This window comes from Salvelinus sp. IW2-2015, linkage group LG3, assembly GCF_002910315.2.
Source record: "Salvelinus sp. IW2-2015 linkage group LG3, ASM291031v2, whole genome shotgun sequence".
NCBI classification, from domain to species: Eukaryota; Metazoa; Chordata; class Actinopteri; order Salmoniformes; family Salmonidae; genus Salvelinus; species Salvelinus sp. IW2-2015.
In genome coordinates, this window is record NC_036840.1 from 31,882,017 (window position 1) to 31,944,083 (window position 62,067).

Below are 62,067 nucleotides of genomic sequence, written 5' to 3' on the forward strand. Positions count from 1 at the left end.
TAGCTGCAGTGAAATGTCTCCACACATCAGATAGTGCCCGTGGCATTTTCCTGTAAAGATTAGAAAAAATTWGTAAAAAAKAATTAAATTCAATTCCATGTACAGATAAATAGTTAAGCAGTTAGATTAAACAACTCCTTTGTAAGATAAATGTTTTAAAATTAAACATGTATGGAAACAAGTGAATTAACACTCCTCAGTTAGCAGGCTCAAGCAAGCTAAAACCCACATGGTAGCAAAAACTAACTAGCAGAAAGTGTTAACAAGTTAGAAATGATTTAAACACACTTTGCTGTAGGCTACTATTTACTAGTTAACAAAAAATGATGTATGTCATATAAAATATATTCACCCCACCCAGTACTGTAATAAAAATGTACAAGAAAGCATGTAGTCCTTGGCTCAGACAGTGTAGTAGTGTGGGCTCAATAGCATCTCATTAGTGTGCGAGATCTTGAGAATCAGCTGCACATGTGATGGAAGAATGCACTGTGCATGCAGAGGGTTGCAATTCCATTGAATTGGGGATAGTTTAACCAAAATATGCCACAAGATCTAGAATTGCCTTATGTGTATCCCACAAAAAAGGTTCACTGTTATAAGCTAACCTTTTTTGATGAATTTAAGCAAAATTCCCCAAATTCCTGGGCTGAACTTCCCACGGAAATTTACCGGAAGGTTTCCGACCCTTTGCAACCYTAGTCCAAGCACACCAAGACAGTTGTGAAGAGGGCACGACAAATCCTATTCCCTAACAGGAGACTGAAAAGATTTGGCATAGGTCCTCAGATCTTCAAAAGGTTTTACAGCTACACCATCGAGAACATCCTGACGGGTTGCATTACTGCCTGGTATGGCAACTGCTCGGCCTCTGACCGCAAGGCAATGCAGAAGGTAGAGCGTACGGCCCAGTACATCACTGGGGCCAAGCTTCCTGCCATCCAGGACTTCTATACCAGGCGGTGCCAGAGGAAGGCCCTAAAAATTGTCAAAGACTCCAGCCACCCTAGTCATAGACTGGTCTCTCTGCTACCGCACGGCAACGGTACCGGAGAGCCAAGTTTAGGTCCAAGAGACTTCTAAACAACTTCTACCTCCAAGCCATAAACGGCTTCTACCTCCAAGCCATAAGACTCCTGAACAGCTAATCAAATGGCTACCCCCCCTTCTACGCTGCTGCTACTCTCTGTTATTATCTATGCATAGTCACTTTAATAACTCTACATACATGTACATATTACCTCAATTACCTCGACACCAGTGCCTCCACACATTGACACTGTACCGGAACCCCCTGTATATAGCCCCGTTATTGTTATTTACTGCTGCTCTTTAATTATTTGTTATTCTTCTCTCTTTTTTTGTGGTATTTTCTTAACTGCATTGTTGGTTAAGGGCTTGTAAGTAACCATTTCACTGTAAGGTCTACACCTTTTGTATTCGGCGCATGTGAAAATAAAATTTGATTTGATTTTGATTTGATATAAGGAAATCAGTCAATTGAAATAAATTCATTAGGCCCTAATCTATGGATTTCACATGGGCGCAGCCATGGCTGGCTGAAAAATAGGGGTAGGGTTGTAGAAAATCGAAGGACCATGAATGTAATAAGAATTATTAGGTGCTGGCTTAAGGCCGGTAGCAACCACTACAGAATGTACGGTCAGAACAAGGATAAGGCGGATGTCCAGGTTAGGGGGAGTTTAATGAAAGAAGATGTCCACAGACCACTCATGGTTCAGATAAATCAGAATCATGTACAGTGAGAACTGGCATTAACTATGTGCTCCTGAAAGGAAAGCGGCGAAAGAATACTTAGGCTATAGCACCGCTATAATATGAATGACATGGCTGTATAAGCTAGCACAGGTAAGTATATAACAACAAGGGCTATACACTACAGCAGGCATAAGGCATGGCAATAGATTAAACAGCCTACTGGATTTATACACATGAAACTCAGATATATGTGCTAAAATAAACATTGCAGTAATGTTGAAATGTATACATCATATAATTATAATGAGAATGAGTGATATATACAGTTGAAGTCGGAAGTTTACATACACCTTAGCCAAATACATTTAACCTCAGTTTTTCACAATTCCTGACATTTAATCCAAGTAAAAATTCCCTGTCTTAGGTCAGTTAGGATCACCACTTTATTTTAAGAATGTGAAATGTCAGAATAATAGTAGAGAGAATTATTTATTATTTTTTAATTTTCACCCCAATTTCGTGGTATCCAATTGGTAGTAGTTACAGTCTTGTGTCATCGCTGCAACTCCCGTACGGACTCGGGAGAGGCGAAKGTCGAGATCCATGCGTCCTCCGAAACAACATAACCCAACCAAGCCGCACTGCTTCTTGACACAATGCCCATCCAACCCGGAAGCCAGCCGCACCAATGTGTCGGAGGAAACACCGCACACCTGGCGACCGTGTCAGCGTGCACTGCGCCCGGCCCGCCACAGGAGTCACTAGTGCGCGATGAGACAAGGATATCCCTGCCGGCCAAACCCTCCCCTAACCCGGATGACACTGGGCCAATTGAGCGCCGCCCCATGGGTCTCCCGGTCGCGGCCGGCTGCGACAGAGCCTKGAGAAATAAGCTTTTTGGGATCTTTTATTTCAGTTCATGAAACATGGTACCAACACTTTACATGTTGGCTTCATATTTTTGTTCAGTATAGTTAGGGTATAGTGACACATTTACTGAGAAATTAAAGAAATAGGCTTTTATATTGTTGCACAATTACTAATTATCCCTTTAGGATGTACATACAGTCCGTGTCAAATGAATAAAAACATTTGCATATACAGTGCCTTCGGAAAGTATTCAGACCCCTTGACCTTTTCCACATTTTGTTACGTTACAGCCTTATTCTAAAATGTATAACATGTTTTTTTCCCCCTCATCAATCTACACACAATACCCCATAATGACAAAACAAAAACATGTACTACAAAAAATAAACTGAAATATCACATTTACATAAGTATTCAGACCCTTTACTCAGTACTTTGTTGAAGTACCTTTGGCAGCGAATACAGCATYGAGTCTTCTTGGGTATGACGCTACAAGCTTGGCACACCTGTATTTGGGGAGTTTCTCCCATTCTTCTCTGCAGATCCTCTTAAGCTCTGTCAGGTTGGATGGGGAGTGTTGCTACACAGCTACATATTTTCAGGTGTCTCCAGAGATGTTCAGTCCGTGCTCTTGCTGGCCCACTCAAGGACTTTCAGATACTTGTCCCGAAGCCACTCCTGCGTTGTCTTGGCTGTGTGCTTAGGGTTGTTGTCCTATTGGAAGGTGAACCTTCACCCCAGTCTGAGGTCCTGAGCCCTCTGGAGCGGGTTTTTATCAAGGATCTCTCTGTACTTTGCTCCGTTCATCTTTGTCTCGTTCCTGACTTGTCTCCCAGTCCCTGAAAAACATCCCCCCACAACATGATTCTGCTACCACCATGCTTCACCGTAGGGATGGTGCCAGGTTTCCTCCAGACATTACACTTGGCATTCAGGCCAAAGAGTTCAATCTTGGTTTCATCAGACCAGTGAATCTTGTTTCTCATGGTCTAAKAGGCTTAAAGTGCCTTTTGGCAAACTCCAAGAGGGCTGTCATGTGCCTTTTACTGAAGAGTGGCTTCCGTCTGGCCAATCTACCACAAAGGGCTGATTGGTCGAGTGCTGCAGAGATGGAGATGGTTGTCCTTCTGAAAGTTTCTCCCGTCTCCACAGAGGAACTTTAGAGCTCTGTCAGAGTGACCATCGGGTTCTTGGTCACCTCCCTGACCAAGGCCGTTCTCCCCCGATTGCTCAGTTTGGCTGGGCGGCCAGCTCTAGGAAGAGTCTCGGTGCTTCCAAACTTCTTCCATTTAAGAAGGATGGAGGCCACTCTGTTCTTGGGGACATTCAATGCTGAAGCCATTTTTTGGTACCCTTCCCCAGATCTGTGCCTCGACACAATCCTGTCTCAGAGCTCTACAGACAATTCCTTCGACCTCATGGCTTGGTTTTTGCTCTGACATGCACTGTCAACTGTGGGACCTTTATTTAATCAGGTGTGTGCCTTTCCAAATCTTGTCTAATCAATTCAATATACCACAGGTGGACTCCAAGTTGTAGAAGCATCTCAAGGATGATCAATGGAAACAGGATGAACCTGAGCTCAATTTCGAGACTCATAGCAAAGGGTCTGAATACTTTATTTTTAATACATTTGCTAGAATTTCGAAACCATTTTTTGCTTTGTCATTATCGGGTATTGTGTGTAGATTGCTGAGGAATATGTTTTATTTAATACATTTTAGAATAAGGCTGTAATGTAACAAAATGTGGGAAAAGTAAAGGGTGCTTCCCGAAGGCACTGTATTTAATGTCTAACAGGAGGAACTAGGGCCATGTTCAAATGCTATTAAAATGCATCCTTYCTTCCTCGAGGTTTTGAAACAGGGCCTGGGACCCACAAGGGTGTAAATATTACCAGTCCAGCTGCAATGCAAACGGTCATTGTGTAAGAGCGTCTGAGTTGTGTCTGAACTTTTCTCGACCTCGACCTCTATCTCTCGTGCATCTTTACCACACAAAATGGATAATCATGTTTATACTGCTCCACTTCCTCATTAAATAATGACTAATTGACATTTTGTAATTGTTATCTTGTTGGTTTGGATCTGACCCTGGATATCCAGTGTGGAGTTAGCCTATACAATAAGCCATTAGACTCATGTTTCACATTCAATATTTACTAGGTGTATTACTGCTGTTGCATAAACTGTGGCTCATCTCATTAGGAAGGGATGGAAATATGAATTCTAGTAACTCGTTCTGAAGGAAAAAATGTAGAAATTAGAATTAGCTGTTTTAGGAAAAGTGGCTATTTTTATGCTGATAAGCAACAGTAGACTAAATATTTTAGTGCTCTTTTTACAGTTGGGATTTATGTATTTTCTGTTACTTTTTGAGGACGGTTTATTTGTGTGAACGACATTCATTTCACTCACGAGCCAAACCCCTCAGTCATAAAAACATTCCCCACAACAACCCAGCCGTAAATCTTGGGGTCTTTTTGGAGTGTGATGTTCACCGTTTAGTGAACCGCTCGGTGCCAATGACCCTCAGTCTGACCACATGGGATTGCTGTGCGTTCCAACCGTCTGAGCGGCCCAGCCAGAGAGTGAGACCTTCTCCAGCTGGAGAAACTTAAGACTCMCTCCTCCACAGCACACAACACACACACGATACTGTAGCCTACAAGTACACGTGTTGGGATGAACAGTGAATCGATGTAGGTAGTTAGGTAAATGTTGAACTTTCAGCTGCATTGAGGGGAACTTGTCTTAAATACCACATTATTTACTATGTACCACTTGAGAAAATATATATATACACTGCAGACAAGACCACTTTCTTCCATTCTGAGAAAACAACATGAACTGAAACTAACTGGTTGCTTGCTATCCTCCAAATAGCAATCATAGAAAAAGTATAGATGTTGATGCGGTTTGACAGTTTGTGCTCCCATGAACAAGAGACATTTGTGTGTGTGACACAATGAATAACACATGAAGGGGAAAGTCATTTGTGATCTTTCTTTGAGAGAAGATGGCCACTTCTCCCTGACCTACATTCAGGCCTCGGCACCAATTTTTTTCTCTCTCTGTTCTTTTTTGTTTTACATCATTCTCTCTCTTTCTTCTCAGATGCAGAGACTGAGTCTCTGGGCTTCCTCAAAGCTGAGTGGCCAGACATGTCTCTCACTCACTCACTCAACCACTCACCTCACCACTCACTCACTCACTCACTCACACACACACTACACACACACACACACACACACACACACACACACACACACACACACACACACACACACACACACACACACCCCCACCCCCCACCCCCCCCAGGAGGCTTGGCAATGGCTCATTTGCTGCTATTTGTTGCGGTTGGCGTGGTGATGCATTCTTTTAAGCCAGGCTCGTATGCTTTGTTTGTTTACACACCGCCGGGGTATCAGCTCGGTCGAGGGAGCTCTTTTAAGCCAGGCTCGTATGCTTTGTTTGTTTACACACCGCCGGGGTATCAGCTCGGTCGAGGGAGCGCCAATCAATCTTAGTTGTGCCGGTCGGGAAGGCCATGGGGGGGTGGGGTCAATGGGTCACTGAGAGAGCAAAAACGGGAGGGTGGGGGGTCTGTGTGCCACTTCCTGGACACGTCACGCTCCTCGCCAGGGTGCAGGGTGATGCAGCGGGTTGATAGGCTGTTTGGATCTTGGCAGACCTGCAATGCAGGTAGGGCTCTTAATTAATTGATTTCTCTCAGGTGTATGGAGGAAGTGAGGAAAATAAGAATGGATGGAGGTGGAGATGCTGTGGTGTAGTAGCTTGATCAGGTCATTAAAGCTCACCCATCAGTGTACAACTGGAAACAGTCATCATTCATGAGTACTACAAGTTTGCACACATCCGCCCCCAGGGCCAATTCAATGTCCATCATGTCTATAGTAGTGTAATTCAGCATGAATCTCTCCCCCGGTCCTTCCAGGAAGGTCATTCTCCTGAGGGCTCCTTCACCTACAGGGAGAAGCTCACTATCATTTAGGTTTTGTCCACCGTTGTTTCTTCATGCTCAGCTAGAGGGTGTCTTCATCAACAGACACCATTGGCTTTCAGTGTTGTTTGGTCCCATCTCGTCTCCTGTGGCGCCTACAAAACTGACATTACATCAGTGTCTATAGGCCCTCTAGGGACAACTTCATCCTATTATTCCCCTATAAGCAGAATCGTATATCTTTGTTACTATTCATAGACACAGCCACAGGCCTCAGCAAGGTTATCCGGCAGGCTGTCCCTTWGAACATCAACTTCAGATCAGGAAGAGAGTGAATAGAACAAATCTGAGCTCTGCACGCTATCGATAACTATGGCTGGGAAAATAAGAGGGTGGCCGGCTTCACATAGATGTGTCCTCCATTGGAAAGTCAAGTAGATGTAGTGCTTGTTGTGTATTTGCATTCATGCTAAATTCCCAATCCCAATAGAAATATTCACACAAAAACTGTTTATTAAACTTTAATACCAGAAGGGGTACTAGTGCCCCCTGCATATAGCCTCATTGTTATTGTGTTACTTTTTAKTTTTTATTTTATTTAGTAAATATTTTCTTAAAACCACATTGTTGGTTAAGGTTAAGGGCATGTAAGTAAGTATTGCACAGTAAGGTCTACACCTGTTGTGTTCGGCTCTCATGACAAATATGTGATTTTAGCAAGGCTGTGATGCGGTCACAGGTACGAGGCGCTAGCCGAAACAACGATAGCTAAGTAGAAAAGAGACTGGCACTTAGGCTGATGTGCAGAATCATTTTTTGAACACAACTGACATACAGTGGGGCAAAAAAGTATTTAGTCAGCCACCAATTGTGCAAGTTCTCCCACTAAAAAGATGAGAGAGGCCTGTAATTTTCATCATAGGTACACTTCAACTATGACAGACAAAATGAGAAAAAAAAATTCCTAAAATCACATTGTAGGATTTTTTTAAATTTATTTGCAAATTATGATGGAAAATAAGTATTTGTCAACTACAAACAAGCAAGATTTCTGGCTCTCACAGACCTGTAACTTCTTCTTTAAGAGGCTCCTCTGTCCTCCACTCGTTACCTGCGTTAATGGCACCTGTTTGAACTTGTTATCAGTATAAAGACACCTGTCCACAACCTCACAGTCACACTCCAAACTCCACTATGGCCAAGACCAAAGAGCTGTCAAAGGACACCAGAAACAAAATTGTAGACCTGCACCAGGCTGGGAAGACTAAATCTGCAATAGGTAAGCAGCTTGGTTTGAAGAAATCAACTGTGGGAGCAATTATTAGGAAATGGAAGACATACAAGACCACTGATAATCTCCCTCGATCTGGGGCTCCACGCAAGATCTCACCCCGTGGGGTCAAAACGATCACAAGAACGGTGAAGCAAAAATCCCAGAACCACACGGGGGACCTAGTGAATGACCTGCAGAGAGCTGGGACCAAAGAAACAAAGCCTACCATCAGATAACACACTACGCCGCCATGACTCAAATCCTGCAGTGCCAGACGTGTCCCCCTGCTTAAGCCAGTACATGTCCAGGCCCGTCTGAAGTTTGCTAGAGAGCATTTGGATGATCCAAAGAAGATTGTGGAGAATGTCATATGGTCAGATGAAACCAAAATGGAACTTTTGGTAAAATCTCAACTCTGCGTGTTTGGAGGACAAAGAATGCGAGTTGCATCCAAAGAACACCATACCTACTGTGAAGCATGGGGTGGAAACATCATGCTTTGGGCTGTTTTTCTGCAAAGGGACCAGGGACGACTGATCCGTGTAAAGGAAAGAATGAATGGGGCCATGTATCGTGAGATTTTGAGTGAAAACCTCCTTCCATCAGCAAGGGCATTGAAGATGAAACGTGGCTGGGTCTTTCAGCATGACAATGATCCCAAACACACCGCCCGGGCAACGAAGGAGTGGCTTCGTAAGAAGCATTAAGGTCCTGGAGTGGCCTAGCCAGTCTCCAGATCTCAACCCCATAGAAAATCTTTGGAGGGATTGAAAGTCCGTGTTGCCCAGCAACAGCCCCAAAACATCACTGCTCTAGAGGAATCTGCATGGAGGAATGGGCCAAAATACCAGCAACAGTGTGTGAAAACCTTGTGAAGACTTACAGAAAACGTTTGACCTCTGTCGTTGCCAACAAAGGGTATATAACAAAGTATTGAGATCAACTTTTGTTATTGACCAAATACTTATTTTCCACCATAATTTGCAAATAAATTCATAAAAATCCTACAATGTGATTTTCTGGATTTTTTTTTCTCATTTTGTCTGTCATAGTTGAAGTGTACCTATGATGAAAATTACAGCCTCTCTCATCTTTTTAAGTGGGAGAACTTGCACAATTGTGGCTGACTAAATACTTTTTTGCCCCACTGTACAGGTAGATGTCTGTGATCAAATCAAAGCAAAGTTTATTGTTCATGTGCGCCGAATACAACAGTGTAGACCTTACAGTGAAATGCTAACTTACAGGCTCTAACCAATAGTGCAAAAACGTATTAGGTGAACAATTGGTAAGTAAAGAAATAAAACAACAGTAAAAAGACATGCTATATACAGTAGCGAGGCTACATACAGACACCGGTTAGTCAGGCTGATTGAGGTAGCATGTACATGTTGATATGTTAAAAGTGACTGTGCATATATGATGAACAGAGTAGCAGTAGCGTAAAAGAGGGGTTGCGGGTGGCGGGACACAATGCAGATAGCCCGGTTAGCCAATGTGCGGGAGCACTGGTGGTCGCCCAATTGAGGTAGTATTACATGAATGTATAGTTCAATCAGTAGTTATGGAGTGTGGACTATGCCATATAGATAAACAGAGTAGCAGCAGCGTAAAAGAGGGGTTGGGGGGGGCACACAATGCAAATAGTCCGGGTAGCCATTTGATTACCTGTTCAGGAGTCTTATGGCTTGGGGGTAAAAACTATTAAGCCTTTTTRTCCTAGACTTGGCACTCCGGTACCGCTTGCCATGCGGTAGTAGAGAGAACAGTCTATGACTGGGGTGGCTGGGGTCTTTGACAATTTTTAGGGCCTTCCTCTGACACCGCCTGGTGTAGAGATCCTGGATGGCAGTTGACATCTCCTGACCCCATGGTGGTCCCTGGGTCGGCCCTCTACTGCCTCCATATGACCTTTGAGCCACAGGGTTACGAGCCCAGGGGTTAGAAGAACACAGGCGGGAACACAGAGGACACCCCCGAACACTACCCAATAAATAATTAATGGCCCTGACATTTACAGTTTTAAGCCCATATGTTCTTCCTTCTGACCTGTTTTTGTGAGGTAATAAAGACAATAGGATGTTTATATTTTAGATGTTATATTTGCGATGTGCAAAACAAATAGCAAAGCTTGCTTCCCAATTAAAAACTCAAAAGTACCGTATCTAACTAGATTTAGGTCTGAAAAGTCCAATAAATAGTTAGAATAAATTACAACCAAGTATGTACAAATGACTTTGTAGTCACAGGTGTTTGTGTACCATCGTTTCATGGCATAAATAAAAACAAGTCAACGGTCTAAACTGAATCGAGCGTTTTAATTTGAGTTCTTCAGTTTCTTGAGTAGTCTGGTGGAAGGTTGGAGGTCGTCGGCTCAACGGGCAAAGTCACACTCCTCGGCCGGCAGGGGGCATCCGTGGGGGTGGTGGGCATTGAACCAGCAGGCCCGGATCTTCAGGACACCAGAGAGTAGGGGCTTCCGCTTAGCATCAGTCCTGGTACCTTGCAGCCTTCTGGGTCTCTGGGTCTGTACCCGCCAGTTCCGGATATGGACCATACCGCCTTTACTGGAAGAGAGAGAGGAGGGGGGTTTAATACAAACCTTTTAATATTACTAATAGGTCTAGACCAGTTTCGAGAGTTTAGGCAAGCTTTGAGAGACTGCCAAATTAAAATTCCTTCAAGCTGAGAGTGGGGAAGATTCCATCTACTTTTTCAAGCATTCTTATCTGAATGTGTGACATTCCAATAATCCCTGAATTGCTTCAGTATGATTCATGTAGTTAGACCCAGTGCCAGAACCATTGATATAGAGTGCAGCAAACGAAATAGTCATCATGTTCACACCAAACGTTCCAAGATAATTAACCTTCATGTGAGAATGCAAATAATGTTATTTTCACATGTTTGGTGCCAAAATGGGATACTTACCAGATCACTACATGGAACCATATATCATCTCTGGTTGGAACTGGATCTATATCATCTCTGGTTGGAACTGGATCTATATCATCGCTGGTTGGAACTGGATCTATATCATCTCTGGTTAGAACTGGATCTATATCATCTCAGGTTAGAACTGGATCTATATCATCTCTGGTTAGAATTGGATCTATATCATCTCTGATTAGAATTGGATCTATATCATCTCTGATTAGAATTTGACCTATATCATCTCTGGTTATAGCCATATATGGAGCTCAGAGCTTTGTTGAGATAATGTCTGGATTAGGGTAAAAACATTCTAGTAACATTCCCAAAACTCTCAGGTTCTCCTGAAATTTTGGTGGGAGGATTTCCTGCGTATTCCTACCCGATTCCAGTCGTCTTCCAACCGGGACTACTGAAAATCCTGGGAAAGTTGTCATCATTTTCCAACACTAGTCTGGATGCTGAGTTTGTACTGCACGTACCTCTGAAGACCTGGTGGTTGTTCTTGAGCAGGGTGTACAGACCTCCACACTCCTTTAAGACCTGTAGAGTCTCCTACTCCAACAGCTCAGCTACCTCTCTCCCTGACAGACTGCCTGAAGAGGAGAGAGTGAGAGAGTGCATTTGGAATAAAAAAGGAGAAGGTGGTTCAGGGTTCAAGAATGGAGTAGTAGAAGAAGGATGAAATGTAAGTGACTGGAGAGACTTTTGGGATGGCACAGCTTGCGTCCCAAATGGCACCATATTTCCTACATAGTGCACTACTTTTGACCAAAGCCAAATTGGGGCCCTGGTCAAAAGTAGGGCACTACAAATGGAATACAGTGCCATTTGGGACACAGCCTGAGAGATAAGGGAGTTGTGCTAAATTAGAGCCTCAAAAAAGAACTTGTTCTCTCAGAAAGTTCATCTCAGGTGTCAGACAGTCAGAGCTGTGAAGTCAATTAAACTCAGTCCAACATGCTATCATAAGAGAACATTTCACCACCTCAGTTCCCCAGCGTAATTTCAGATACCAACGAGTTAGGAGAGAGGGAGGTATTAAAATTAACCCATTCCCCAGGCTGCCTTAGATAATGGGTATGCATGGCCAAAAACTATTTTTGTGTTTCCACAATATTTGTAAGCCAAGATATGAATTCCCAGTGGAGTTCGCAGCAGAGCAGCTAGCCAACCTTTAAGTTCCATTTCATGGAGATTAAGGTATTTCTGGCTTTACTTTCCCTTCTACATGGAGAATTCAATCTGTTTTGACCTTTGGTTCGTATAAATGACAATCTCATCTTCTCTCTTTGGCATACGGGAGTGGAGTTCCACCTTATGTTCCCCGTGTTGTTGTTTTTTTACATCATTATAGTTATWGACTACAGTCGCGAGGATAGCCCATGTGTTTATTATATCAGACCCATAAGTCTGGACAGTGGGCACCCCATTGTGATTTCCCTGCTGTGGAAAAGCTATTACCCTCTTACCAACAAATGACAGCACAATACCTGTCAATCAATYACCAAGGGCTCTCCACTYTAGATTATCAACTTCAAAACTGTTCTGTTGATTTTGTATAAAAGTGTTTAACATGGCCTACTTAGCTTACATAGAGATTGTTACAGTACTGCACCACATTATGCAACATATTCAAGACACTTAACCTTTGTTTTGTTTGCAGCTAGGGATAGTATGCCAAGGTACATGTGAACAATGAGCAGCTGACAGCAGGTTGGTATTTGTCAGGAATCTTGCCCTGGAGGAAGCTCTGCAAAGTGGTCACTAGCTGGCACAGGCACAAATTCATAAAATCTGATTTTAAACCTAACCTTAACCACATTGCCAACACTAACCTTTATGATATAGACAATTTTGACTTTGCAGCTGGTCCATCTAGCGGAAATGGCTCAGTTCTGCCTCCAGGGCAAGATTCAGGACAAACTTCAATCTACGGGGGCCCAGGACCCTACTATAACATCATTACAACGTTTACAGCTGCACTTGAGACCATAGCCTACACTGCTAATTGAGATGAATGGGATAACTGGGGCTATTGACAATGTGGAATTAGTATGGACCTGGACTGGCCTCCTAGACTGTTATTAATGGATTGTCCATAGATACTGTGTTTGTGTACTGCTGTGAGCACGAGGTCGATTGCACGTTAACATTTATTTAGTGACTAAGAGGAAACAGAGATACTGTATTTGTTTGTTGCATCCGTTTTAGCCCGTATACTAAAATAATGAATACTAAGCATTACTGCCATCTAAAAATACAATACAAAAATGTCACAATACCGGTAAAAATGTAGGCACAAAACCTTTCATCCGACCATACAGTGTTTGCACACAATTATTAGGCTAGTCGACTAGAAGAATGAATTACACAGTCTGATTGTGGAAATTATTGCATCTTGTGTTCCTTTCAAACTTGCATGAGGCAATTGTTTAGCTTGTCCATTGATTGTCACATCTATTGAGAGAGAGACAGTGAAATTCGCAGGCTAGCCGCTGTCAGTGTCCCAGCCCCCCCCCCCCCCCTCCCCACTTACCCTCCCTCTTTTCAGAGCAGCACCATAGGAGAACACAAATACAGAGTCATCCATAAAAGATGGATCAGAATGCATTATTCATCCATTCATCTCTATCCCGGGTTACAGGCGCTCTGTCTCTCCATCCTCTTTTTCATTCCCTCCCTACTCTACCTTTCTGTCACTCTCTCTATTACAGTCCTGAAAGAGATTCTTCTGTATTAATCAGAGTACACTTCATCCCTTATCTCATCTGTCGTACCTCGGTGCAGGTGTGTGTGTGTGTGTGTGTGTGTGTGTGGTGTGGTGTGGTGTGTTGTGTGTGTGTGTGTGTGTGTGTGTGTGTGTGTGTGTGTGTGTGTGTGTGTGTAGGATGAGGGGAGGGGATCATCTGCAGGGGGTTGATAAAGGAGAGATGGGGGCAGTGTGTGTAGTACAGGATGTAGCTGGCAGAGGATGAAACACTTCCAGGGTTCAAAGCAGGGTCGCACTGCACCACCAGGGGCCTTCCTATTGGTGCTGAGAGAGAGAGAGATAGACAGGGAGAGGTAGGCGAGAAGGACATAAGGGTCCTATCATGACCTTAACGTTCCTGAATTCCACCGAGTCAACTACACACCATGTAGTGTACATAAACCCAATATACTCCATTATAGTAATGAACCACAGAGCAGATATGTACTTTTTGTTCTTTATTCCTAAACCTAATATGACCTCAATGACAGCTCAATGTTTTGAAGGAGAGATTACCATGTGATTTGATTGACAGCTTAGTTATTAAGTCCCATTCTCTTACCTCCAGTGTTCCAGGCATCAGGGACATCCCCGCCTTTGTCCTTGGTCGACCCAAGCAGAGTGTTGGTAAGACTACAAAATCCCGGGGGGAGGGCGGCGCAATTCCGCACAGTCTCAATCCTCTCTCGGGGCTGGAACCCAGCTCCCCAGTTGTTCCCATGGGACCTGTCAGTGTCAGCTTCCCCCTCGACGTTTGACCCTTGTACTGTGACCCCGGAGCAGATCTGACGACCCTGTATATACTTGGCTCTCCGCTCGTCCGACAGCTGGTAGCTCCTTGACTTTCCTACCAGACACACCTGCAGAGTAAGGGGTTAGATTAAAACAATATGACTGGCTTATGTTAGCATATTCTGTATGTTTTTTAATTTATTTGTATTTTTTATTATTATTTTTGTATTTTTAGTCTTAGTAGACGCTCTTATCCAGAGTGCATACATTTTCCCAATGGGAATCGAACCCTGACGTTGCAAGAATCATGCTCTACCATGTCTTCAAGTGTGGGTGTTATTTTTTATTTATTTAACCTTTATTTAACTAGGCAAGTCAGTTAAGAACACATTCTTATTCACAATGACAGCCTAGCAGTGAACAGTGGGTTAACTGCCTTGTTCAGGGGCAGAAAGACAGATTTTTACCTTGTCAGCGCTGGGATTCGATCCAGCAACCTTTCGTTTACTAGCCCAACCCTCGAACCACTAGGCTACCTGCCGCTCCATTAGCATATCCGCTTTGTGGAGGGGATTCTCAGGCAGTGTTGAACCCACAGGCTGTGCTGATCTCAGAGATGAAGTCAATGTATTCCTTATACTGGGACTTCTGAAACTGTCTTCGCTGGTTCTTCCCATAGAAGTCAAAGAAACAGCAGAACAATGTACCGGCCGGAGGATGACCTAAAGTGTGAGGAAAGTGACAGAAATGACACATCAAAACCAACCTTTATTTCCCTGGTTTAGTCTTAGAGAACCCTGGCAAAGCAGAGGTAGCAGACATCATAGAGGTGAGAACATACTGTAGGAACAACTGAATTAGGCACAACTTACTCAAAGTTGGGTGTAAGAAAAATGAAGACAATTTAAAGCCTATGGAGCTATGAGGCATCGTTAAGTACTGTTGGAGCGTTCAAACCAGAGAGACTAACTTCAAGAGCCAAGCTCAACATCGCCATCAGATGGCCGCCGCATCAAACAAGTCGCTTCACACATCAACACACCTCCAATCCCCCTCTCCCCAAACCAACCCAACTCATGAAAGTAACATGATTTCAAATTCAATAGATCAGCTGCCACTTGAGGCGGCTAAGCCAAATTGTGTCTGTTGATGACTTGCCTGGCCGCTATTACGGGGATCCACGGCGAGAGCTCCTCCGAGTGGTTTCCAATCAGCCAGTCTGTGTCCAGGAATAAGAAGCCATCACTGGGAGTGATTGCAATTTCCTGGAATAGAACCCCCCCTCCCCAAAAGCACAAGAGGCTTCTTTAGATCAGAGAGACGCACCACCAACGACCGTAATTAGATTTTTGAATCATTCATTTTTTAAATGACAAATGACTTGTGACACACCCAGCCGCTCTCTGTCGCTAAAGAACTCTGTTGCCAACTTTTAATATTGAAGGAGGATAACATCTTGATATTGTTATCCCAGCTCATTTAGTGTCAGGGTGGGTATAAGGAAGGGTGATCTGAAATAATGAGTCAGATGAGGTTACAAATTCATTTTATTTGTATTTAATTTAAACCAACATTTTGTGCCTATTGCCATGTAGGGCCTAATTAAATAACTGGTCTTATACAACACAACAAAAGTAAACAAGTAAATAAATGATTTTCGCCTAAACCTGTGAACTAGGGAAACTAGATAAAATGACAACAAGGAAAGCCCTTTCAGGAGTTGGAGACCACTTCCATGTTCTAGTCTAGACACATCATATCCCATCACCATGTTCTAGTCTAGACACCATCATATCCCATCACCATGTTCTAGTCTAGACACCATCATATCCCAGCACCATGTTCTAGTCTAGACACCATCATATCCCATCACCATGTTCTAGTCTAGACACATCATATCCCATCACCATGTTCTAGTCTAGACACATCATATCCCATCACCATGTTCTAGTCTAGACACCATCATTATCCCAAATTCAAACCTATGGTTTTTTTTCTTAGTCTAGACACCATTCATTATCCCATCACCATGTTCTAGTCTAGACACCATCATATCCCATCACCATGTTCTAGTCTAGACACCATCATATCCCATCACCATGTTCTAGTCTAGACACATCATATCCCATCACCATGTTCTAGTCTAAACACATCCTATCCCATCACCATGTTCTAGTCTWGACACCCATCATATTATATCACCGAGGATAAGGACACCAGAACGGACAGGGCGCAGATCCTGACAGAACCCCAAGCCTTTAGTTAAAGGTACAGCGAGTCCCTAGCTAAACAATTGCCTCATGTAAGTTTGAAAGGAACACAAGAACCATACGATGCAATAATTTCCACAATCTCATTCCGTGTAATTCACTCTTCTAGTCGACTAGCCTACTAATTGCGTGCAAACACTATGGTCGGATGAAAGGTTTTGTGCCTACATTTTTACCGGTATTGTGACATTTTAGCATTGTATTTTTAGATTTCAGTTCTGCTTAGGATTCCCTATTTTAGTATATTGGCTAAAACGGAGGCAACAACAAACAAATACAGTATCTCCGTTTCCTCTTAGTCACTAAATAAATGTTAACGTGCAATCAACCTTGTGYTCACAGCAGTACACAAACACAGTATCTATGGACAATCCATTAATAACAGTCTAGGGGGCCAGTCCAGGTCCAGACTAATTCCACATTGTCAATAGCCCCAGTTATCCCATTCATCTCTAAAGGGCAGCTGTAAATGTTATAGTGATATTATATTACATCACTGGGGCAAAGCTTCCTGCCATCCAGGACCTATAAACTAGGTGGTGTCAGAGGAAGGCCCAAAAAATGGTCAAAGACTCCAGTCACCCAAGTCAGACTCTCTATTACCGCACGGCAGGTGGTACCGGAGCGCCAAGTCTAGGTCCAAAAGGCTGCTTAACATCTTCTATCCCCAAGCCATAAGACTGCTGAACAATTAATCACATGGAAACCCAGACTATTTATATTGACACCCCACCCCCCCTGTTACGTTCCCCAGTTTCTGTGTTGTAGTTTGTATTTGAGTGTGTGTGTTTCAGGAGATTCCTGAAATTCTCCCCAAGCAGCTGATTGGTCGGCCCCAATTGATGATTGGAGAGCTGACCCCGCCCCCTCGTCAGGACGCAGCTGTCTCCAATTACCAATGCCTTCTGAAGCTATAAAAGCCAGTGTTCTGTTGGTCAGAAGAGAGAGATCATAGGCAGGCTTAGATCATTGCAGGCTGAGGTGATTGTGAGAGAGATTTGCAGGTTGAGGAATGCAGAGCGAGATTGATTGTGATAGAGATTGCAGGGAGATCATAGGCAGGCTTAGATCATTGCAGGCTGAGGAATGGAGAGAGAGATTGATTGTGATAGAGATTGCAGAGAGATTGATTGTGAGAGATATTTGCTGAGACAGGAGGCTGATGGCTGTGGGTAATTTACTGTGTTAGTTGTTGCTGGGAGCAGTTGATATATTCTGTGTGAGTTTGTTGCTCAGTCAGACAGAGCCTAATTGATGTCCTGTGTTTGTGAAATTGTTAATAATATTCTGTTTCATTTGTTCCCAGGGGGGAAGGGGAAGGCACCTAKGGAGTGCTTAGGCAAGAGGCCCGCGGGCATACATATACCCGTAGTATATTCAATGTCTAGGCACACTAGGTAAGACCTGGGCGGACCACCCCCTGTATTTTGGTTAGTGCACCAGGTGGTGTTAGGTAAGTAGTGGGTAGGCAGGTTAGATAGGAGAGGGGGGGGCTTTGACATTTACTTTCTTTGCTTTGGTTCCGTCCAGCCCCTTTTCCCCATATTACCGTGTAAAGGAATAAAATCCTAGTAAACGGTCAATTCTGCCTTTTGTCGTCCTTTCTCACACCTACGGTCCCATACCTCTTTCACTTCACGGGGAGTTGAGTTGTAGCAGGGTGTTGCGTTCCCCTCCATAGAGGCGTGCATAACACCCCCTTTATTTCACTGATGCTACTCGCTGTTCATCTATGTAGTCATTTTACCACTACCTTGACTAACCTGTACCCCCACACATTGACTCGGTACCCAGTATATAGCCTCGTTATTGTGTTACATTTAATGTTTTACTTTAGTTTATTCTGTAAATATTTTCTTAACTCTTTTTCTTGAACTGCATTGTTGGTTAAGGGCTTATAAATAAGCATTTCCCTGTAAGGTCTACCTGTGACAAATAAAATGTGATTTGATATTAAGGTCCTGGGACCCCGCAGGATGACGTTTCTCCTGAATCTTGCCCGGGAGGCAGAACTGAGACATTTCTGCTAGATGGGTCAGCTGCAAAGTCAAAATTGTCTATATCAAAGGTTAGTGTTGGCAATGTGGTTAAGGTTAGGTTTAAAATCAGATTTTATGAATTTGTGCCTGTGCCAGCTAGTGACCACTTTGCAGAGCTGCCTCCAGGGCAAGATTCCTGACAAATGCCCACACGTACCTTGGCATACTATCCCTAGCTGCAAACAAAACAAAGGTTGAGTGTCTTGAATATGTTGCATAATGTGGTGCAGTACTGTAACAATCTCTATGTAAGCTAAGTAGGCCATGTTAAACACAATCAACAGAACAGTTTTGAAGTTGATAATCTAGAGTGGAGGGCCCTTGGTAATTGATTGACAGGTATTGTGCTGTCATTTGTTGGTAAGAGGGTAATAGCTTTTCCACAGCAGGGAAATCACAATGGGGTGCCCACTGTCCAGACTTATGGGTCTGATATAATAAACACATGGGCTATCCTCGCGACTGTAGTCAATAACTATAATGATGTAAAAAACAACAACACGGGGAACATAAGGTGGAACTCCACTCCCGTATGCCAAAGAGAGAAGATGAGATTGTCATTTATACGACGTTGGGAAACTGAGGTGGCAAAATTCTCTCATGACAGCATGTTGGACTGAGTTTAATTGACTTCACAGCTCTGACACCTGAGATGTAATGTCTGAGAGAACAAGTTCTTTTGAGGCCCTAATTTAGCAAAACTCCCTTTTCTCTCAGGCTATGTCCCAAATGGCCCGGTATTCCCTTTGTAGTGCACTACTTTTGACCAGGGCCCATAGGGGTCTGATCAAAAGTAGTGCACTATGTAGAAAATAGGGTGTTGTATCGATGTTATATTAAGGTCCTGGGCCCTAATTGAAATCGAGGCTGGTCCAGACCGGACTAAAAAATTGGATCCGTAGATGTTGAAATCAAGGCTAGGGCAGACTGACTAAATTTCAACTACTTTTCAACGTCCGATGACGGTTGTTGCCCAGTGGGTGAGGATGTTGGTTACAGTAAAGGGAAAGAGAGCAGCATGTCTTCAGATGAAACAGTGAAGGGGTGCGGCAGGGAAAAAGTAAAGCACAGCAGAGCACTGGTTCCCGGCAACCCCACGTATATCTATGGGGGTTTAGACTTATGACAGTCACATGTAGCCTTACTTCATTTGAAAAGGTGAACGAAATAGTTAATATATTACCGCTATAATACCTACTGTACACATCTGAATTAATTTGGTATTCACAAACATTTAAAATAGTGCAATAGTTTTGGTTTCTTAAAAAAATGGAATTCCAAATATCCACAAAGCCCTCAAAATGAAGTTGATCTTGGGGTCTATTAAAGGGTATTATGAGGCTCATGCAGGATATACACCCTCTAAAGTAACAAGCGCGAACTGATCAAAGCTGAAAAAAAGTGTTTCATTTAGCCCTTCCTCACCTCTAGATGGGTTCATGGGCCGTACATATTCCAGATCTTCCGTTTCCTCACATCGATGCCCTTTCCAGGGTGCTGAAACACAAGCAGGTATGACGGTCAGTCAGTCCCTAATCACTTCATCAGCGGGCAGAACTGAACGTTGGGTACACAAAGACACTATTCACCTACCCCCAGTGTGTCATTTCAATCATGGCTATCCAGCGTTTTGATTAGACGTTAAATCACATCACTGATTGAATAGAACACTGGCATGAAATTGGCGCGGATTAAGGCTGCATCCCAAATGGCACCCTATTCCCTATATAGTGCACTATGGTCAATTCCAAGCCATGAGCACCAACATGTGAAGTTCATAGGAGCATGTTAAATGAAAGCTAAGAGTTAAAACATTTTATATATAAAGGTGTATATATACACATTTTAACAACAAATTCTGAATAAGCTAAGACTGATTTCTTGACAAACAGATGGAAAAGGGGTCTTTCACAACATCTATCAGAAAGTCTTAAAAGGTATTAAAAATACACCAAAACATGAAGTAAATACACCTGCCAACTAATAAATACATTTAGTTTWGCAGAATTTTTTTGCCTTTAMGAAACATTGCCTTGTGCTTTGAAATTCCATTATCAAAAGTCCACTTATCTTTAAGATATTGTAATTTCTCTCCCTCATGAGGGAGGATAATGAAAGTTCACAGAAGTAACAAGTAAAGGTAGACCTATCAATTAGTTAATGTTTTTACTGAAATCAATTTTGTTTGAATTATTAAAATTAATGTAGACGCAGGGAGTCAGGAAACAAGTGCAGTGAGCTTAATAATAACGAACATTATAAAAGAGACAAAAAACAGGGAAATATAAACAATACTACCTGACGGCTGACAGAACGATAAATTATAAGTAATCAAGGTGGTAATGAATTCCAGGTGTGACTGATGGGGCGCAGGTGTGCGTAATAATGGTTGCCAGGTGTGCGTAATGGACGCAAGGCCCGGAAGTTRGTAAACCAGCGACATCGTGAGCGGGAATGGACGTGAGAAATTTGAAATCCTGTTACCAAATCGTCAACAGAATTTCAGAAGAATCGGTAACAGAATTTCTGCAACTGACTTGGTTCCAATGGGAAATCATAGTAGTTACAAACCACAGTTGGGTCTTCCTCTTTGTGGTGGTCAAAGCAAGAGTGCGAAAGGTCTGGACTACACCTCCCTCTCACTCTTCTCTCCAATTAATATCACATATCTCAGTTCTTACAGGTCACCWACCCATGAGCCCCCTCTCTTTCCATTTACTGTAACCAACATCCACTGAGCACCAATCGACAACTGACATCCCAGGATGTTAAAAAGTATTTGAAATTTGGTCAGTCTGAACTGGCCTTGATTTCAACAACCATAGACGTAATTTTGTCTGGTCCGGACCAGCCCTGATTTCAACATGCACAGACGTCTGGACCGGTCTTCATTTGGCACAAATATAGACTTCCATGATTGGTTCAGATTTGGTCTGAACCAATCATAGACATCTGTTCCACAAGTTTGGACAGTATAGTACAGTAGAGCACAGTACCGTAAATAAAAGAATAGTTCAGTACAGTATAGAGCTGGGTGATATGGACAAAAATCAATTTTGTGACAAATTGCCATTTTTTTATTATCCTTTAAAGTACTACTACTGGTTTGATGTTTGCAGCCATCAATTGTCAATTGTATTTCATTTCAAACTTCACATTTCTTTAGTATAGGCTACTTATCGTAATGAACGGTATCAGCAAAATGGCTGCGATAAGTGATCGGTTGGTGTCAATCATTTTCGGTTTATCGTCCCAGCTCTAGTACAATACAGTGCAGCACAGTAAAGAAAATTTGAGTATAGTTCACTAAAAGTAGAATATAATTTAGTACAATACAGTCCTGTACTGTAAAGTAGAGTAGTGTACAGTACACACTAGAGTACACTAGAGTTGAGTACACTAATGTACTGTACTCTACTCTACTTGACTATACTTTACTGTACTGTGCTGTACCTTGATGTCAGAACTTGTGAAACATAGGCGTCTATTAGTGGTTCAGATTTAGTCCGGTGCGGACCAACCAAATGTGATCTTGTTTGGWAGGGGAGCTCGTTAAAATAGTGTGTAGAATAATACGCATTTATGCAAAGGAAAATATTGCCTATTTCTACCTTTGTGTACCTATTTAGGATACATCACCATGAAGATAATGACACTCACATCCATAATGATCMATTTCTGTGTATTAAAGATCAGGGACCCATGATGAAATTCCGTTACCAGGTGTAAATCCACTTCACTTACAGTAGTTCAATAACCAAATTAGATTTTTTCAAAGTGAAGGTACACCACCCAATGTCACAGGAAGGCCAAAAAGATAATCAAGGACAACAACCACCCGAGCCACTGCCTGTTCACCCCGCTATCATCCAGAAGGCGAGGTCAGTACAGGTGCATCAAAGCTGGGACAGAAGCTGTTTTTCAGTCTCTCGATCTCAAAGCCATCAGACTGTAAAACAGCCACCACTAACATTGAGTGGCTGCTGCCAACATACTGACTCAAATCTCTAGCCACTTAATAATAAAAAATTGGATGTAATAAATGTATCACTAGTCACTTTAAACAATTCAACTTTATATAATGTTTACATACCCTACATAACTTACTTGGCTCATCACGCTCTAGCGACTCCTTGTGGCGGGCCGGGTGCAGCTGGTTAAGAAGCGYGGTTTGTCGGGTCATGTTTTGGAGGACGCATAACTCGATCTTTGCCTCTCTCTCTTTCGAGCCCGTTGGGGAGTTACAGCGATGAGACAAGATCAAAATTGGGGAGAAAGAGGGAGTAAAACAAATGTTTATGTAAGAAAACTTTGAAATCAATGTTTTTTGTTTGCCGTTCATTTACGGGCCCTTGTCAAATGTAGTGCACTATAAAGGGAATACAGTGCCAAATGGGACGCAACCTAAAGCTTCTTACGACACACCAGCTACACCGTGTCATGGATTAAGCGTCCAGTGGACATTTGTGAACTAAAAGAGATCGGCAACAAAGGTCAGTTTTCCACAGGTGTCCAGGTGTTATTATTCAGCACCAGGGCATATCAGGTTGTTTTATGTAACTGTGTTCTGGCAACCTAGTGTAGTGTTTATCATACATAGACCATTTCCATAACCAAGATCCACAAAGGACTGTTTGACCGTCAGACCCTTCTCTGCTAGCTCCTCGCCTGTGCATTGATAGAACAATGGCGTTATTGTCATAAGAGCTGTCATTTCACACATATTAGCATTCTGGCCATATACTGAGGAGGCCTATCAAAAGATATGTAGCGAAGGCAAAATCTTCAAAGACAAACTTCTCAGGGTCCGTTACTTCAGGCCAAACCTAAACAAAGACAAATATTACAGTATGTTGGGACATTAACATGAAAACAACTTCAACAACAACAARCCACTGCTACAAAGTATTTGATCTGTGAGGCTACACTACGAAAGACCAGACCTTGACCATTGACCATCTCCTTGTACTTGTCCTTCAGCTGTTAGTACATGATGTTGTACTTCTCTACAGGCAGCAGGGACAGGGTGCTCCTGAACAAACTGGTCTTACTCTCTGTGGCCCAGCTTACCAGTTTGGGCAGGAGCTCCTCAACCAGTTAGGGGTAGGCCCCCCCCGTCACTGAACCAGTCATCAGGCCGCAGGAGGTGTTACAGGGCAAATCAATGTAGACACTGTCCAATGTGTCCATGCATGACTGGATTGATGGAAGGCTAGGTGAAGAAGCTGACATTGAGATTAAACATCATAACATGGAAAGACTCACCATTCATCATTGTTCTCAGGCAGAAGGTGTATCTGATAGATGTTCTTCCTTCGAGACGCAGTACCTTCCACACTCTCTTCAACTGGTATGAAGCTTACTTTACTTTTTGAGATTCAAAGTCTGAAAATTTTAAGATTTTAAAAAGAAACACACAACATTTCACACATCCGACTGTTGTTGTGCACATGTTGTAAAGTCAGCCAGAACTCAATGATAAGCAGCTTATTGTCATTAGCATGTCATTACTTTTGAGTATGTCTTTATGTACTGTTGTGCCATAAGTTTACTTTAGGAATGAATATCCTCACAGAAAAATACCAGTCTCTGCTTGTCATATTCAAGTTCAATACCACTATTCACTAAAGAAACAACATCCTTGGATTCTGACATATCACATCCATGAATTAGGAGGATGTTGCTCTGTCTCTTTGACTCCACAAAGACGTTTGTTCACAACGTGTGGTTTATTTATCTAAACATCAACGCCAGACCAAAATCCTCCCGRAAGAGTATTACATTTGTCTGTAAACTTAGTTTCAACATGGTTTAGATATAATAGCAAATTGCATAGCACTGAAACATTATACATTGCAAACGTACTAACAAAAAAAAACACTTCCGGGGACTTTTATTTTCAAAGGTATTTTGTCGCGCGTCGATGACGCCATGAAAGCGCGCCTCAGAAGAAGAAAAGAGCGCCGTTTGAAAAACCAACAGCAGAGAGTGCTGTTGTATTTTTAATCTCAACATCTTGAACGATCCTGTACTGGTGCTGCTGTCTAGTACCATCCAATTGTACATTATTTTATATGCAGAAAATGTGAAATGAGGATGCAGAAAAAAAATATCACAAGTTTGACCTCACACCAATGACTAATCTGGGTTATTACCCTTCACTCTTTTGCCTTTTTATGCTGATTTCCAAACTCTGCTCAATGATCACCTGCTTAATGTTTTGATAAACACTTCAGGGGTAGAAGGTCTGAGGCAAATTCTGACAACTTTCCTCACATGACTGTTACAGCACCATGAACATGCTTCCTGTGAAACAAAGAGCATCTAAAGATTATGATAATTKACCCCTAAAAGGTTTCCCCTTTCATCTGTGGAGCATCTGAGGTGGATCCTGGTCCCAATTGTCAGGTGAGAAAAGGCTACAGAAAAATGTCACAAGCCTCCAGGTCACACACACATCATAAAGTACGAGCTTCCCTGCTGTAAGCTGACACTAAGAACCTTTTGCTCAAGAATTTGCATTCTGAACCCTGTGACAGATACGTTTAAAGACAAAATTATGGTTACCACTATTCCCACATACTCATCCTCTCTAGAAACGGAATATCACATCGCAACTTGGTATCATTAGGTCATTATATTTCTCAATCCACTTGGTAAATGAATGGTAATTGAGCAATGCGTCACTGCTACAAAACCAATACAAAATATCTGATATAGCAATGATCTCTTTTCACAATAACAATGATTTTTACATGAGTCGTTATTGATACATAATCATACATTAACAGTATATATATATATATTATTTATTTAAGTAGGCAAGTCAGTTAAGAACAAATTCTTATTTACAATGATGGGCCTACACCGGCCAAACCCTAACCAGGACGATGCTGGGCCAATTGTGCGGCCTATGGGACTCCTGATCACGGCCGGTTGTGATACAGCCCAGGGTCTGCAGTGACACCTCTAGCACTGTGATGCAATACCTTAGACCGCTGCGCCACTCGGAAGCCCTTTCGGTCATTTTATATCCATGTGATAATGTCATGAAAGAGAACCAGTTTCCACTGTTTTTTAAAATGAGAATAGACTCTTTGAGCGCCACTCTTGATTGTCCTTTAAATTGAGCGTCATTCCCTTTCTATTGTGTTGTGTGTACAAGGAAGTGCATGTAAGGGACACTCCACTTTGTTGCTGCCTGGGTGCACATTCAAATCGGAGGCCATGGGAGAGGCAAAAATCTAGTCAGACTGGCTAGGCAGGAGCAGACATGCACAGTAAACAGGGAGGGAGAGATAAAGAGTATAGTTTCTCTACAGTACTTGAGTCATTGCTGCTGGCAAGTTTCGACGTCATTCAAACAAAACAAGCAAAAGATCGATGGAGAGAAGTACCCTGATGCTGTTATTGATGGAATATAACAGCAATATGATTCACTTTATGCTATGGTCACCTGCTTTTCAACTTAATCTTTAGAATTTACAATGTCCACATTCAGGGCCCTTTGTCCACACATGAAAATATAAATAAAAGGGAGGTTGAATCACTAACGTTTTAGGCAAAGGAGAACACGGGATACAACATACATGATATAACATATTTATCTTAATTTATAATTGATGCATAATGCGCATTCAAGTTGTTCAAAAGAGCCATGAGAATGTATGATAATTAGGCAAATGCCTATATAATTGTAGTAGTTGTGGTGTGATTGCGCAACATTATTATGCGTAATATATTATTGTTATATAACTTACGTCATACATTMTTTTTTTTTAAATGTGACGTGTAGGCGGGTGGCTGGGCAAGTGTAGCACAGGTGGACGTTGAAAAGGGGTGGAGTGAAAATAYGAGGAAGAGGCAGAGAGAGCACTGTGGACAGGTAGCTTGAAACACACCAGTTGAAGTGAGGATTCTCAGATATTTTGCGATGAAATAAAACAACCGACAACACTAAGAAAACAAAATAATGATCATTTGTTGACGAAATGAAGAAAAACAGTATGGCATGTGATGTGGATTATCTCTAGGTCTCGATCCTATTGGGAATAATTTAATTTGTCGTTGTCGCGCATAACCGAAAACTGGGTTCATAAATAAGCAAGATCGTGGCCCCAGTAGACTTTCGGTCATTTTATTGACGGTAAGTATTTACCACTCATCTTTGTTGAACTAGCCTTTGGCATCAATTTACCCCACCAGTCAATACAGTATATTGACAGTATTTATTCTGAAAGCCAAAACAATGGCGTCCCACAACTAACGTTAMAGTTAGTGGCGTTCATTAATTCATAGGCCTACACCTTGATTTACTATCAAGTCCAATGTAACAAATGTTGCAAAGAGTTACTTTTAACTCTGTTGAGAAAAATGGCAATGACATTTTAATAGGCAAGAATGAATCAAGCATTTGATTTAGAGAAACGCATTTTTCTGTAAGCTCCAATGCATGCCTTTATAGGTGTAGGAACCAGATAAATCAAAGCATAGTTTCACATTTTTGTTCTAAACTATTTTTTCGACAGTCATGGATGATCATTTTAATGCTGACCATTCACCAGCAAGCTCAACTGAAAATAAACACAGTTTGACAATGGCAGTGTTTCCCAAACCAAAGGGTCCATGTTTTTATTTTTTCCCTAAACCTACAGAGCTGATTGAAATAGTCAACTCAGCATTAAGATGTGATTAATTGAATCYGCTGTATAATGCTAGGGCAAAAACCAAAACTTGCACCCCTTGGGGTCCCCAGGACCGAGTTTGGGAAATAATTATTTAACAAGGGTCGTAGGCAAATAGTTATGTCACTGCTAATAGAGTTTAGTGTGTACCCAGGATTGTGTGTATATATATATATATCTCTTTCTCTGAAATAATTACTCAACTTACTTATTGGTAGCGTACACAGATTTGCAGGTTTTATGGCAGGTGCACCGAAATGCTTATGTTACTAGTTACTCCATTAATTGGTATTTAATTGATCGAGTGCACCCACCCAACCAGCACCAAAAGACGTAGCCTCAATTGTAAACAAAGCCTCCCAAATGCTTCATGGACAGAGCAAATAGGCCCAAACAACCCTATAGCTACCTCTCTCTTCTAACACTCATTATTCAGTAACTGAGTGGGTTAAAGATGCATTCCTGTGTACATAAAGCTGAATAACCTCAAAGCAATGGCATGCATGAGAAATGACCCGTGATTGGTTGCTCGCATGTTTTTACTGCAGACTTGGCACAGGATTGTGACTTTCATGAGATAGTTGGGTGTGGGTTTGGGAGTTGTCCTTGGGAATCTCTTTTGACAGGAATAGTGCTTGTCCGGGCTAGCCCCTTCTTGCGTCTGTCTGCATCAATGTGTTTCTGTCGGTCTTACTGTGGAAATACAAAATTGATATGGCCTTCATTTGTTAACCAAGCTACAGTCTGCACCCACATCAGGTACCCATCATCAGCTATAACATAGACATACACACATGTTATATCTCATATGTCAGACAGTTGATGTGAGAACTGGTTTGGGTTTCCCAGAGTAGTTGACACAAGAATGTAGGCCTCTGATTCACACCCTTCTCTGTGGTTGTTTTATAGCGGCAATTCCCTGACGCGGAAGTCCACACGCAGACAAGGACATGAAATGACGTGTGTAGTTAGATGGACGTTGAGTAGTTGTTGGAAATTACAGCTTGGCGTCACAGGTTGCGCCTCTTTGTGAATTGCAAAATTTGAGATCAAGACAGAGAGAAGGAACATGCACTTCCAGTAGTCTCTGAGCAACAGACGTGTGGGCTTGCTTGCTTTGAGATTGCAAAAAAAATACTATTTCAAAGTTGATGTAGGAGCTGGACAAAAATACGTTAGTTGATTTAAGAACCGAAGGATGGGCACCAATGTTGTGGTATGATTAGCTTTATATGTGGTAGCAGTAAACAGTGAGCAAATGTATTTTGAAACTAAGTGATTAACACCCACTGGCTTATTCTTATTCTAACACACTTTCATCTCTTTGTTTCCTGTCCCACCCTCTCTTCCCATCCTCCATTGGTTAATTCTTCTCCTCAATCGTCGCTTTCCCCTCGTCTGCTATCTTCTCATCTACACTCTGTTTCTGTAACTGGTTCTTTGTCCATGTGAACAGGGGTGATGGGATTTTCCCCAACAAATGTGATATAACAAACTTGATTCAGCTGACACTGACTTTGGTGCCAGATAAATGTTTTTTTGCTCATTAGGGTTATTTTATGGTGTTGATTTGATACAAAATAAAGGTCTGTTAAGTGTTTGGCTGGTACTGAAAGCTGTCACACTCGGGTCCCTCTTGTGTTAGACAGCGCGTCAACTCAGGACTTTTTATTGATGAATTCTTGTTATGGGTGTCCATAGCGACCAGAAGAGGCCAGTATGTGAACTTTGAACATAATTACGGTAAAACAGGCTGGCTCGTTATTGAATTGAGGCTCAGAAAAGGTACTGTCTCCTTTGGTTACAGCTCTTTGACTTTCTCTGATGTTCCTCCACTGAACAAAATCTGTGAATTCCCAATTCAATTATGCATAATATTCAAATGGTGAAGCTGCTGGGAATTAGCAACAAGGCAGTGCTTATGCTGTATCTTGGAATTTGCTTGAAATGCATCCTCCCTTAATTCCCTTAAGGTGATCACTGACTGGACTGGGGAAAGCTATACCCTTGCGTACTTACCTACCCATTCTAGTTAGATCAGAAATGACTTTGACAAAGAAAGGATATATTGTTTTACTAATGGAACCGGACCATCCTGATACATTATTTGGATCTCCATTAGCTTTTTCAGAAGCAGCAGCTACTCTTCCTGGTGTCTGCATAAAACACAAGTAACAAAACACTGATGCACCCTTAAGGGCAAGGTGTGCTGCTCTGTTTTGAGCCAGCTGCAGTTTTGCTATGTCTTACTTTGCTGCACTTCACCATATTGCCGGACATGTAGAGTGTGGAATCATCCACATACATAGTCATTCTAGCTTTGTCTAAGACCAGTGGCAAATCATTTGTACAAACAGATAAGTGTAACGGCCCAAGGCAACTGCCCTAAGGGACACCGCACTGTACATATCTGATGTTAGAGAAGCTTCCGTTGAAGAACACTCTCTGGGTTCTATTGGATAAATAACTCTCCAACCATGTGATGGCAGGTGATGTAAAGCCTGCCAGTAAATTTATGATCAATAACATCAAAGACTGCACTGAAATATAACAAAACAGCTCAACTATCATCTTATTATTAGTGATGCACCGATATTACATTTTGACCGATTCCGATATTTTCCTTGCTAAAAAAATTATACCRATAACCGATATTGAAAATGTTTGCGGCCTTTTAAGCATTCTAGTACAGTTACATAGTTAGACCACTGCATCCTTGTGTGTGTTAAGGCATTGCATCTCAGTGCAAGAGGTTAGAATCCAGGCTGTATCACATCCGGCCGTGATTGGGAGTCCCATAGGGCAGCGCACAATTGGCCCAGCTTCGTCCGGGCTGTCATTGTAAATTAGAATTTGTACTTAACTGACTTGCCTAGTTAAATAAAGGTTACACACACCACACTGACCAAAAAGTTATTTTGTTGGCATTTACCTATGTCCCCATTACCAGTAAAACATAATGAAATCCTATTTCTTTCACTTACTTGCTGTGCAGTTTATTTGTTCAGTCGTTTCATTCTCAACCAGGATTTCTATGGAACGCCGTTTGGGTCTTTGCAAATAACACAACATAATCTGTTTCAGTTGCTGTAGTTAACTAGCTAACTATATAGCTAGGTGTCATCTAAAATAACCAGAATTTATAAGACAGTTCTTATTTGATTAATGGTGGTCAGACCCATCTATGTGAAGCTAGCCACAATAAGGATGAACCACAATAGTGAACTTGCTGTTAGCCTTCAAAATAGTCTGGCATAATTATATTTCTATTCATTTGCATCACTGTCAATAACATACTTTTAATTTGAAGGCAACCCGCAAATTCCACTATTGTGCCTAATCCTTATTGTGTCTAGCTTCGCAACACACAACCCGACCCGTTCGAGCCTCACTAAATCAAATCAAAGTTTATTTGTCACGCGCGCTGAATACAACAGGTGTAGACCTTACAGTGAAATGCTTACTTACAGGCTCTAACCAATAGTGCAAAATGATGAAGCTAGCTGGCTACTTATAACGTTATCTTTGGACCACAGGGTTAAGTAGCTGGCTAGCTATTTATTATAGTGAACTGAAGTTAAATAGGTGAACAAGTGGCAACCTAGCTAATCCTTACTCACAAGGATTCCTAAATCATTGCTAAGAATAATGAAAATGACTGCAGTTTCTACTGGTCATTGTTTTCAGGCTGGTTGTATTGGTGCTAGCTAGGTACCAAGCTAAAGCTAGCTACCCCGGCAGTTGCGGTCGACAAACGATGCTTTATTACCAACGCGGTATTGTAAACACATCGTTCGTGGCAGGTGTTTGCAGACTTTTTTTGTACAGCTTTGACAGTGCTACTGTATCTTTTTTGACACGTGTAACGGATGTGAAATGGCTAGCTAGTTAGCGGGTACGCGCTAATAGCGTTTCAATCAGTTACGTCACTTGCTCCGAAACCTAGAAGTAGTGTTGCCCCTTGCTCTGCAAGGGCCGCGGCTTTTGTGGAGCGATGGGTAACGACGCTTCGTGGGTGACTGTTGTTGATGTGTGCAGAGGGTCCCTGGTTYGYGCCCGTGTCGGGGCGAGGGACGGTTTAAAGTTATACTGTTACATTGATGCTGTTGACCCGGATCACTGGTTGCTGCGGAAAAGGAGGAGGTTGAAAGGGGGGTGAGTCTGTTTCATCCTTGGGATTAATTTCCAAACGCCTGAAGGTACCACGTTCATCTGTACAAACAATAGTACGCAAGTATAAACACCATGGGACCACGCAGCCGTCATACCGCTCAGGAAGGAGACGCGTTCTGTCTCCCAGAGATGAACGTAATTTGGTGCGAAAAGTGCAAATCAATCGCAGAACAACAGCAAAGGACCATGTGAAGATGCTGGAGGAAACAGGCACAAAAGTATCTATCCACAGTAAAACGAGTCCTATATCGACATAACCTGAAAGGCCGCTCAGCAAGGAAGAAGCCACTACTCCAAAACCACCATAAAAATGCCAGACTACGGTTTGCAACTGCACATGGGGACAAAGATTGTACTTTTTGGAGAAATGTCCTCTGGTCTGATGAAACAAAAATAGAACTGTTTGGCCATAATGACCATTGTTATGTTTGGAGGAAAAGGGGGATGCTTGCAAGCCGAAGAACACCATCCCAACTGTGAAGCACGGGGGTGGCAGCATTATGTTGTGGGGGTGCTTTGCTGCAGGAAGGACTGGTGCACTTCACAAAATAGATGGCATCATGAGGCTGGAAAATTATGTGGATATATTGAAGCAACACCTCAAGACATCAGTCGGGAAGTTAAAGCTTGGTCGCAAATGGGTCTTCCAAATGGAAAATGACCCCAAGCATACTTCCAAAGTTGTGCCAAAATGGCTTAAGGACAACAAAGTCAAGGTATTGGAGTGGCATCAATCCTATATAAAACTTGTGGGCAGAACTGAAAAAGCTTGTGTGAGCAAGGAGGCCTACGAACCTGACTCAGTTACACCTGCTCTGTCAGGAGGAATGGGCCAAAATCCACCCGACTTATTGTGGGAAGCTTGTGGAAGACTACCCAAAAGGTTTGACCCAAGTTAAACAATTTAAAGGCAATGCTACCAAATTCTAATTGCGTGTATGTAAACTTCTGACCCACTGGGAATGTGATGAAAGAAATTAAAGCTTTAATAAATCGTTCTCTCTACTATTATTCTGACATTTCACATTCTTAAAATAAAAAGTGGTGATCCTAACTGACCTAAGACAGGGAATTTTTACTAGGATTAAATGTCAGGAATTGTGAAAAACTGAGTTTAAATGTATTTGGCTAAGGTATATAAACTTCCGACTTCAACTGTACTTTTGTGTATATATACTGTATATCATCATTACACTTGTAAGAACTTAAGCATTATGAAACTTCTATTCAAGCAAATAAACCCAGCATAGCAAATGAACCAATGTTTTACGTTTACCAAATTCAAGACACTCACGAAACAACAAAATAAACACCACATGCTGGTTGAAAGATTTCCTGCCGAGTTGGGCCTCCCTCTTCCTCTTTCTTTCTGGTAACATTTAAAGGATGATCAAAGGAAATTGGATGCACCTGAGCTCAATTTGGAGTGTCATAGCAAAGGGTTGTGAATACTTACACTACCGGTTTTAGAACACCTACTCATTCAAGGGTTTTTCTTTATTTTTTACTATTTTCTACATTGTAGAATAATAGTGAAGACATCAAAACAATGAAATAACACACATGGAATCATGTAGTAACCAAAAAAAAGTGTTCAACAAATCTAAATATATTTGAGATTCTTCAAATAGCCACCCTTTGCCTTGATGACAGCTTTGCACACTTTTGACATTCTGTCATCAAGCTTCATGAGGTGAAGTAGTCACCTGGAATGCATTTCAATTAACAGGTGTGTCTTGTTTAAAAGTTCATTTGTGGAATTTCTTTCCTTAATGCTTTTGAGCCAGTCAGTTTTGTTGTGACACGGTAGGGCCCTATTTGGTAAAAGCACAAGTCCATATTATGACAAGAACAGCTCAAATAAGCAAAGAGAAACGACAGTCCATCATTACTTTAAGACACGAAGGTCAGTCACTACGAGACCATTTCAAGAACTTTGAAAGTTTCTTTAAGTGCAGTCGCAAAAACAATCAAGAGCTATGATGAAACTGGCTCTCATGAGGACCGCCACATGAATGGAAAACCCGGAGTTTTCATTCATTAGAGTTATCTGCACCTCAGTTTGCAGCCAAATAAATGCTTCACAGAGTTCAAGTAACAGACACATCAACATCAACTGTTCAGAGGAGACTGTGTGAATCAGGCCTTAATGGTCGGATTGCTGCAAAGAAACCACTACTAAAGGACACCAATACGAAGAAGAGACTTGCTTGGGCCAAGAAACACGAGCAATGGACACTAGACCGGTGGAATTTGTCATTTGGGCTGGAATCCAAATCACTGTCTTTGTGGGACACGGTGTGGGTGAACGGATCTCCGCATGTATATTTCCCACCGTAAAGCACAATGACCCAACACACCTCCAGGCTATTTGACCAAGAAGAAGAGTGATGGAATGCTGCATCAGATAACCTGGCCTCCATAATACCCTGACATCAACCAAATTGAGGTGGTTTGGGATGAGTCGGACCGCGAAGTGAAGAAAAAGCAGCCAACAAGTACTCAGCATATGCGGGAACTCCTTCAAGACCGTTAGAAAAGCATTCCAGGTAAAGCTGGTTGAGAGAATTCCAAGAGTGTGCAAAGCTGTCAAGGCAAAAGGTGGCTATTTGAAGAATCTCAAATATAAAATGTTGATTTAACACTTTTTTGGTTACTACATGATTCCATACGTGTTATTTCCTAGTTTTGATGTCTTCACTATTATTCTACAATGTAGGAAAAAAATGTAAACAAAGAAAAACCCTTGGATGAGTAGGTGTTCTAAAACTTTTGATAGTGTATGTATATGAGATATATCATCAGTAAATTAGCTAAAATTCTGAACATGTTTTCACTTCGTCAATATGCGGTTTTGTGTGTAGACGGGTGAGAATCTAAAATGAATTTAACGTGGAATAAGTCAAGGGGTATGAATACTTTCTGAAGGCACTCTAATATGGTCAAATTAATAAATACCTTGTTTATCAGGTCTGTGGGATGTTAGGCTGAAGCTACTGGCCCTGAAGCTTGGCTCTCTCATTCTTCCCAGGCTTTAGGGAGGGAGGGTGGACAATGAGCTTGTGTCCCCACGCTCTCTGGTAGCTTTCATAGCTAGGATGAGTTATTTCCACCTCTGGCGCACAGCTTTAGAGAAGTCCTCATTGAGGAAGATGTTGGTTCCTCTCAATTTCTTAGCTCTCTCCAGAACAGCCGTCTTGTTCTTGAACCTTAGGAACTTGACGACTACCAGCCTGGGTCTGTCACCTGGGCTGGTTACAGGTGTTCCAGACCTGTGGGTGTGGCTCCACCTCAATCTTCCTATGATCCATCTGCAGCTTTTTGTGATAATTCTTCTCACATTCTCCTCAGAATCCATCCATGTCTTATGATTCACACACAGTGCTGTTGTCATCTCGAGAGGACTTTGTTTTTTTCCATCTTGCAGCAAGTCTCTGTCAGGACACCCACCTCTCCCTGGGAGAACTGCAAACTGTTCTGAAGGTCCTGGACCTCTGGTCAGATCGTCCATTCTTTTGTTAGTTGAGTTCACCAGTATTTGGAAAAAGTTCCAATTGCTTGTAGATATATTTTTGTTGATTTTGAAAGGTCTCGCACCTGTGATCGCGAAATACTGTCCACTCCATTACTCCAACCTTTAACTTTGGGTGGCATGATGGTAGCAATATAGGCTAATTCCGGTACTCCACGCAATTCCAGCCAGCACCACTGAAAAGGCCGATGGAAACAGCACCTTTACATGATTCTTCCCCTCCATCCTCTTTGATCCCACTAGTGCTGTGGTGCCCTGTAGGGTCATGCTGATGGACCAGGACACTCAGTGGCTGTACCACCTCCTGGCCGAGGTCCAGTTGGAGAGGTTCTACCTGCGTGTCCGGGACGGCCTCAACATCACCCGCATAGAGCACTTCAACTATGTCAAGGAGTCTGACCTCGAGCAGATCGGCATCAGCAAACCAGGTCAGTGCTCGACGCAGTTGCCTCCAAATTATTCGTATCAGAGTTTTGCTGTTTTGACCAGATGGTATACAGTTACTGATTTAAAGTGACTTTTCGTAGCAATTTAGGCAGCAGGTTAGGATAATTAACGCAGCAGGTTAGGGGAATTGGGTTAAGGTTAGAAAAAAGGTTAGTATTAGCTAAAATACAAAAATTCTAAGTGACACGAACTTGATTATTTTTTACCATAGCGGTATACCATCTAGCCACAAGCAAACTATCCTCCATGTTGGCACTACCAGTAGATTAGTGGGTTACGGTAGAAGTGAGTTGTAAGTACTGTTGATCTATTTTGTTTTATGATCTATGGTTATTTGTTGACATGTAGGACAGAGAAGATTATGGGACGCTGTGAAACGGTACAAGATCACCATGAGACCAAAGTCATGGATCACCAAGGTAAGACATGTACACCACCTTCCACAATGTATTTCTTTGAAGATTGTTAATTGTAAAACATTTTTTTATTTTTTTTATTTGACTATTTATATTTTTTTCTCCCAGGTCTTCAGTGGCCGTGGTCCGGAGGGCGGTGACCAATGGGGCAGTATGGGGCAGGGCCAGGAGACAGGAGGGCGGGCACTCACCTGTCTGATCCAGGACAGTGAACTATCTCTAGGGGAGAAGCTGGGCATGGGCTCCTTCGGTGTGGTGAAGAGGGGAGAGTGGCAGACCCCCACTGGGAGAGTGGTGAGTGTGTCTAGTGGGACACTATTTCCCTCTAGTGGGACACTAAGTCCAATGTTATGAATGTAGATATGCAGCAGTACTAGTGAAAAGCCAGAGCTAGGTTGCCTGTTTGGAAGTCACACAGGGCAAGATATCTTAAAGATCAATAGAAATTGCCTTACAGTATATTCCCGATCAATAGAAATTGCATTATAATCTATCCCAAATGTTATTAATCAGTACACCTAACTCATCCATCCTTCTCCTTTCTGTTGCCGTGACAGCTGCCAGTGGCGGTGAAGACTCTGAGGAGTAGCCTGTCCAGACAGACGGACACGCTGACAGACTTCCTCCAGGAGGTGACCACCATGCAGTCTCTAGACCACCCCAACATCATCCGCCTCTACGGAGTGGTGCTCACACAGCCCCTTAAGATGGTGAGACTGCCATATTCTTTCCATCCTCTGAAAGATGGCGTATAAAACATATTTAGTATTCCTCATATTTCTACATTGAAATCCTGTCTCCTTTAATTCCTGGGCACAATAGGCTAATATTCTAATCGGAAGATTGATTATTCAAATACAGCCATTCAAATGCAAAGAAACTTTCAGTGGTCATTCAGATGTTGTTTATCACAGAATTCACTTAGGGAATTTGAGGGGGGAAAGTCAAATCCTCAGAGCAAAGAAGTCCCTTTAAAACCGTATTATCTTTCCCCCAGGTGACAGAGGTGGCATGTCTGGGATCCCTCTATGACATGCTGCGCTCTCGTCAGTACGAGTACCCCCTAGCACGCCTCTGGCTCTTCGCCACCCAGGTAGCAGCAGGCATGGAGTACCTGGAGGGTCGCAGGTGAGACACAAAACAGTCCCACTCTACAGACTACAACCACGGATAGAACAATGAGACCGATATTTCACTCGATGTATAAATGTGAAGCATCCGCTTGGTGTTTCCACTCACTACCACATATGGCAGTGGGAGAAGATGGAACGAGATAGATTTTGGCCGACATTCTGCTAATACATTTGATCTCAATACCGTTTTCTGTTCCCAAAACTAGAATCGGTTACAAACAGTGTGGACTAAGTTTTGTAGACTTTACCCTTYGCCAAAGTTGTACAAAATAGYGTTGTTTAGAAGGAGCGCAAAGGCAAATTGAGTTATTGCACACGCACACTTCAGAGTAGGCATTCCCTAATGGAAGTATGCAAATGTCTGCTAGAATTCTGCAATAGGATCTCGCTAGCTTGCGCTTGGCTCTGCCCAACTCCTTGCTTGTTCTGCCCGCTATGACTCGTTTGTTCCCATTTGAAACGACGGGCCGTGGTCTATCTTGGGTTAGTTATAAAAATCTTTGCTACAAACACATATGCCAGTTTAACCACTAACTTTACTGTAACCCTCACCGTAACCCTAAATGTAAACAATTCTTCTGACCAACGTAATACATTTCCTGAAAGCCAATCAAATTTGACCAGAGGCGGATGAAGACACTTCTAACCAATGAAAACCCAGTATCATTTGTGGTTTTGGCTGGTAAAGCGTGCCTGTGTTCTATCTCCTCCAGGTTCATTCACAGGGATCTGGCTGCCCGGAACGTTCTGCTGGCATCCAGGGAGATGGTGAAGATCGGGGACTTTGGGCTGATGAGGGGCCTGAGTCAGGAGAAGGACCACTACATGATGACAGCCCACAGACGCATCCCCTTTGCCTGGTGAGCTGAGGAGGAAACATCAAGGAGTGTGTGGGGGGAAATGTTATTTTCAAGTCATTGATTGATTAGCAGTGTAACCTAATGGAAGCCGATGTGGAGATATCACTACTGTGGGATTTTCTTTGCTGAATGATTGTCAGTTTGTAGTAATTCCATTTCTCTCTTGCACCCTCCAGGTGTGCCCCAGAGAGTCTGCGTGTGGGCTCCTTCACCCATTCCTCTGACATGTGGATGTTTGGGGTCCTCCTCTGGGAGATGTTCACCTATTGTGAGGAGCCTTGGCTGGGGTTATCTGGCAGACAGGTATGTGTAGAAAAAGTTTTGAAATTTAGTATGGAGACAGTTTTGTACACCTTTTAAGGTAAACCATGACTCACAACGACTCAAGGCTCCAAGCATCTGTACGACTTCTGAAATATTTGAGCCCTTTGTACCAAAAAACAAATTCTGTATTGTGTGTGTGACCACAAAAATTGCAATGTAGAGATATTGAATATGTCTTTGTCATTAAACGTTCCTCTCTTCTTTTCTCTCCTCAGATCCTGTGGAGGGTGGAGCGGGAGGGAGAGCGTATGGAGAGACCCCCTGACTGTCCTCAGGAACTCTACTCTGTGATGAGGAAGTGTTGGGCCTGCACCCCATCCGACCGACCCACCTTCTCCCAGCTCACAACTCTGGTGGCAGAGGTAAGACTACACATTTCTATGTACATTTGTTATGCACTGTATACAGTTACATTATACTCACCAAAACGTGCACCCGGGGGGCCCCAGGACTGAGTTTGGTGAACTCTGCTCTAATTCAGTTGTTCCTAAACATGTTTACTTTTTAAGCATGTCGGCAGTGACAAAAATACAGGCCATTTTCACTTTGAGACGTGCTTAAATAGTTTTCCCCTTCCTCCCTCTATCCAGGCTCAGCCTATAGAGGTGCGTGCTGTGAGGGACTTTGCGGAACCTAGGAAACTCACTCTGCTATCCAACGACCTAGTGACCGTCATAGACCATGGGTGAGTGAGGGATAGGAAGAAAGAGAACATTTATGAACACAAAGAAAGATGGGTTAATTTGTTAAACCTGCTCCTTCAAAGAGCTCCACTCATGAACCGCATTCCAACCCTGATTTGATGGTTAACCCTAATCCTCACATTCTTGCCCCCTTGTGGTAATTCTTGAGAGGGGGGTATTATCAAATTCTTTATCACAAAAGTCTTCAAATTACTCCACGCTCTCTCTGCTTTTCTTAACATGGCTAACACTACATTATGCAGAGTTTTATGTAAAAGTGTCAAGAGGGTTGTTAAGGATTTATAAGCAGTTTATATTTTTAGTTAAGTCTATAAGTCAGTATAAACAGTTATAACTCACTGGTTGAAATTGTACAATGGTCACTGGTTTCTTCATGTGATTCTTCCCCTGTAGTCTGGAGCTGTGTGAGTGGAAGGGTCAGAACCAGAGGACCCTGACGGTGGGCTGGTTCCCCCCGAGCCTGGCTGCCCCCAGCAGCACTCCTGCTCCTCCCGCTGCCCCTGCCTCCAGCCTCATCTCTACCCCTCTGAAGGGCAGTCTGCAGCACACAGGGCATGGAGACACCCACCCCAACCATAGCTGGGGCACCCCGGAGCGCCTCGATGAGTCAGTCAAGTTTTAACTAGGTTTCGATAAGGCTTGGATAACGTTTTGCTGCTGGGGCTTAATCATGCKGTATGCTAACCTTGGTTCCTGCATTCAACAGCGCTGTTTTCTTGCAATGTTTGACGATGACGAGTTGGTTAAGGCAGAAACTGCCTGCACGAGCGTCTTAGCTTGTGTATTAACCACCTTCCACTTAGTTTTCAGCACTTTCCTTTTGTAAACATTCCACCATGAGGTAATGTAACAACCTACTCAACCCATGGCTATATGATAAATGTAGTATGACTTTGAACCTTTGAGTATACATCCCATGACCAATGTTCCCTTTAAATGTTTTCATCACTGAAGAAATTTCAGGTCTGCTGAGCGCAAACTGTAGGCCTATAGAGACCTTGGGAAAAAAACATGCAGGGCTTGACATTAACCTGTTTATCCACTTGTCCTTCAGACAGAGAGGTGACTGAAAATGTTGTTTGATGCAAGAATCCACTTTAAAAATGCATCATTATTCCCATACAATTATGATMGAGAATCAGACAAATTATGCTACCCTCTGCCTATTGGCTAYTTATTCAAGCCCGTCTCAAAATACAACACTGCCCCTTTAAGACAAAAACAGCTCTTTACTTGACTCGCTTTTCAAGGTTTTGTGCTCTTGTAGGAAGCAATCACTCCCCTATTGCTGACTACACATCATCATCTATAACTGGGCTAATAACTCACTAACTAGCAAAGGATATTAACAAAATGTACACGTGGCTTCATGCAGCTCACGCTTTGATCTCAAAACAAGCGCATCTACTCACAACTGCTCATGCTGTAAACACAGTCCAGTTCAAAGTGAATGGCACAGATCCATATATGGCAATTGTCTATTTGCATATAGGCCTACTGCAGCTCTGATTCGTTATGGCGCGCCGGTCTGTAGAGTGCGGGCCTGAGTCGTGCATGTCAATGCAATAGAATCCTACTGCCTACAACAACATCTCTTGCATAGTTAGTTTTGCATACTAAGTCTTGCATAGTTTGTTTTGGTATGTTGCATTGAAAGTGGCTAATATTGCAATGATTCCGTCACAATTGCCACAGTAAAGGGAAATGTTGATAGTGTTAACTAACGGGGAAAACTCTAGGAAGTTGAATCTCGTGCTTCTCTGTGCGCGCTGATATTTCTTCTACACCGCCCCGGGGGAGCTGCAGCCCGCACTCAGCTTAGAGGCTGTGACCAGTGTGTGTTTGGAGAGTGTGTTTACCTGTGTTTTGTTATCTGACCTTTTTCAGGAGCGTAAACTGGAGGGGCGGCCCAGCAAACAGAGATCGCGAGGAAGAGGGCTCCAATTTACAGAAAATGTCAGGTAACGACGTCAAGCAGATGTCTTTGATCAACATATGGCTGATACGAACATGTTATCCATGTTCTACTAGCATTGAGAGCAACAGGTCGGAAGTTCGATACCAACTAGGGATTACCACCCCCCAACATTCTGTATACTGTACGTATTTTGTACACAATAAATATGTTTAATATAACTATCCCTCTGTCCCCAGGTATGACCAGGAGTCTGGAGTCTGTCCTGAGCGATCCCCAGAGCTGGACTCAGACGGTAGTAGGGGTCAGGGTGGACCCCCGTCGTGGACCCGTCCCCGCCATGGGGGCCCACAACGTGGTGATGCAGCCGGACATCCGTAGGCTCAGCGAGGCCATCATCAACCCCCCGGCTCGCCCGCCCCCACCCAACCACAAAAACTTCAAGATCCCCCAGGTGGTGATCCGAGATCAGAGGCCTACTGCAAATCCAGCCCCAGGCACCTCATGGCCTCCACAGCCTCCAACACATCCACAGCAGCAGATGCTACAGCCAGCCCAGCCTCAGCCCCAACCACTGCAGACCATGGGAGGAAGCAATCTGGGCAAGATGGCCCACATGGCACGGTCAACACCAACACTGGATAACTATGGGGACAAGGAGAGGGATCAAGAAAAGGAGAGGGTGGTGAGGGAACGAGAGAGGGAGAGGTACCCGCCTCAAGTGCAACGCACCAGGGAAGCCGTCATAGCACAGGTATGGAATTTATTTTTTTATTTTACCTTTATTTAACTAGGCAAGTCAGTTAAGAACAAATTCTTATTTTCAATGACGGCCTAGGAACAGTGGGTTAACTGCCTGTTCAGGGGCAGAACGACAGATTTGTACCTTGTCAGCTCGGGGATTTGAACTTGCAACCTTTCGGTTACTAGTCCAACGCTCTAACCACTATGGATGTAGGGTCTTTAGTTCTTGAGGTGTTAGACAGTTCAGGCTCTTTAATTGGTCTAACTTACTAAGGTATTCTGATTGGTCAGGTCATGGAGGCGGTGCATGGAGTAACCAATGAGGAGGTTCGTAACGCACTTCGCCGCAATGAGTGGAACCCTGTAAGGGCCCAGCAACAACTCAAGGTAAGACAGAATTTCTCTTATAATTCTTATGTAATAATTCTGAAAAAATGCATATTTTATTTACATTATACTTAAAATGTGTTCTCCATTGACCAACGTAGTTAACTAAGAATACTAAAATTAAGTATTTGGATCAGTGTTTATGTAATTAATACTAAATATGATGCCCCAACCTCACTTATCTCTCTCTCTCCTTCTCTCAGATGGAGCAGCTGTACTCTCTGAGCCTGTGTTCTCGTGACGACTGCGTCATGATCCTGTCCCGCTACCAGTGGAATCTACAGCAGGCCAGTCGCTACCTGATCAGAACGGTACGGGAGGACAGGACTGGAGGAGGAGAGAGGAAGAGGAAGGATGGAGAGAGAGGGACACCCCCTGCTGCCATGGAGAGACGAGGAGGAGTATGAGAGGTGGAGGGATACTGGAAACAACAGACAATAAAGCTTTACAACATTTAAGAGGAACTGACAAGGAATTTTAGGAATTAAATAGATGGGAGGAGGATAATACAGGAATTGAATATATATGGAGTGAACCATAAAGACGTTACAGTCCTTAAATACTATTTTATCCTTTTTTACAGTTCTGTTAAACATATTTTTTTGTGATGAACTGCCACATCCTCTCTGTTCTCAAAAAAAGTTGTATCATGATGAGTTTGTATATATTGTATTAGCATTGATTATGTTTGTTGAATAAATTGTTGATACAAAATGTGCATGAGCTAGTGGTGTACCTCTGGTTGAGGGTTGTGAGCTTCTCATTATGCTATCTATAAAAATACAGCAGGAGCTGGTTACATGGGGCTGGAGAATCCAGCACTACTATGGAGGGAGATGGCCTTATGTTAACCTGTACTTCAGCATGCTTCCAGCAAGGGGGGAGTAATGAGAACATCTCCCTTATGTTGTGAACCTGCCTTACTCCTTTCAGGCCCCCCTGGCACTTTGCCACTACTATTTTGTGTTTGAGGTTTGAACCGTCAACCTGGTGACCAGGATCTCTTTAAAATAAAGCACGAATCTGTGTAATTGAGATTGACAATCACAATAAACGAATTGATCATGCTTTGAAACCACAAGACAATTTCCCATTGAGCCGGAATATGCAGCATGTAACCGGAACGCAGGAACATAAATAAAATACCCTTTTTTTAAAGCCTATAACCTATTGGATTGAATCTCGGCCTAAAATATAGACCACTGGACATGTATGAACCATTGTATTTAATATTTGAACTTGGGGTGTCATGTTCACAAAGATGAATGCCTACACAAAGTGTTTGAACCCAGGTCTGTTTGGGATCGGGGCATCTGTCTCTCGCGTATTCCCAGTGTTATTTATTTGTTCATGGGGTGAGTATGAAGTTGACTCTATGCCAGGGTTGGGCAACCCTGGTCCTGGAGTGCTGCAGCAGTTCATCTTTTTGTTTTAACTGACATGGAAGACCAGGTGTGTTGAATTTAGGCAATCACTGAACTGATCAATTAGCTGCTTTATGTACTATTTGGGGAAGGTGTTTTGTATTGGGTCAAACAATTATTCTTTGTGGTAAATAGAGCCGTTTTGGATCTTTCGTTCAGTGTGACCTGTAGTTTTACACTAGCGCCGAGATTCAATATGTCAAGTTCTAGGCATTGCAGCTTTTGTGGTGGATTGAGATGCAGCCCATGCAAAAAAAAAAAAACATCTTTAGCTTTAAAGGCAATTGCCGACTGAGCCAACATATGCCGTGTTTACCGGTAATAGGATTTGCCTTTCAAAACCGCAATGTCTATAACCTGCGATTGGATTGAATCCCGGCCTAGGTTTTGTGAGTGCCAGAGAGCTAGGCCACTGAGGGTGGGGTGGAGAGCAGTGTTTATGAAGCCCTGTTAAATAAATGACATGTGTTACTAATTGGAAAAATGTATCCTGCCTTACAGGCTTTTCTTCTCTCTTTTACCAGTCTCCACCCAACATTTTTTAAAGTCATGGGCCCAATTCCATTATTTCCCCTAGTCTCCTTCCCTAGCTCCTACCCTTTCCTTAAAAAAAAAGGTTGTGGGTTTAAACATTGCCGTTGCTTTATTCTACGTTGCTATCTGTAATTATTATTTATGTTTTTGCACAAATTTACATCTAAGGTGTTTGGTGCAGTATTTCAGAAGTAAAACATGCAACGTGTTGTCTTAAAGTCAGAGCTGCTGGGCAGGTCTGTCTCACTGTCTATGCTATTGGATAGAGAGCAATCACTGCAGCTGTTCACCCCGTGTTAGTGGGAAAATGGACATCATCAAATCAAATTCCAACCCATTTACCTGTTGTGATGCACGGATGTTCCAAACTCAGTTTTAGACGAGACTGACTTTATGACCAAAATATTCCTATTTACACTTTGTAGTCAATTTTGGCACTAGAATAACTGATTCATATGGATGCTGTTTTCAAAGGTATTCCTTGCTTCTTAAAGGTAGTCACTCTTTAAAGTAGTCCATTTAGTTCTATGTGTCAATTTTAAAGCTACAAACAGATGTGCAACTTGTATGAAGAAGGCACTGGCTGGCTCATGGCTTGGATCCCTGCCTTTCAACCAAGAAGTTTTGGGTTCAAACCTCACCTTTTGCTTTAGTCAATGTTTCTGCAACTGTTGATGTCTCACACATGAAAATAAGTACAATTTATGTGGAGGCAGTAGCTCTGAGGTTTGGTCCCTCCCTTGTAACCCAAAGGTTCTTGGTTCAATCTCAACTGTTGATGTCAAACATAGAAATGTCAAATCAAAAAATGTTAAGGAGTCTGTAGCTCCCTGCCTTCCATCCAAGAGGTTATGGGTTTGATCCTTGTCCTTCATAGACTACTGCAATTGTCAAATTTACAAGAAAAGTGTAAGAAGTGTGAAGGAGTCTGTTGCTCTTGTGTAAGGATCTTGACCCATAAGCACAGGGTTGTAGGTTTGAACATGGTTATGTGGACAACATGGACTCCTGGTCAGTGAGCCATGGCTACAAAGATGGCTGAAGGGTGCAACAAGTAAGGGGGTTAAATCCTGAGGTTCCCCCATGCAATTCCAAAACAGTAATGAGCAGTGGTTATAGGGGAAAATTCCCAGAAAAAGGTGGATTCTTAAATACAGGTATGCTTGATTCAAAAATGGAAGTAGCCACCTTTTTCAGGAAATTTCCCCCATAACTGCTGCTGTCCAAGTATGAACCCCCATTAGTCTTCCAACCACCACAAAGTCAACACAACCATACTCAAGTGCCGAGCCTGGGATCTAACCCACATGATTGCCTGGGATCTAACCCACATCATGATTCAGAGGCAAGCTCCTTACACCTGTGCCACTTATTCCTTCACACATTTCTTCCTGGTCAGAAGCAGAACCCACAACTTCATTGATGAAAGGTCAAACACCAGAGCCAGGCTTTTATTAACAAGTTGACAAATACTGTCTAAGCGCTGTCAGCAATGCTGAGATGGCATTCAAGGTTTAATGCTGTAGATGTCAACTCTGGAAACTACCTCTAAATGTCAAGCGAGCTACTACTCGGTTCAGATTGAATCCCACCCCAACTTTGAAATTAGCTGAGGTTGTACATTAACGGAGGTTGGACAAATATTGCATGTCCTTTCCTCCTGTTCTCAACAAAAAAAAACACGAGAAGCAGAGGTTTCAGGAGAGCAAAATATTTCCTGCTGATGGTCCCAGAAGGCGAGGACAGGACAAAAAAAACAAGGAAAGGCTGAGGTGTAGGTTTAATTAGTTGCAGTATACTGTAAATCCTCCGGGTGGATTGCTTGCATAAAAGTAACCAATCTCCCAATCACATTAGTTTCTGCCTCAGAACAAGATCGATTAAGAAAACCAATCTGCCATTTATTTTGACAAACAATGGAGTGAGGGGTTTTTGTATGTAAAAAAAAAAACTCACTCCATAAGATTTGGAAAAGGTTCCCAGGAAAATCTTCAGAAACAAAAATGGTACAAAAACATCTCCACTTGCCCCAAAGCATTTAAATGTTTGACATATTTGCCTAATGCACAYACCAAGCACTATCCACAAACAATGCAGCCTCTAGACATCTGGTTTGCCTCCCAAAATGTTCAAATGTTCACCTCAACACGTCTGTACGTGAAAGAACGCCAGTTTGGCATAGAAGAACTACATCACTTCATATTTCACTACCCTATCCACTTGAAAARAATACAAAATAATAGCTAGCAAGATGGAGATCAGAGGTTATTTTTAATGATTGCATTTTACAAGTGGCTAGTTTGCATCAGTCACTGCTGTTGCCTATGGTCAGGTTCTCAAGACTACAAACACTGCGTAAAGAGTCAACACCGTACCCCATGAAAACGTAGAAAATGCACTAGAAACACATCCATTGGCTATTTCCTTGATAGGGGTCATGCTTACACACAAACAGAACATTAAGCTATCGCATACAGAGTACAGTAATGGCAATAATACAATCTCACCTTGTATAAAGTGTAGCCTATATTAAATTGAAACACATCAATATGACACTATTTCAATGCTTCATGATAGTGGCTTTGGAGAAGTCATTGACAGATACTTGTGTGTCCAAAATGGCTCCCTACTCCCCATTTAGCCCAAAGTAGTACATTACAATAGGGAAACAATTGACATTTTGACAGTGAAGATAGTTGGGATGTAAAAAGGCACTTTTGTGAACCACAACCCCACCCCGTTGAGGGACACGTTATCCATTTAGACCATAGAGACTGATAGAGGACTCTTCTTTGTATCTGGCATCTGTGAGCGCATGGGCATCTCCATTAAAGAGCTACTGAACACGTCGATTAGCACGTTTTTTTTCTGTTGTTCATTAGAAAAATGTGATTTCAGTCTTGGAGGTGTGTTTCCTGACCAAGTTGGTGTTTGGTTAATGTTTGTCCCCCCATGAGACACTGCAGAAGTCCATATAACTTCCTCAAAATCCCCAGAATGGATCTAAGATTCAACTCAAGAAATCTGTAATTAATTTTGACGTTTTTGCAGAGGATGTTTTATATCTAAGGTGTTTGGTGCAGTATTTCGCAAGTAAAATATGCGACGTGTCGTCTCACTTAAAGTCGGAGCTGCTGGACAGGTCTGTCTCACTGTCTATGCTATTGGATAGAGAACAATCAATGAAGCTGTTCACCCCATGTTAGTGGGCAAATGGACATCATCAAATCCCAACATTAATTTACCCGTTGTTCCAAACTCAGTTTTAGACAAGACTGACTTTATAACCAAAATTATCCTATTTACACTTTGTAGTCAATTTTGGCACTAGAATAACTTACTCATATGGATGCGGTTTTCAAAGGTATTCCTTGCTTCTTAAAGGCAGTCACTATTCAAATCAGTCAAAATGTCTACTCCTATGCATTGGTAAACAAACTGAAAGGGTACTGCAACCTCAAATGTGTTTAAACAGGGGTAAAGCAAATATTTGCAATTTACTGTCACCTGCAGCTGTGGAATGTTTGCTCACGAGTATAATTAACTGGCTGATCCCTCCTGATGACCCAGATGGAATTGTGTGATCCTTCCTTAACTCATAGGAAGTCCCACTCAGTTAACTACTTCAACTGGTGAAAGTCAATGGCACTGCCCATGCTAAAACAGACTTTTGGGCACAAGCGTCCTCTATCCATCTCTATGGTAATTTGAGACACGCCAATAAGTGATAAAGGTTAAAGACTTAACGCTTTGTTCCAAGGACGACTGCTCTTCGCAACATTTGCGCCACAGTTCCACTGAACTGTTAATTTACTCCTCCCAATCACATGGTAACATTCCAATGTCCATACTAGCATACTACTTAGAATGAATTAATGTATTGGCCATGCATTCTAAGTAGTATGCAAGTGGACATTGACACAGACATTCAAATCTGTTAAACAGCCATTAAGGATCTATGGCGGGTGAGTACAGTTTACTTACCAACACAATTAGTATGGCATCCTTTCACTAATATAGTAGCATGGTTACACAGGAAAGTAAAGTGTTTCCCTGACTCTTATTTTCCAGCCTCTAACAGCCTAACTGCCTGACCTCAATGTTCAGTAATGTTCTCTCCCACCCACATCTCTTTTTCCGGTTTCCCCCTCTCACCACGCCCTCTTCCTTTCAGTTTCTACTGGAACAGATTTCATCTCTAGAGACAAAAAAAAAGGAGTGAGTCTCCATAGCAACAGAACAGACCATGCACACCGCAAACAATGCACAAAGTCAGGGAGACAAGCCAAGAGAAAAGAGGCAGGGAAAGAGAAGCCTCGTTGTCCCTACTGCATGTGCTGTAGCAAACTCTGTGTGGCATGACAACATAGTTACACATACTGTATGAGACAAGGCTAGAGAAAGAGCACTTTAGAATACATAAACATATCTCGAACTATCTGATTTTCCTACACATTTAGCACAAGCATTCCTAGTCAAAATGAGCCTTTTCCCACTACTAATAGTGTCCCAGTCTCAAACGACTAGTTTTCACCATAGCGCATAAGTATACTTTGTATGGTTATGTGCATGATCGTCTTACAAAATATGATACGGGAGCTAATAACACCATAGCTTGTATAGTTACTATAGTATTGTACAAAATATGATACGGGAGCTAATAACACCATAGCTGGTATAGTTACTATAGTATTGTACATGCAAATTCTACAATCTCTTTAGAAGTACTAGACTAAATCATGAAATTACCTAGATCCCTACAGTAATACATTTGATGGCTGGTTCAAGTTTAGAAAGATGGATGTGGTATTAACATGTCATTCATAAACCAAATGTACATGTTGATGCTAAATATATCAATGCAAAACAGAAATCGCAAAATGTAGAGTCTTATATTTCTACTTAAACATGATGGTATTCAGGTGGTTGCCGTGGTTGTCACCAAAGAAATCTGGAATGTAGATTTAAGAATGCCGATTTAGGTTGATATAAAACTGGTACTTTGCCATCTATACTGTACTGAAACCCACACATACAGATAAAGAAACATTTTTAAAGAAGAAAAAAATACATAAAAAATAAAAATAAACTTCCTGATTCTTACATTTGGACGGATAGACAGAAACAGTCCCGAAAGGCAATTTTGGCGCAAAGGAAAGCTCATCGTCAGAAGGTCTCATGCTGTTTCACACAAAGAGTTCTGGGACTGGCATGGAATGGCAGCTTCCTCTAAGCTTTGGAATAAGGAAGGAGTTGCATCCGGAATCTGAAAAAAAAGTGGGTTCCGAACAGGAACTGAAAAACAGACTGCATTGAATCAAGCGCTCGGTCTTTCCCTCCTTTTTCCTTTGTTACGAGAAGACTGTGTTGCGCTGGTTCATGTCGCCAACCTTCTCGAAGAACATGAAATCCTATGAAGCGAAATAAAGGAAAGAAAATGTCAACAATTTTCCTCCAACAACTGCACATCTTATTAGCTCAGTGATAGGCCTTACTCATCAAGTTCTGTGATTAGAAAAATCTACATTTGGATCTAATATATCTTAATTTAAAACAGATGGACTCACAATGAGGAAGCAGGCGCCCATGAGCACGGCCTTCATCTTGACGTCCATGTCCAGGGGGAACTGGATGCCAAAGTTGTCTGTGTCGGTGAAGACCTCCTTTAGCAGGCCACTCCACTGCTTACTGATGCGGCCGATGGGCTTGCCTCCATCTTTCCCCGTCAGCTAAAGGATTAGATGGGTGTGTAGACTTTAATACAATACTAATTTTTCCACCTTGCCTGATAAGCAACATTCTTTTCTGGTCTACAAGAGATGTCAAGGTGGATTTATATTTGGTAGAGAAAAATAGTCAACCCGATGGAAGCTGAACTCCCAAGTGCCTCCATTGGATGACATGAAGTGGTTTAACCCCCGGGTTTATGACCCCTCACCTCAAAGTTGACATCCCCGCAGCAGTTGCAGGCGAAGCAGGGTCCCTCCAGCTTCATCACGGTCTCCTTGTTGGCACCCTTGATGGAGAACTTGGGCACACAGGGGTTCCAGTCCTGGGACACATAGCCTATGGTGGTGCCAGGCGGGGCTTGGACCTCGAGCTGAGGGACACACGCATCAAATTAGAAAGGTATTTGACCGTGCTTAAAAATAGACACTTTTTTTTTTATTAAAAAAGAAATACAAATCAGGCTTCGGTCCTTACATTGTGGCTTGAAATAGCAGGTGCTTTGGTTACTGCAAAGCTCACGTCGACATGAAATATGGCACTGATTTGAGAAGTGCATTGGTGTATTCTATTGGCTTAGCAACCATTGCAAAGACAAAGGTACCATGCTTCATATGGTAACAGTGGGGCTATGTCTCCATAGATGCTGAATAAATGTGTGAAATTGCAGTCAGAAGGGACGTTGACATCTCATGGGAATGTACTGTAGTTAGCGTGCCAGCAATGGGATTCAATAGAGAGCTTAAAAGATAAAGACAGTCAGAAAGTTTGGACTGACAAAGGACCATTCAGTGTCATTCATGAGTCTTTACAAAGTACAGGGACTGGGGAGATGTTAGAACAATCCAAAATGGCTTCCAGTCCAATAGTTTGCATGCTTTTATTACCACTTTTTAGCAAAATTGTATGTACAATGCTAATCTGAGGGTAAATAAACCAATTGCATTTTAGGTAACCTGTCCCTTTACTACTAACATATTAAGACTCAACATAATTATATTTTGTGTGTGTATGTATATATATTTTTCCTCTCTCATGGTTGGGGTTCTGTTTATATAGTCAAAGTAATGAAATACTTGTCAGTGTTCAGCATGCCATCATACCTCCTGCAGGCAGCAGGGGCACCAGCAAGAGGCACAGCGGAAGGGTCGTATGAGGCGGATGACCTCACGGTCCATGTTGTCCTTGATCTTCATGTCGAAGCTGCGCAGGGCGCCGCAGCAGTTGCGCGTGCAGCAGTCGTTCTTCTCTTTGGCCTTGTAGATCTTCTGACCCAGGCTGTTCTTGATCTCGTACTGGTTGTTGGTCTCAAAGCCGATGAATGCTGAGGAGAGGAAAACAGAGGGAGAAGAAAGAGGGGAGGGGGATGGTGAGAGAGTTGAGTTAAACTGTGGTCATTTTATCACCTTTCGTCCTGATCTCTCTATACTAAGATAAGACTAGCAAGCTCACCTTCCAGCAACTCCACTTTTTGGTGTATAAGGATCTGGTCAATCTGAAACATGGAAAACACAGAAGAGAGAGAGATAGATATGGAAAGAGAGTGAATGGAAGRAAACAAACACCAGCATTTACACTGACAACAGATGATGTTGGTGAAATCAGTGGATTTGAGAACCTGTTATGTCACTCCTCCCCAGCCTAACCTACCTGTGTTAGGTACTCCAGACCAGGTGGAACGCCGACTGGCACAACTCCTGCAGGGGCTGGGGAGATGGCTGCATGAGGCCCTGAGTTAGCCGCACCATATTCTGGCCCGGGCATGTGACCACCATAGCCTGGGCTAGGACCCATCTGAGGTGCACCATATTCAGGCATGGGCATAGGACCTGGGCCCTGGCCTACTGGTCCAGGCTGGTACATAACTGGGTGGCCTGGCTGGGGTTGTTGGTGGTTGTAGCCCATATGGAAGCCAACCGGTGGTGGAGCTTGGTTAGGGTCACCATACCCTCCCTGAGGAACAGGGTAAGGGGCCATGGAGTAACTTCCAGGACCTTGGTGAGGGGATGGGTAACCTATAGGAGGAAATACATAAATATATTCATATAAATAAAAAGCTAAACATGAATATAGAGTTACAGATGCAAGTATGTGGGGTGTGTGAACTGGTGGCTCATGAAGTGTATTGGAGATTCTACATAAAATAAATTACTCTTTTGCTTAACAAAAGTGGGCCGTATTGTTAGACACAAAATGGATTCCCAACACCACACCCCTGTTTCAATGGAAACTGCAAGGACCAAAAGTATTGTATCCAGCAAACTCAGTCGCCACATGATTATCCCAATAATCGTCACACACAGTTCACATCAACATAGTCAGCCTTTTATACGCCAAGCTCTGGTTTCAAATTCTTATCTCGAATACTATGAAATAACATTATACAAATCCTGGGGGGGGGGGTACCCAGGGGGCATTGCACTATGGTGCAACAGGAAAATTAGGGATTTGTTGCCAAGAATCAGCAGTAGGCCTGCTCTCCTCCTGCTCAGAATCTAATTCCAGTAAAAGCATCTCTACCACTGCTTACTATTCTCATCAGGCAGTGGCTGGACTGCTATACAGACAAGACATTCAGTATGGCTACAGGACAATAACACATTCAAATCTGTCTGACTGCAATGGTGGGAGGTAAACTGTAATCATAAATATAACCCATGCAAAAAATAGTGTGTTAAAAACACAGCATACTCAAAACAGTCCTGTCGGGGCAAGCTTTCAGCCACCATGTCGGTCAGATAAAAACCGGTTTCTGGCTTGTAAAGTTAAGAAAAACAGTTGCTTGTTAAGGTGTATAACTAGTGTACTAAAGTAGTTTGTTTATAATATATAGAAGACATGTTTGACAGTTACTAGAACACTTCCTGCCCATCAGTGGTTTCATAAATACACACCACGTCTGTGTTGACACCTCAGTGAACCAACATCCATGCGTCTATGGGTTGGTGCAAACTGCTGCCCACACAGACACAGGGGAAGTAGGTGTACTTGTTTTTATATTTCTCRCTCTCTCTATACACAACTTTTGTATTACCTCAAGGTTCATATACACTATACTGTCAATTAGATCATTAGGAGATATTAAAATATTGAAATCTGACTGTGCATGTTAAAAGCCGACTAACAGACAAGCGCATTTCCTTATTTACGATCAAACTCACCACACATAAGTTAACCTCAGTTCCCAGGCCAAAAAATGTCTGTCTGTTAGCAGGCCAGTACCCTGACTCAACAGTGGTTAAACAAGTTATTGAGGGATGGTCAGGGTAGAGACAAACAAAGGCTCCTAACATGAGTCCCTAATGTATTTTGCTAGTCATTTGCCTGGTAAATGTAAGAACGCAGCCAGTAATGGAGTGTCTTGTTTCCTGACTGCAACCTGGTAGGAGAAGCCCTCTTAAAAAGTAGTGCCTGTGACAAATATCTCCCTTTATAGGAAGACATAATTTGGGGGTTGTATGAATCAGTGCAGGTGTCATTTTACATTAGATTGGTCTTTTTTAACCAGCATCTGAAAAATAAAAGATGTGAGCAGAGCAACCTACTGAATAGTAGACCTATCACTACCTCCAAGGAAGGAAAACAGACCAAGTTAACTAGCTTTTAMCTGAGAAATTTCCCCCAGATTACAGACACACCTACAACAAGAATGGGAAGGTCCATAGCATAGATGTTAGCACGTTTTCCTTTTGTAAACAACTGAATGGAAAAACACAAAATGGGAATATGTTTTGGGCATGCAAAGAACATTTGTCATTACGTATTTAAAATGTATCAACATTTGAATTTATTAAAGACATGTGTGGGGGGGATTCATTTCAAACATCCTCTATTTGAACACTTTTGGGGAGGATAAGGTTTCAGTGGCGGGCCTCGAGGAATGTGGAGTAGGTGAAGTTATCCATTTATTCAGGAGACTCAACCAAACAAAAGTCACACTCACGAGTTAGAGGTGGCAAACAGAACCACATAACTTTTTGCATGTGTTCATATTGTTTATCATGCAAAGAAACAATTTATGAGGACATCGCAACAACCCAGTATAATATCTAAAGCAACAGAGACATAGAGAAGAAAACATTACCTGGGGCTGACATGACTTCGTTACTGGATGCAAAGGGGAAAGCAGGCAGACTTCCTCTGTTGTCCACTACCGGGATCGCTATGAGACAAAGAGAAAATTAGGGAGGGGGGGGGGTTGGTGCGTGTGCTAGGAAAAGCAGAGGGGGGGGGGGGGGTTGTGAAGGTAAGAAGAGGGGGAGGAGGGTGAATGACACTACACATGTCCACCAGTCTAGACAATCTATTCACAACAAGGCTGCTATTTAAAAAAAAAAAAAAGGGAACTTTCTCCTCTAATATTCTCAAAGATAAAATCCTAAACATGCATAAGTGAATTTGCCACTCAATGTTCTAAAAGCATGTGGATAGGCAACATGGTTGATAATACACAGTACACACACCAAGTCTTTCTTTGAGGCTTCAAGGTGTATAGGGGATATCAGCAGAGGCTGGTGGGAGGAGCAATAGTAGGACGGACTCATTGTAATGGCTGGAATGGTAGCAAAACATGGAAACCACATTTGACTATGTTCCATTTATTCCATTCCAGCCATTGGAATGAGCCTGTCCTCCTATTGCTCCTCCCACCAGAGGATAGGTGTGATGAGTCAGAGGTCAACCATTTTCTACTGTGCATCTACGATTGGGTTCAAGTCTGGGCCACTCAAGGACCTCAGAGCTTTGTCCCGAAGCTTAGGGTCGTTGTTTAGGGTCGTTGTCCTGTTTAGGGTCGTTGTCCTGTTCAAAGGTGAACTGTCTGGAGCAGGTTTTCATTAAGGATCCCTCTGTACTTCACTCCATCTTTCCCCTCGATCCTGACTAGTCTCTCAGTCCCTGCCGCTGAAAAAACATCCCCACAGCATGATGCTGCCATCACCATGCTTCACCGTAGGGATGGTGCAGCATGATGCTGCCATCACCATGCTTCACCGTAGGGATGGTGCCAAGTTTCCTCGTGATGTGACACTTGGCATTCAGGCCAGAGTTCAATCTTGGTTTCATCAGACCAGAGAATCTTGTTTCTCATAGCAAAGGGTCTGAATACTGTTTTCACTTTCTCATTATGGGGAATCGTTTGTAGATTGATTAAATTAAATTTTTCCCCCTCAATTTTAGAGTAAGGCTTTAACATAAAATGTGGAAAAAGCGAAGGGGTCTGGATACTTTCTGAATTATGGTAGCGGCCCACGGGAGCCAATCCTCAGTAAAATATACATGACAGCCCGCTTGGAGTTTCCCACTTTCTGAATGCAAAAACGTGGYAGATTTGGAAAGACGACATCTGTGAGATGAAGAAATGATATACTATTCAGAATACACAAGATCAAGCACACAATAACATTTATTTTGAAWGTCAACTTTCATTGACAAGCTATAAGTGAATTATTGATGACTAGAGCTGGAAACACATCAGATGGCTTCCACAACATGTGAACAATATCAGGGGGGAAAAAATGGGATTGATAGACCTAACAACTAGAAATGGGCAGATGTTTTAGTAAGTGGTGTCAGGTGAGGTCACAGGACTTTTCCAAGTCTCCCAAAACCTCTCCAAAGTGGCATATGTCTGTAAATTAGACAATCCCAGTGCTATTACATATTTGCAATCCCTAACTGGTATTAAAACATTTCTATCATATCAACCTCACTCAAACATTGTGGTGGTGTTATGGGGTATACAGGGTACATKCAAGTGTCCTTTCAACCTCTCCARAGTGTCCAAATGTGGTAATTGCACAGTTTTTGCACACTAGGTGTGCCTAAAAGTGATTTTTTTACTATAAAAACAAACCAACCATTCTCAAATACTGTTCTCTCAAACATTGTGGTGGTCAAATCAAATTGTATTTGTCACATACACATGGTTAGCAGATGTTAATGCGATTGTAGCGAAAGGCTTGTGCTTCTAGTTCCAACAGTGCAGCAATATCTAACAAATTCACAACTACCTTATATACACACACGTGTAAAGGGATGGAAAAAGAATATGTACATATAAATATATGGACGAGTGATGGCCGTGCGGCATAGGCAAGACGCAATAGATGGTATGAAATACAGTATATACATATGAAATGAGTAATGTAGGATATGTAAACATTGTTAAAGTGGCATTATTTAAAGTGAGTGATACCTTTATTAAATCCATTTATTAGTGGCCAGTGATTTGGGTCTGTATGTTGGCAGCAGTCTCTATGTTAGTGATGGCTGTTTAACAGTCTGATGGCCTTGAGAGACTGAAAAACAGCTTCTCGATCCCAGCTTTGATGCACCTGTACTGACCTTACCTTCTGGACGATAGCGGGGTGAACAGGCAGTGGCTCGGGCGGTTGTTGTCCTTGATGATCTTTTTGGCCTTCCTGTGACATCGGGTGCTGTAGGTGTCCTGGAGGGCAGGTAGTTTGACCCCGGTGATGCGTTGTGCAGACCGCACTACCCTCTGGAGAGCCTTGGGGTTGAGGGCAGTGCAGTTGCCGTACCAGGCGGTGATACAGCCCGACAGGATGCTCTCGATTGTGCATCTGTAAAAGTTTGTCAGGGTTTTAGGTGACAAGCCTAATTTCTTCAGCCTCCTGAGGTGCCTTCACCACACGGTCTGTGTGGGTGGACCATTTCAGTTTGTCCGTGATGTGTACACAGAGGAATTTAAAACTGTCCACCTTCTCCACTGCTGTCCCATCGATGTGGATAGGGGGGTGCTCCCTCTGCTGTTTCCTGAAGTACACGATCATCTCCTTTGTTTTGTTGACATTGAGTGAGAGGTTGTTTTCCTGACACCACGCTCCAAGTGCCCTCACCTCCTCCCTGTAGGCTCTTGTTGTTGGTAATAAAGCCCACTACTGTTGTGTCGTCTGCAAACTTGATGATTGAGTTAGAGGTATGCATGGCCATGCAGTCATGGGTGAACAGGGAGTACAGGAGGTGGCTGAGCATGCACCTTTGTGGGGCCCCAGTGTTGAGGATMRGCGGGGTGGAGATTTGTTTCCTACCTTCACCACCTGGGGGCGGCCTGTCAGAAAGTCCAGGACCCAATTGCACAGGGCAGGGTTGAAACCCAGGGCCTTAAGCTTAATGATGAGCTTGGAGTGTACTATGGCCTTGRATGCTGAGCTGTAGTCAATGAACAGCATTCTTACATAGTAGAGGTCGACCGATTATGATTTTTCAACGCCGATACCGATTATTGGAGGACCAAAAGAAGCCGATACCGATTAAATATATATATTTGTAATAATGACAAATACAACACTGAATGAACATTTATTTTAACTTAATATAATACATCAATAAAATCAATTTAGTCTCAAATAAATAAACATGTTCAATTTGTTTTAAATAATGCAAAAACAAAGTGTTGGAGAAGAAAGTAAAAGTGCAATATGTGCCATGTAAAAAAGCTAACGTTTAAGTTCCTTGCTCAGAACATGAGAACATATGAAAGCTGGTGGTTCCTTTTACATGAGTCTTCAATATTCACAGGTAAGAAGTTTTATGTTTGGGTATTATAGGACTATTTCTCTCTATACTATTTGTATTTCATATACCTTTGACTATTCTAATAGGTACTTTAGTATTGCCAGCCTAATCTCGGGAGTTGATAGGCTTGAAGTCAAACAGCGCAATGCTTGAAGCACAGCGAAGAGCTGCTGGCAAATGCATGAAAGTGCTGTTTGAATGAAAGCTTACRAGCCTGCTGCTGCCTACCACCGCTCAGTCAGACAGCTCTATCAAATCATAGACTTCATTATAATAACTCACAGAAATACGAGCCTTAGGTCATTAATATTGTCAAATCCGGAAACTATCATTTCGAGAACAAAACGTTTATTCTTTCAGTGAAATACGGAACCGGTCGGTATTTTATCTAACGGGTGGCATAGCCTGCTAACATTAATTTCTTTTAACTAAATATGCAGGTTTTAAAAAAATACACTTCTGTGTATTGATTTTAAGAAAGGCATTGATGTTTATGGTTAGGTAGATTCGTGCAACGATTGTGCTTTTTTCGCAAATGCGCTTTTGTTAAGTCATCCAGTTTGGCGAAGTTGGCTGTCTTTGTTAGGAAGAAATGGTCTTCACAAAGTTCGCAACGAACCAGGCGGCCTAAACTGCTGCATATACCCTGACTACTTGCACAGAACGCAAGATTAGTGACACAATTTCCCTAGTTAAAAGAAATTCATGTTAGCAGGCAATATTAACTAAATATACAGGTTTAAAAATATATACTTGTGTATTGACTTTAAAAAAGGCATTGATGTTTATGGTTAGGTACACATTGGTGCAATGACAGTGCTTTTTCGCGAATGCGCTTGTTAAATCACCTGTTTGGCGAAGTAGGCTGTGATTCAATGATAAATGAACAGGCACCGCATCTATTATATACAAGGCAGGACAAGCTAGATAAACTAGTAATATCATCAACCATGTGTAGTTAACTAGTGATTATGTTAAGATTGATTGTTTTTTTATAAGTTTAATGCTAGCTAGCACCTTACCTTGGCTCCTTGCTGCACTCGCATAACAGGTAGTCAACCTGCCACGCAGTCTCCTCGTGGAGTGCAGTGTAATCGGTGTCCAGAAATGCCGATTACCGATTGTTATGATAACTTGAAATCRGCCCTAATTAAATTGGTCGACCTCTATTACATAGGTATTCCTCTTGTCCAGATGGGCATACAGGGGATATAGAGCGTAAGCAGGCAACATCATATTTTTGATGCACAAAGACAATCTATGCTGCCATTAAGTCATGCATCAGATATCAATAGGCTAGATTTGTTCATATGTAGCCCCCCCATGTAGCTATAGTGCAAAGACAGACCGAATCTAAGCTTACCTTGTAAGATGTTTGCTGAAAACGTGTAAAATAAACATTTTGACTCCCGGGGCTGATGATCAATAATGGTAGGTCACAGGCAGACAAATAAGATACACTCATGATCGGTGGAGTCCCGGCTTTCAGTGTATATCAACATATTCCGTGTTTATTTCGTTTGTGCGTCACAACGGTAACCAGAATGTAGGTAGCAGCAATCTTGAAATGAGGTCATCGGCTAGGCCTTATAAAGTCGTATGCCCATATGGTAGTAAGTCATACCAAAGATTTGAAGGCATAAATCAATAGCCAACCATGCTTTTGCAGATGGGGGCTACCGTTCTCAGCCCAGACTGAATTGAATGAACACAAATAAAAATAGAAAATGGGGACTTGACATTTAAGAGGTTTTAATTACCACGTTTGCTGTGCTAAACTATATAGAGACGAATATTGGCCTGTTGGAAACTACAACTCCGCTACTAGATTGCACAGTTCCGGCTTGATCTGAGGTGTGTTCAGTTCACTAGAACGTTTGCTACGTTGCGGAAAAGTTTGTACTGACCAACACGTTTCCCCAAAACGGTTCTTGAACAGACTTGAAGTATATTTGCTCCCGTTCGGTGGGAGTGTCAAGGTGTGGATTGAAGCAATGAGTGACGTGTATAAAAGCAGAGTGGCTATGCTGACAGGTACCCCCAGGGGGTTGCATCTATTTTAAATTCCTCTGGTTGATGTAAGTAACATAGATTTACATGAAAATATATTCATTGGCAATATTAACATCAAAGATAAATGTAGTAATAAACAGATTAGGAATATTGTTTGTGATACTACAATTCCCTCAACAAGACTATTTTGGTCAAATATCTGTGGTGATATACAAAATGGGGGAAAGCATGGAAAATGGCTAACAAATATTGTATCAGTAACAAAGAAAAGGAAGTGTCATTTAAAATGTTACATATAATTTATCCTGTGAAACATGTTTTGGAAAGATTCAAGCTGAATATAACTGATTTCTGTGGAATGGAGACAATTTTGCATTTGTTTTTGCCTGTATTTATAGTAGAATGTTTTGGATTGACATACAGAATTGTTACAACAACAAAAAAGGACCGGTTGTACTATAATGGTTTTGATATGATTTATTTCAGAAATTGACAGACAACAATGTAGTATATTTAATTCAACTGCTAATAATACTAGGTACATTTCATATTCACAAATGGTCTAATTCAAAACCTAACTTTTCACTTTATGAGTAAACAATATGGCACCACTAACTAAAAAGAAAAACAAAGGCAATTAAAACTTGTATTATTAATGAATATGATTTGTTTGTTTAGGATTCCTGGCAATGTAAATAGTTTGTTTGCATGTGACTATTCCTCTTTTGTTTTTAGATATTAGTTTATAAAAAAATATAAAAAAATAAAAAAAAGACAGCGTTCCCCCAATCCCTCCCCGTTGTTCAACTGGTTGTTCAGTACAGCACCGTTTCCTTGAACGTTCCACAATGTAAAAACCTACTGAATGCACCCCTGATTTTTCGCTAGAGAAACTGCGCAATGTGCGTATTGAGCTCACAGAAAAAAAAGTATGAAATGGGATTCAAGTAGTTGAACAGACTTTGGTCAATAAGTTGTTTTAAAAACCGAAATATAACCGACATTTTGATTAATCGCTCAGCACTACTTTCTATGTAACTTTGTGCTATTGTTGCTGCAAATGTTGATCGTTAGTATTGTTTATATGAACACTGTACAATGGGCTATATTTTCCATTGTTCAATACCTCCAGAAGCACTATGAAGAAAAGGTTGTATCCTAATGTTTTCAATCATGTTGAACACCAAACAACTTTTCTAACCTTTGTGGTCCGTTGTCTTTACATTAGTGAAAGTTAGGGAGGGAGATGGCAGGAATGTCTTACCTTTCAGATGAACAAAAAGGCGCTGTTTGGTGGTTCTTGACCCGAAAAACTGAGGACAATTAGAATAGTAAGAAAATTCCTTCTTGCTTGCCAGTCTTGTTTGCTATCGGCTACATTCGTCTTCTTTTCCATACCCCGCCCCTTTAAGGGCTGTCACAAGATCCATAATTGACCTAATTGTGGAAAGGAGGCAACGTTTTGTAGTATTTCTTTCTGCAACGTTCGAGAACATTTTCGTACTAAACCTTTGTATTATTGCAATTCCAGTTTTTTTTTATGAAAAATTCAAATGCTTTATAAAACATATTATACATCCTTAAAAAAAAAATAACAAAACATCATAAACAGATAAACACATACAGGATTTTTACGTTCAAATAAATTTTAAAAGCTTAAGAGTATCAATTGATTTCAATACCTTCTTATTCTTACAGAGTATTCAATATGGCAAAGTCATTATTTAAGTATAATTTAACATAGCCCTGGTTTACGGATAAAAAGGGGAGGAAAACTTAGGCTAATGCTGCGTTCATAACCAAGTGGGAAGGTGGTAAATAACCAAGTGGGAAGGTGTTAAGCTATTTACCACATTTGACTGAGAAAAATCCACTTCAATGTCCCTCAACTGTAATTATAATATTGAGAAACTTGTCTATCATACCTGAGCTCCAAACTCTTCCACATGCTGCCCTTTGATGCACCTACTAATGAAATAACCTCGATAGCAGCATTTTCTGCAGTTAAATGCAACAAAACATTCTTTTTAAAAAGCTATCTATTTATATGATTTTTKAGAACGAATTTGTTTACAAACATGATATCTTTACTTTTAGTTCATGATTGACGTAACTCGTGGGTCATTAGCCAATCAGCATTTCTCAACAAGTTCAAAACGCTGAACGCGTCCAATTTGGTGTTACGACTTCACAACTGGTATTTACCACCTTCCCACTTGGTTATGAACGCGGCATAATACTTGCTAGAAACGACCCTGCAAACAGCCTAACAATTTTCAGTAGACAAGAACATTTGTAAGGCGAACATCTAGGTTAACGAGCACTGTGAAGTGAAACATTACAGCGACGCTTTTCGACTGCGGCTACAATGTAGTGTAGTGAGGTGGTATCTGCTGAAGAGAAGATACAGTATTTTCTCGTGTCTTATCATAATAATAATAGGTTACTTTTTACAATGAACACTTTGATTCCTTCAGAATCCTCTCAAAATTAGGTCGACGTGAAGGGGTTACATTTCGACAGGTTTTTCATGTTTTTCATTAACTGACTACGTCATTAACATTTTCTCAACTTTGACAAAAAAGCAACATCCACAAGAGGGCGATGTCGACTCAATTATGGGCTAATAAATCTTCTACTGATCAGTTGAATAGAATTAGCCTATAGGCCTATATTTGGCCCCCCACGTTTTCTGTAGAGTTTTCATTGTTGGACATAAAAAACTGTAAAAACACCAGGAAATCAACTCCAAGTGATTTTAATTTAGGATCTGGGCGACAGGTAGCCTGGTGGTTAAGAGTGCTGGACCAGTAACCACTGGGCCAGTAACTGAACGCTTGCTGGTTCGATTTCCCTGAGCCGACTAGGTGAAAAATCAGTCTGTGCCTGAGCAAGGCACTTAACCCTAATTGTTCATGTAAGTTGCTCTGGATAAGAACATCTGCTGAGTGACTAAAAT

At 42.1% G+C, this 62,067-nt stretch overlaps 2 protein-coding genes and 1 pseudogene across 4 annotated transcripts; 1 reads left to right on the plus strand and 2 right to left on the minus strand.

The window, feature by feature from the left end:
- Positions 1-10,127: 10,127 nt before the first annotated feature.
- On the minus strand, positions 10,128-29,549 carry LOC111980791 (probable tRNA (uracil-O(2)-)-methyltransferase; annotated as a pseudogene).
- On the plus strand, positions 23,027-42,589 carry LOC111954829 (activated CDC42 kinase 1). 3 transcript variants are annotated; one of them, XM_070436103.1, is made up of 15 exons: positions 23,027-23,045; positions 23,837-23,902; positions 35,185-35,369; positions 35,737-36,098; positions 36,362-36,514; positions 36,802-36,932; positions 37,651-37,797; positions 37,974-38,100; positions 38,337-38,483; positions 38,712-38,806; positions 39,219-39,431; positions 40,713-40,786; positions 40,980-41,494; positions 41,776-41,871; positions 42,075-42,589. In XM_070436103.1, the coding sequence occupies exons 3-15, from the start codon at positions 35,207-35,209 to the stop codon at positions 42,276-42,278; spliced, it is 2,427 nt and encodes an 808-aa protein (XP_070292204.1). In that variant the 5' UTR covers positions 23,027-23,045; positions 23,837-23,902; positions 35,185-35,206; the 3' UTR covers positions 42,279-42,589. The 3 variants fall into 3 exon arrangements, with proteins under 3 accessions (XP_070292204.1, XP_023830507.1, XP_070292203.1); XM_023974739.2 differs by lacking the exons at positions 23,027-23,045; positions 23,837-23,902 and adding an exon at positions 26,398-26,698 and having other exon boundaries at positions 35,737-35,807; positions 35,913-36,098; XM_070436102.1 differs by lacking the exons at positions 23,027-23,045; positions 23,837-23,902 and adding an exon at positions 26,398-26,698.
- Positions 42,590-49,040: 6,451 nt separating this feature from the next.
- LOC111954846 (phospholipid scramblase 2) lies at positions 49,041-60,475 on the minus strand. Its single transcript, XM_023974754.2, has 8 exons — positions 60,373-60,475; positions 53,641-53,718; positions 51,207-51,571; positions 51,009-51,051; positions 50,660-50,880; positions 49,768-49,929; positions 49,397-49,558; positions 49,041-49,240 (listed from the first exon to the last, which is right to left on the minus strand). The coding sequence occupies exons 2-8, from the start codon at positions 53,651-53,653 to the stop codon at positions 49,181-49,183; spliced, it is 1,026 nt and encodes a 341-aa protein (XP_023830522.1). The 5' UTR covers positions 53,654-53,718; positions 60,373-60,475; the 3' UTR covers positions 49,041-49,180.
- Positions 60,476-62,067: the final 1,592 nt, after the last annotated feature.

Excerpts from the sequence above, each read along its gene's own strand:
- LOC111954829 (XM_070436103.1), top strand. The coding sequence starts at position 35,207 with ATGCTGATGGACCAGGACACTCAGTGGCTGTACCACCTCCTGGCCGAG. Across the intron at positions 38,484-38,711 it reads TCACAACTCTGGTGGCAGAG|GCTCAGCCTATAGAGGTGCG; the intron begins GTAAGACTACAC and ends CCCTCTATCCAG. Across the intron at positions 38,807-39,218 it reads GTGACCGTCATAGACCATGG|TCTGGAGCTGTGTGAGTGGA; the intron begins GTGAGTGAGGGA and ends CTTCCCCTGTAG.
- LOC111954846 (XM_023974754.2), bottom strand. Across the intron at positions 50,881-51,008 it reads AAAAGTGGAGTTGCTGGAAG|CATTCATCGGCTTTGAGACC; the intron begins GTGAGCTTGCTA and ends TCCTCTCCTCAG. Across the intron at positions 49,241-49,396 it reads TGGGCGCCTGCTTCCTCATT|GATTTCATGTTCTTCGAGAA; the intron begins GTGAGTCCATCT and ends TTCGCTTCATAG.